Source organism: Oculina patagonica, chromosome 1 (assembly GCF_052425735.1).
Source record: "Oculina patagonica isolate OP01 chromosome 1, crgOcupat, whole genome shotgun sequence".
Lineage (NCBI taxonomy): Eukaryota > Metazoa > Cnidaria > Anthozoa > Scleractinia > Oculinidae > Oculina > Oculina patagonica.
Genome location: NC_135758.1, coordinates 17,817,336 through 17,871,596, shown reverse-complemented (window position 1 = coordinate 17,871,596; position 54,261 = coordinate 17,817,336). Strand labels below are relative to the sequence as shown.

The 54,261-nt window shown below is 39.7% G+C and overlaps 3 protein-coding genes across 5 annotated transcripts; all 3 read right to left on the bottom strand.

Moving 5' to 3' along the window:
* Positions 1-6,733: 6,733 nt before the first annotated feature.
* On the bottom strand, positions 6,734-19,871 carry LOC144659974 (major facilitator superfamily domain-containing protein 12-like). 2 transcript variants are annotated; one of them, XM_078520515.1, is made up of 11 exons: positions 18,795-19,871; positions 17,427-17,541; positions 15,124-15,288; positions 13,285-13,377; positions 13,028-13,120; positions 12,615-12,655; positions 11,994-12,126; positions 11,505-11,611; positions 9,259-9,336; positions 8,711-8,835; positions 6,734-7,889 (listed from the first exon to the last, which is right to left on the bottom strand). In XM_078520515.1, the coding sequence occupies exons 1-11, from the start codon at positions 19,274-19,276 to the stop codon at positions 7,672-7,674; spliced, it is 1,650 nt and encodes a 549-aa protein (XP_078376641.1). In that variant the 5' UTR covers positions 19,277-19,871; the 3' UTR covers positions 6,734-7,671. The 2 variants fall into 2 exon arrangements, with proteins under 2 accessions (XP_078376641.1, XP_078376649.1); XM_078520523.1 differs by lacking the exon at positions 9,259-9,336 and having other exon boundaries at positions 18,795-19,613.
* Positions 19,872-22,058: 2,187 nt separating this feature from the next.
* On the bottom strand, positions 22,059-33,067 carry LOC144659986 (major facilitator superfamily domain-containing protein 12-like). Of its 2 annotated transcripts, XR_013572011.1 has the most exons (11): positions 32,363-33,067; positions 31,746-31,866; positions 29,414-29,578; positions 28,550-28,642; positions 27,537-27,629; positions 27,352-27,392; positions 25,913-26,042; positions 25,384-25,490; positions 24,236-24,357; positions 22,597-23,220; positions 22,059-22,203 (listed from the first exon to the last, which is right to left on the bottom strand). XR_013572011.1 is itself a non-coding variant. In XM_078520530.1 (10 exons), the coding sequence occupies exons 1-10, from the start codon at positions 32,878-32,880 to the stop codon at positions 22,982-22,984; spliced, it is 1,629 nt and encodes a 542-aa protein (XP_078376656.1). In that variant the 5' UTR covers positions 32,881-33,067; the 3' UTR covers positions 22,059-22,981. The 2 variants fall into 2 exon arrangements, 1 of the variants encoding a protein (XP_078376656.1); XM_078520530.1 differs by having other exon boundaries at positions 22,059-23,220.
* A 1,603-nt stretch (positions 33,068-34,670) lies between these two features.
* Positions 34,671-45,206, bottom strand: LOC144659898 (tubulin polyglutamylase ttll6-like). Its single transcript, XM_078520421.1, has 17 exons — positions 44,892-45,206; positions 44,712-44,752; positions 44,499-44,617; positions 43,247-43,377; positions 42,614-42,722; positions 41,975-42,166; positions 41,680-41,765; positions 41,330-41,402; positions 40,319-40,471; positions 39,394-39,575; positions 38,600-38,677; positions 38,172-38,279; positions 37,897-38,071; positions 37,463-37,666; positions 35,857-36,665; positions 35,308-35,359; positions 34,671-35,133 (listed from the first exon to the last, which is right to left on the bottom strand). Exons 1-17 carry the CDS (start codon positions 45,074-45,076, stop codon positions 35,092-35,094), a joined length of 2,739 nt encoding a protein of 912 aa, XP_078376547.1. The 5' UTR covers positions 45,077-45,206; the 3' UTR covers positions 34,671-35,091.
* Positions 45,207-54,261: the final 9,055 nt, after the last annotated feature.

The window sequence follows — 54,261 nt, the reverse complement described above, 5'->3', positions numbered from 1 at the left end:
GGGTGATACCTCCGGGAAACTACCTCTATCACGAAAACACGGTAGCTTTTCTGTTGACAGTGAGGTTTAGAACGCCAAAAATACGTTATTTCTTCGGTCACAAGAAGCTCCTTACCTTCTTTCCAATTAAAATTTAGTCACTTAGGCTCTTTCAGCCTCTCTCAATAAAGCAATTCAGTCATTCACTTCCCGTCAAGAAATTTTATATTTATCATTGGAAAGTCACGTGCATTGTCATATGATGACCAAACGTTCTCCACAGGGGATGTGAGGGGGCTTTGTCTCAACGTCCCGACGCTGGTCACGCTCGATCATGTGATGATCAAGTATTCTGGAATATAAAATCAAAACATATTCTACCTATCTTTATAGCTCGGGATAAAAAAAAGAAGGATGCTGAACCATTTCTTACTCTACGTGCGTTTTTTTCTTTACTTTTTATTTCGCCAAGTCAGCTGGAGCTATAACATGCATTGCGTTACGTTTGAAAAATGCACGTCCCGTTCGAACCCTCGGTTTCTCGAAACTCCCGATTTTCTCGAACCAGTTTTCGTTTCCCTTGGATGGTACAGTCTCTGTAATTTTACTCCCGATTTCTCAAACTTTCCGATTTCTCGAAGCAATTTTTGTTTCCCCTTTTCGACGGGTCATGAAAATAACTTTCGTCACTCATGTGTCACCCCACGCACAAAACATTCAAAACAATGGCCAGTGTATTTATGATTTACGTCACGTATTCACCTAACAAATAAAATTCCATTATGTAAGCTTCTTTTGTTAGGCAAACGATCGTATGATCAGTCCTCTTAACTCGTGACAAGCAGCCTACAACTTGTTTGCACGCAACAAAACAATTACGAATGTTTTGGTTTTATGCATGGTTGGTCAATTCAAATGACAAAAATAATTGGAACAAAAATGATAAAACAGGTGGTCTAATTAAGGTGAAAAAATGACTCCTTTTATATTAGTCTAGTGGGTTAGCAAAATTATCGTTACACGCCGGACAAAAGAACCAAATTTGGCACACGTAGTCTTTGAGGCATGGGCTTTAAGAAAATCCGATGCTTCAAAAACATGGATCGCGAGAAAGGAAAATTACGTCATCACAAAAATCGACAACATATTTGTCATCTTCGATCCGCCATCTTGGATTTGAAAATTTTTCCAAAACGTAAGAAAACCGCCAAAAATTACTAAAAAGTACTGAAAACAATAAAATGGTGCAAAAAATACACAAGAGGTAAAAATAACTGCATTAAAAGTTAATTTTTATCTATAAAAACACAAAAATTACAAATTTGGTAAAACATTTCTCTCAAAATGCCGTTTCCATGGCAACATCAAGTCTCTGACACAACAACCTGTCATATCAAATTATTTCTAAATATATTTTAGATAAAGTTGCAAAGCTTGGCAGTGTTTGGTTGAATGTTGAAAAAGTTATAAACGTTCAAAGTCGGCGCGGGCACTTTCCGCCCCCCTGGTCTGGATAGTGTTAAGATTCCTTTTTTGTGATACTTTTATCAAATTGATGGAAAACGCCCACTCCAGCTACACTTTGAGGAACAGTTTGATTTTAAGTGGCTGTTTGAATGCTATTCCTGCCTCCTCCGGAATTGCCACGCACTGACTTGCAAATTATTTTCTTTCCACGTCCACCTTCAGGTTTTTAGTGAAAAATTTATTAGGCTCTGTACACACGGCCAAAACCCCAGCCTGGTATGCAGCTCTTTGAATATTGTTAGCAAAGCATCATGAAAAACAAATTACTTCCTGTTAAAAAAAAATTTAAAGATGTAATTGTAATTCGGTTTTCTACTTACTTATAATTATGTACTGTCAATCTCTCTTTAGTTTCTGAGTGTGCTGAAGAACAGCTAACTGTAACGAACTTGCTTTGTTTTAAGTAAGGAAAGGCTTCACAAAAAGGCAAATTTGTATCGCAGCCCAACAAAAGACGTGAAATGCAGGATCGGAATTGACTTTGATTGCTCCATACCTAAATTTCCACAGAATCGTAATTGACTTCTCAGAAAATGTGTACCAATTCCAAACGCCACCGACATGCCAGTTTACTCGCGGAGACTTCCCTTGTATATTAAAGAATTGGCCAACCAGTGCAACAGCGCCAAGACCAATTCCGTGTCCACTGTTCAAATTTCAATTTTGCTCTGCCCATTTTCAAGAGCGTCAAACAAATAAACTATTTCTCTGATATCCGCTTCTTTACACATGTTTATAAATGAAGTCCATCATCAATTTGTCGCTACCCTTTGCAACTACCGAAGTACTCTTTTGTGCCATCCCCTTTCTTTTGAGTGTTCTCATTCTACATGAGTCCCATCTTTTGAAAGAAAGTTTGTTTTTGGTATCGCAAAGAAGGCATTCCAGTTCTTTCCTATAGGGGGCAACATTTACTTGAGCACCAGGCCTATATTTCTCCTTTGTGCCATTCCTCGCTCTGTCTGGCAGACAGCGATCCTACACTACCTCCACTTAATTGACAGTTTTCAGTTCCCGCCTGAGAAATGGCAGAAAGATTTGTTCTGAATACTCTGAAAATAATTGTGTAACGTTTGGCTAGGATTGTAAATCAGGGCGTTACCGTTAAACACTTCACATTCAACCGGTTTTCCCGGTATCTTGCGTTTCTTTGGGTAGACTTGGGCGAATAATATGCTAAGGTTGTCTTTACGTTACTGGCTACTGATATACCGCCATACGTCATGCCCGCTTGCTTTGATTCGATTTTCTGACAAAAGACTTGTGGTAAATAATGGCAGTCAATTCCTCTTAATGGTCGGGTGATTGATTTCGTAGTTTTATTCATTACCTCTTTACGGAACGTTTAAAATGGAACGAGGTTGTAAATTGTAGTGTCATTTCCCAATCCGATTCTTTAAAAGTGCACGTGCACTATTAGACGGGATGGGTTCTTCGTTAGCTCCAAAACCCCTCTAGTGACTTTGGCTTTTTTCTGTTCGTGGGCTTGATTGATAAAAATCACATAATGCTGCCTAGATGTTTCCTGGATGACTCATTACACGCTGAAAATGTTGGACACTAACCCAGCGACTGCAATTGACGTGGTTGTCTAAAGAATGCTCTAGGTCTTGAAGATACTCTTGCCTTGTTCTCTGTGAGAATGTATCAATGCCAAGAGAACTATTTCTGTTTCTGCACATGCTTCTGTCAAGATTGTCGTTGCGTGTCGCCATTTTTTGTAATCTTGCCCCCAGCTTTTCGTAAAACCCTCCTGTTGATTAAGGTGCTTGCACTAGTTTCCTCGCCTTAAAATGTATTAGTAATGTCCGACTAATATGCGTTGCTTTCAAAACCCAATCCGCCGATTCTTAGTCATTTAGACAACCAGTACCGCGCAACAGAGCCCCAAGGGCATTCCGCAACGTCTTCTCGATATGCAGTCCTCAAGGCACTATAAGGAACTTTTCCCCATACAATTGTGGCACGTTTCACTGAATTCTATGTTTTGTAAATTTTTGTTTAAAGAGAGCTTAAATGTTTGATGTTACGTACCTTGCATGCTGCAGCAAACCATGTCAGCCACACACAAGTTTTTATGTCACTTGTTCTTATCTAGTTTGTCTGTAAGTAACATCCGCTGAAGTATATTTATCGAAACAACCTTTTTTAAAACAGGCCCATGCTTTTAATTGACAGTTATTATAAAACATTGTCAAACTGTTTTGCTTATCCTGTCTTCACGAAAGCCAGGAAGCCCTTACTAAATTCCATTCATTGTCATATTACACAAAACAACCAAAAATACCTGTCTGACGTAAAAAATGACGTCACTTTCACCCTCCAAGTGAGACGATTTTTTTGGAGCATCGGATTTTTGGAAATTTTATGTTCAAAGGTCTTCGTATACCAAGTTTGGTGCTTTTGTCCAGTGTGTAACGATTTCTGCAAAATTTGGTACTAACCCACTGGACTATATGGAAAAAATTTGCTCGAGCTTTTTGCTTCAAATTGCGAAAAGATTAATAATGTGAGACTCCGTCCAAAAAAAGCGTACAATTTTTCAGTGAGACATGGTGCTAGAAGGATGGCATGCACGGCCGGGGAAAAGAGATGAGGGGGGGGGGGGGGGGGCAGGGAAGAGAAGAAAGGACGCAAAACTCGCGTAAATCCAAGTCTGGTTGTTTCTTTGGTCTTTCTTTATTTGCAGTCTCGTCCCTAGGGTCTACTACCCCGCTTTCAATCGTCAAGTTGAAAGCGGATAGACCCTGAAGACGAGGTTGCTTTCTAGATGTTTTTATCTGGGGGGTGGTGGGCTTAGGGCTTAGGGAGGGTGTCACAGTTTAACAGTCTTGTTAAACTTGTGAAATGGCGAGAGCCTGCCTTATAAAAGGCAAATTAGTAAGTAAAAACATGCTTGATACTACCGCGTGTTATTATTATTGTTGCTGTCATAAACTGTTCTATTCAGAAATTACAGGTTTGTAATTCAGTGTGAGATTTCCTTGACAAGTGTCTAACTCGCATGCGCGCCACCGGTCTTCAGTTGATCCCGATTGAAACCTCGATAGCCGATATACTAGTCGAACTATTCGGAGTACTTCGAAAGTACTGTTGGTTACAAATGGTCAAGATTACAACAGTCTGTGGAACAAATGCCGTTTTTGGCAAATCTGCCCTTGAAACACTCGTAAAGATTCCGATAACTTTTTTTATGAAATCAAAGAATAGCGCCAGCGCTCGAGAGCTAGAGCTACGGAGCTCTCCAAGCCCCCCGATTTTTGCGCACGTGATCTGTTGCTTAGCAACCATGAGGCGAAAACTGAGGGCTCAGTACAGTCTCGGAGTCCAGAATTTTCGATCAACGGTTACTTGAAACTCACTTGTTCCTCTGACAAAAGAGGGTTGCGTGTGTTCAGTAGGTAAAGTCTGCATACAGCTAATTCGAGAAAGGTTGTCGGAAAAAAGCACAAAAGCGCACGCGATGAGACAGAAAGGTAGTGTGGGTAGAAGTAGACAGCTACTGCACGTGCGGAGTACCGAATACGATAGCGACGTGACAAACGCGAATCTGCACGTTTTCTTTCTCTTCAGACTTGTGGAAACAAGGTACTTCTAGTTTAGAAGAATTTTCAAAACTCAAAGATACGCGACAGTAAAAGTAAGCTAAAGAAAAAGGCCATCTGAGAGGAAAAACAAAATCTTCAACAGCAAAAATACAAACTTGTAAATTTTCTCCAGGTCAATGTGCATTTTTGTGCTTTTTTCCGACAAACTTTCTCGAATTACCTGTATACAAGCATAGTGGCCCATCAGGCCAGTGCTTATTCCGGTTTCCGTAGAATGAAGTGACTTGGAGTATTTCTTTTCCCCCCTGGATTGGATGCTAGTCCATCGCAGGGTCCCCCCCCCCCCCTCCCAAAGCATTAAATTCGCCGTTCCCCATTTCTATACCTGGGTGAAGAGAGACATAACGAGAGAAAAGAGCTTGCCCCGGCTAGAACACAACGAGGTGACTCTGGCCAGGGCTCAAACTCGGACCGCTCGAACCGGAGTACAGCGTACTAACCATAAGGACACTGCGCATGCTCCTGGTTCAGTATCTTCATATAATTTGCACCCTAAAGGGGTGTGGTCACTAAAGCAATAAGACTTGATTTGGAGTTTTCTTTAATTTTCTTTCAATCGAGCAATTGATCTGTTTTTAAATAATAAAATTGTGTGAGGTCGTTCTCTCTTAATCGAAAATAGTCTATCCAATTTTAGGTAAAGTTAATTTGTGTGAACTTGTCTTATGAGCTACAGTTCTTCATGGAAATTGATTCCGGTACATTGGAAATAGCTCTTTATGGATTTAAACTCGATCAATCTCATAATTTATATACAAAATCTCAAAATAATTCATGGCAGCTTCATAATAACATTTTTTTCAAACATACCTTGATAGGTCACCAGACTCATTTACGCGAAAGCGACAATTTACTTCTCTCGCGGATCAAGCCGCATAGAAAAAAGCCGCTATTTTGTTTATGTGCGCGTGCTAACTACGCGTAAAATTCTGCGCAGTAAGGATGCGCAATGCAATACAGGGCAATGACCTTAAAAAAGATAAAAACTCTGTCTAAGGAAGGACGGAGAGAATTATGACTTCATCTGGAGGGGGGGGGGGGGTACGTTTTTCAAACAAGAATTGGGAAGGGGGGTATAATTTTTACCTCAATATTTTTTTGGGGTGTTCAGTTTTGAAACACTACACTTTTTTGAAAACCACTGCCCATCAGTCTCTTAACTTACGTGCACACGAACAACATGTGTCTGTCTTGGTTAAGAACTCAGTCAAGTTTCATTTTAAAGCTATCATCCTGTTTTCTACATTTTTGTCAGGTAACTGTATTAACAAATTTCGAAGGGACAAGAGCGTTATCGGTTAAGTTAAACTTAGCAGCTCAGCTTCAAAATAAAGTCCTAGATCTCCTAAATGTCAACCTCTATCCTCGTGTCACTGTCTATTCACGTGACACGAGGCAAAAAGTACAGCTCAGAAACACCCACAAGGGTCCCCTGCCAGAAAACGATGTGAATAACACAATGACGTCACTTGCGTCGTCAAAGTGAGCCAAATGGCGTAATTTGATTTTTGGTGTCTTTTGGTCCAATGGCGTCAATGATGAAGAAATGAAGACGAGAAAGCTAAGGGGACGATAGGTGACTCTCGTGAGCAAAATCTCTTAGGAAGTGAAGGGTAAAAGGGTCAGAAGGCGAAAGCCTGTGATTGAGGCCAAGTTTTCTGCGCTCTTTAAGTCAAATGGTAATATTTTGCAGCAATGATTTTTCGCTTATTGCTCCCTTCACTACATCGCCGTTTTAAATCAAAACAATGAAAAATTAAAAAAAAAAGTATTCTCGGACATTTCTAGACTTGTCTCTTCTCGGAAGAATGCCGGCATTTTTTAACGCTGTTGAAGAGACGAAGTCTCGAAACGTTCGAGAATTGAACTAATTTGTAGCGCATAAACTACTCTTTTACTGTATTTTAATTTATCGTATATGTGCTAAACAGTTCTTTTCTAGTTTTAAACAGGGCGCTGGTTTTATCTCATATTGCAACGCTTCTCAACTTGCGTGTCAACCCATATCATGACTGATCAACTTCCAGTTGGTTGGTACCCGAAAGGAACGTCATCTTCTCACAAGAATCTACACTCACTTTTTTTTCTTCTTTTATTCAATTAATCTATGGTCCCCAGAAAGTTCTAATTCATTAGGTAGAATAAATACGTCTTTGTATTCCAGTTTATCAATTTAATTAAATACTGTACTTTTTTAAAAATTCTTTGTTTTGCGTGTTATTTTGTTTCGAAATATTTATTTTTAATCTGTATAAACTGTTACAAAATTGGTGAAACGCTGTAAAACAGCAAGAATCCTTAATTCATACTGCCATAAAGCTGCTAGACTCTGAATATGGTCGCCCCACCTTGCTTCTGGTCGTGTGGGAGTGCCATATTCACAGGATATAAAGCTGCAAGCATATGCAGATTGTGACTGGCTTTTGCAAACCATGTATCGAGTTCTACAATGTATGGTTAATTCATTTGCATGTATCGAAGAAAAACATGTTTGTATTCAATAGAAAATTATTTCCAAACTTGAAAAAAAGCACATAGTTTCAGTTACAGCCTGCTGTTACCGCTCGCATCTCTTCTCAGGCTTTCTATGTAAATTTGTAAAATCCTCTTGTATTGAGCATGGTGATTCGCTGTTCATTGCCCCATACTTAGGCGGAGTCTTTGGCTCGTACATAAGGCACGGGGTTGTGGGAGATCCAATGGACCTTGATGCACTAACTGAAGTGGTCTGGCCAAGGAGCTTGTCTTGAACATTCGGGTCACTTACTCCAGAGTCTAGAAAACAAAATTTTCATGTTTACGTTTAGTAACTATTTTAACTGAAACGTCGTTACCAGGGTCTACACTTCAACCACTGTGGGGTCTGTGGCCGAGTAAAGAAAGACCCCGAAAACGAGGTTTACTCGATTTCGGTGTTTTTTGTTTTGTTTTTTGTTTTTGTTCTTTTACCTAATTCTAACTACTATTTCCTTTTTTAAATTTCACCTAGAAAAAAATCTGCACACCCTAAATGTAGCTGGTGATAGCAAGACTAAAAATTCTGAACACGTTTCAAAACTGAAAATAAAATCCCGAAAACTAGTTTTGCAAAGTCCCTTTGAAACACGGGGGGATGTGGTCAATTGGACTCAATTTACTTCGAATAAACAAGGACAGTTTGCGAGTGAAAGGGTTAACGTTTCAAGCGTTAGCCATTCATTAGGGAAGAGGAGGAACTAACGATCGAAAAGTCAGCTGTTGAACGGCAGTTAATCTTCTCGGTAGGAGAGTTAAAAATAGGACGCGCAGCGGAGTATTTTTGACGAGATTCATGGTGTTTTGATAGCCGATGAAACCCTGTCCCGATTGTTTGATATATCTTCTCAATCGAAACAAGAACTACGGAGTAAACGGAGAAATAAAATCGTAGAAATCTATATTAATTAATACGGGACAAAACCTCCTTCCGGTTATGATTTTCCTTCTTTTAACTTGATGAATTATTAATGAGTTTGAGAACTTAACGTCAAAATTAGCTTATCCATTACTTCAATTGTTCTAGAAAACCAGTAATGTACGTTTACTGAAAGAATTGTGCATCAAAAAAGTCCTTTTACCTTTAAATTCGCCTATGTTTGTCTTCACCATGGTCAAGAGAACGAAAAATGCAAAAATAGTCGCTCCACCAGCAACAAATACCATGACTTCCCTGTAGTACAGATGACAGGCTGGACAGCAAGCCCTACAGAAATGAAAATTAACAATAAAAAAATTGACAAATGAAGCAAAGATCGTTCAACTCTAAATGTGTGGCTGGTTAGAAAGGCGCAGGACGTCACATACGCTAATTAGAGGTCACTTTGGGGTTTGCAGCTGATTGGTCGAGAAATCAACGTTTGACCTTTGATTGGCTAAATCTACACGAGAGATTCATCGATCAATCACGAAGTTGAACAAATCTATCGTTATTCTCGGAGGTTATTAGAAACCCCCTCTGAAATAAACCAATCACAATACTTGAAACGTGCGGGTGCTGCAGAATTGCGGGAAAATAACGAAAGGTTTCCTTAGCGCCTGGCATAGTAACAAAATATTCGCATAGTCGCCACATGTTAAACAAAACAACACTTATTTAACAATGAAGGTGGGTGATATAAACTCGTACATGTGAGGGTGAACATGTTCGTCTCCTTGAGGTGAAGCTGTAGCATTTCCACTCCAAGAACTATGCAGTCCTCCATGTCTTGAATCGCAAATTAAATGAAAACAGGACAAGCAACATGAATTAATTTATCTAACACACAGGCACACAAGCAAGCTAGCCGTCTGTAGTGATTAGCATTACGTTACCGTTAGGTACAGCGCGGAAGCAGCAAGCAAGCGAGCAAGCAAACAACAACAATGTAATTTAAATAAAAACTTAAGTTATATGATCACTACCCCCTAACCCAGAGCAGCAATTGCTGTTGTTGGAAAATCCTCCTGTAGATACTCGAGGAATTTCCGACTCTTATTGACCAATGAGAGGATAGCACGAGTACTCCCGAACACCCCAAAAGTTGTCACGTCAGCATAACGTCGTATTGCTAAGCAACGTTTCTGAGGATTCGGAATACGAGCACGTGCCGCATGACAGTCAGTCATTGTATGACTGAATGGAGCTGACGGATTTACAGCTGTTTATAAGGACTTTCAGAGGAGGTATTGCTTAGAACTCTAGACAATGCCCCCCTTAATAGTGAGCTTTTGAAGCCAGCAACGTTGCATGAAACAATTTAGTGTAGACGTTATTTTAAGGTCTTTTTATTTTATATATAGTGCACTGAAATATTCGCACACTCGCTCTGCTACGTACGTTAACACTGAATTCCCTAACAAGGAAATGTACAACTTCAAAGTAGACAGAATTGAGTCTGATAACATTGTGAGACACAGTATCGAGTCGACCAGCGTGGACACTTGTTAGCGTTTCGAATGCCAATATAAAGTTGTATAAGTCTGCAATCTTGTTACAAGACGTATTCAAAAAACCTGCTGCAATGTTAAACACCAAAAGAGAAGAAACAAACGCCTTCCAGATGAACAGCTTGTGTACCGCACTTGGAACAAGCCTGAATTTCCACACGGTACAATAATAGATATTAGCGATTTGTCGAGAATTTTTGTTGTTGTTAAGATTGATTGCAGATGTAGAGAACTGACCAGAATACGCGTGGCACCATGTGTTGAGGTGAAGAGTATCAAAGGCAAAGGAAACTGAGGAAGGTGATAAAAAACGTTGACCAAGATGATAATGTTGACGACGATGGTGCAAAGAAGTGACGATCAGATGTCGAGTAGCACAATTGTTTCTATTACCGCAAGGACGAAACCTTTATTAGAAAGAAGCTCGCTTGCAGAATTTGGGCAGTAAAAAGCGCCCGACCTGGATTCTTTGATGATGAAGAATACCAATCCTATCAAGAGATACATGTGTCTAACAAAGATTAAAGCAAAAGCTGCAGATGAGAGCAAGTAAGAATTTCACCAAAGTTTAAGGAGTTTTAGGAAACTGAGTCCCATGCATTTGTCAATGGGTTTTGATGGATCCATGTGACATGTACCCTAAGAATTACTCAGTGTTGAGAAAACGACCAATAGAGAAACAAACAACCCATTGGTAACCAAACAGCATAGGGTGGAACATCGTCAAGTCCACTAACACCTCAAGCAACCATGACCTAGTCTCTGCGACTCTTCAGACAATGTGTTTGTAGGCTAGTTGTTACCAAAGGTGACCAATAATAAAGCAAACCAGACATTACTCTTCCCTTCATTCTTTGCACAGAGTCTTTTTACAAAACGAAACATGACATTTTCCTTTTCATGCTTTTCATACAGTACCACCAAAGGATATGTTTTCAAGTATGGCATGAATGTCATTGGTCTAAATAGATATTCTGCATTGAATGATCTGGGCTTATGTACTGAACAGGGTCACTGTGCTGTGATCTTGCGTACGACTTTTCAATCACAGCGGGAAACCTGGGCTAGCCTTAGATGGACTAGCATCTCTGCAATAAGTACAGCTGGAGGCTTCATATTGCTATCAATGCATAAGTTGATACTGCATAAAACCAGAAGCTTTTCAGGTGATAAGCTTCGGATAAAGCCTATGCTGTACAAGAAAACCAGTCGTTCTCAAACACAAGGACAGCAAACAACTAAAGAAAGAGTACTGAGGTTACTCTTTCTTTCATTTGTTTGACAATAAATGCTCTGACAGAACAATTTGAACAAGGCAGTCTTGATGTCAAATTGTACTGATCACAAAGCTTGTACTAATTTGAGAATTCTCTGGAGAACGTAAGCCAACACTTGTGAATATTTACCTCTGTCCATAAACAGATATTCAATAATTATGATACTCACTCTCCCAACTTGTTACATGGATGAAATATCTGTATCAGCTGAACTGCAATTCCATTGGATAATTTGTCAGTAAAACTCATGGCTCCATAGACAAAAGCACCTGTTTCCTGGGATAACAGAAAACATACACTCAATAAAAATTGCTACTCCATACACTGTAAATGCTGGGGCTTTTCAGTGAGTTCACAAGCACAAAACTAGTTAACATCATCATGTTACAGATGGGTTATATTTACTGTAAAGCTCTATTGTATTCCTGGATGTGGGGGTATTTTATTTTCAAAAACAGCAAGCAAATACATTTAAACCTGAAGTTAAACAGGAAGGCTAACTTTGCAAGGGGCTTATCAGTAAGGAATCATAGAGCTTTTATGGTATTCCTGAAACAGTACTTGTTAGAGTTGTTAGGGTGAGAATGCTATTGCATGCATGATCACATGGATCAGCCTTCCTTCAAGTAAACTCACAAATCATTGACAGGTCACTTACCACATTTTCTCCAATAAGATCTGCTAACATTGTCAAGGCAGTGACAAGCAGGGTAGAACCACCAACACCTAGTAATGCAGCAGCTCCGTATGTAGCTGTGTAGTTATTCTTATCAATGAACCACATCCATAAGCTGTGGATAATCCATAAATAACACATAACAGGTTATGGCAAACACTGTGTACCCCAGAAAGAAATTGTGAGAAAAAAGTCTTAATATATATTTCAGGGTTCTACCATTACTTCTTAAGGTAAGGTCATGTCCATATCCATTTTTTTAATTTTTAGTTTTCGTTAATTTTTCTGTTAGAAAAAAATCAGCTGGTGACACAGAAGCCAAATTTGTTATCTTTAACACACTCATCAGACATGCTACTTCTAAACTACTCAGGAAGATTTGGGGGAGCTACATGTAGACCATATGCAAATGTTACTACCGGGTACAATGTAGGTTCCAGTGTGTCAAACTTCCTGCATACATGTACTTCTCAGATTAGTTTTTTTGATGAGTACGAATGCTTGAAAAGAAATGATGTTAAGCTTGACAGAAATGTAAGATGTAATATTTTGTTTGTTATTACTGAACACTTGCTTTTATAAATCAATTGAGGACTGACTTACCTCACTCCTCCTATCATAAGTAGACCAAGAAAAAATGTCCCCTAAAAGCAAACATGAAAAGCACTCAGTAATAACATTTAAACTGCTTGAAGATATTAATTTATTGCAAATTTACATGAAGATGATGATTATCACCTCAATATTTTTCAAGAGTCCTTTCACTTAATGTTCCTTGATCTATAATGGCTACCTACAGACCATTGTTCCTAGATATACAATTAAGTACATGTTGTGGTTTAAATTTGATTTTTATTTCCCTTTGTTTCAGATTATGATGATGAGGATAGACAAATGATCGAAATAAAAATCAAACTGGTTTGAAAAAATTTAAACCAAAGACTTCAGCCACAACATGCACAACCTGACACGAAAAAAGTTTCTCCCAAATAGGAATAATAACTATGTGTACATACCTTCCTTCCATAGCATTTATTCAATGGCTTTGTAAGGAATGTTGACAGGAAACCACTGACATAGATAACTAAGGGAATTTTGGCAATGGTGTCCTAAAACAGAAAAAACTAAAAATGAATATAACAATTATATACTTAAAACTTTTGAAGACTATCTACAAGTGAGAGTTAGTACAGATCAGAAACGTGCAAAAGAATTTAACCAATCAGATAAAAGTGTTCATGAAAATCTTTTAAATAATAAAAAGGTTCCATACCTTGCTAAGGGACAGTGTTTCCAGAGTATACATCGGGATATACACTTGTGTAATGTTAACAATAAGACGAGTGCACATGTACAGCAAAGCCACCTGCAATAAAAGAAATTTATAAAATACCTGCATTTAAAACAAGACTATTATCAAATTATTTATCATTTATTCACCATCCACTGTATTTTTTAATCAAGGATGATCACAAATTATTAATTCTTCATCTGGATAATTGTCAAGTCAGGGAAATCATATCCAGATTATCAAAGTTTCCAAGCTGATCAGAATAAAAGACAACTTTTTTGGGAGGTGTGGTGGCCTCATGGTTACTGTTATGGACTCCGGATCAAGCATTCCTGGTTCAAGCCCTGGTCGGGGCACTGCACTGAGTTCTTGGGCAAGACACTTTACTCTCATGATAGTGCTTCTCTTCACACCTGGAGGGGTATGAATGGGTACTGGCAAATTTACTGCTGGGGGGTAACCCTGTGATGGAGGATTGGGGAGTAGAAATACTCCTAGTCACTTTATGCTACAAAACCGGGATAAGTTCCACCTGATGGGGCACTAAACTCAAGGCAGACTTAACCTTCAAAATAAATGGGTAAACTATAGTTACTGTAGCAAAGGAAGGTAAAGCCAACCTACTATTATTGAAATTTAAATCCACATTTATGTGCTTATTTAAGACCATCATACTTTCTGTTATTCTTGGTTTTCATGCACGACATCATCGAAATTCTAAAATATAGAATCGCAACAACCCTGATTTTTTTATTCTTCACTGGCTATTAGACGTCTTAATATATACCGTATTTTCTCAATTAAACGCCCCCGGCGTTTATTTCAAACTTAGCTTGGTGGACCCGGCCTTTATTCGAAGCCGGCATTTAATTGGGGCCCGGCGTTTATTAACGGACTGCAACTTTTTGTCATTTTTTTTTCAGATTGTTTATTTTTACCGATCTCCAAGACCAAGGGGCAGTTTGTCAAGGCGGGATGATTTTTCTCTTCGTTTTGCTCTGAAAAACTGTCCCTTGGTATCCAAAGATGATAATTATCCAAAGATACACTATTGCGGATTGAACACGTTGATGTTGCAATCAAGATTTGTGAAAAACAGGACATAAACGGTAAATGAACAATAAATGAGCATGCAAGTAAAGGTTATGGGTATGTACAAAGTTTTAAGCTCGTAAACGGCAATGTCGCCAACGTCCTCCTCGTTTTTAAACAACCTCCTCCAACTTATAAACAAACGCTGGAGGGATCCTCGAGTTTTCAACGACTGTGAGCACTAACATAAGAAAGGAAATACCTCAGTCATGAATCATGACTGACGTATCACAGCATCCATCCTAGCTATGCTACGCCAGACTTTTCCTTTGAACGTTTATTGAAATTTCCAAAGCAGCATACCATACTAGCATGTCATAACAGTGCCATTCAAGAGAATATTTCTACTTGTTGGCTTGACCTCAAATAAACGCCGGGACCTCGAACAAACGCCCCCGGCGTTTATTTAAAAATTAGCAATTTTGACCCGGCGTTCATACGAGACCGGCGTTTAATCGAGGTCCGGCCTTTAATCGAGAAAATACGTATCTTGTTGAAGGTTTTTCGCTCGATAGCATTCTCTCTCTTTAAGATACAGTGTAGAGCATTTGGAATTTCGGAGTTTGACACCACGTGAAACATTTGATGGATAATTTTTTTGCGGGGTGACAGTGGCGTGACAGTGAAAGCCACCTGTATATAACGTTTTGTTGATTCACATAATTTTGCATACTAGAATTTTTAAATATGGTGTTAACTATTTTGTTGATTTTTGTTTTTAACACAAACCTGATAGAACTGGATTTCTTTAAACCAGTGTATCCAATTTCCAGCACTCCTCTTACTTCCTTCACATGCAAGTGCATATGTACAAGCTCTTGGTGGCTCTTTTAATCCAACATGGAATATGAGCATGAATAGGAGACCAGTACCCACCACAATAAATACAACATACTGAAAAAGAAATGCGGAAGCCAAGTTTAGAACTGGGCTGAAACAGGCATATAAAAATGTTATTCAGTTAAAGAAATAAATTGGTGTCACGAACTCTGATGTCACCTTTACCTTTTGCTTTCATAACCTGTGTCACACAGAGGCCTTATTTACATGAACACACACAAGATTTATATTGTCTCTCAGTCGCTAAAACATCATAATTTTTGTAAACCATATTGAATTCACTATTCGTGAGTAACACCACTCACTGCCCAGGCAAAGCTAAGATGTGGGTGGCATTAAATTTGGCCTTGCATAATTGGCCAGAGGCCGAGAAGGGGTGGGGCACTGCCATATATGGGTATGTGCCGCTGTGAAGGGAATGGTTTTCAAGCAGTTTACCGTAAAAACTCGTGTATAAGCTGCACTCGTAGATAAGCCGCACCCCCAAATTTCAAGCATGATTTTGAGAAAAAAAAAAATAAAACCTGGCGGGAAAATGCCCAGTTGATTGTAAAAAAATGCTGGATGAGGAAATTTCAACAATCAATAAAGCTAAATTTGATTCCTTGAGCCTTTCCGATCGATGTGCACTCAACTAGGATGTATACTATAAACACATAAACGGAAAACACTTCTGTCTTACCCAGAATTTTAGAACTTTATAGAATAAACATCATTTCTGCCAACTTTAACATTTTTGATCTTTTTCTGCCATTCGTTGACAGACAGGTATTTCTTCATTCATCACAGTTTTTACATCAAATTTTGCACCTGATTTTGCGCTGTGTTGGTGAAAGCGTTCGTAGCTTAGTATCCAGGCCAATCGCCAAAAGACACGTGGAACGCCTGGGGGTTTAAAATTATTCACGGACGAAAAGCGTGGTTTTCGTCGCTGTTTTGAGAGGAAAAACTTTTTCAAAATGATCAGTCTCCTTGTTATTTTTGTTTGTGAGGATAGTAAAGAGCTATGCGCAGAAGATGCGGAGGATGCAGTGTGAGCGATTTATGCAGATGTATGTGGACCCGCACGGCCGCCCCACCGCATCCTGTCAGATGCCCTGTAAAATTGCATGCAATGGTCTCGTAGATAAGCCGCACCCACGATTTTGAGCCCAAAATTTCGGCAAAAAAGTGCAGCTTATACACAAGTTTTTACGGTAGTCTGGGATAGGGTATAGAAATCAAGGAGTAGTCTAAAAAGGGTATGGTTTGCCAGAAAACTGATTGGTGGCATGAAGAATTAAGTTCAAAATAGGAATAGAAACTCATGAGAGAAAGAGGCTTTCCTAAATGTCATGTTGACAGATGGCTTTCCAATAAACACTGAAAGTGATTGATACAGTTCTAAAACACACAAGTCTGGGACAGGGTAGGGATTTTTGGTGTTTACCCTAGTTTAATTTTAGTAGAAAAATAAGCGAAAGTAACACTAATGTCATTGTTAAGTGAAATGTTTGCGTTTAGTTTTTTGTCTGCTAAAAATTTTCCCTCAAGCTTTACTTCTAAGTCTAGTACAGGGTTGCAAAATCAGCTGAGCATGGTCTGGTATAGGGCAAGGGTGCCAAAAATATACAGAGAGCACCCCCTCCCCCCACCCCCCAACAAGACAAGAGGGTCAATCACCAGAGTTATACATGATGGGTACACATGCAGGGTTCTCAATAGAATTTTGTACAGCCGTTGCTGTGGTAGTTACAGGCGTAAGGTACATTGCAATGTGACAGGTGTTACGGGTTACGGGTTCAACTGAGAACCCTGGTACAAGACATTGAAGGGGATGTGGGTTGGTAAAAAAAATTGATACAGACTACGACTTCACACCTTTAAGATATTAGCAGCATAAATGTGTATAAAGGCCAGGGACTTCAAGGTCATTAGGCTCTATTCATTAAGGTACTGGGAGCATTTCAAAATATTTTGCACACAGACTATTTTTTGGAAGACATTTTTTTGCAGACATTATTGTAGTGAAAATAGCTGTCGAGAGGTTCTCCTCTAGATCCCTCTGCAATTTTGCCATATCACAATTATTGGTTTCAGGAAACTTTTTTTGTTGCATTCTTGCAATGCATTCTTCACACCTGACAACTTTCATGTAATGTAAGGAAAATGTTTAGTTGCCGAAATTAGAAAGAAAAAATCAAAACACTGACCATGAAAGCTGTGGAGTCAGAAGGAGCAAGTTTTGCTGATCCTTTGCCTTCTGTACTTATAAGAACCCATGTTACCAGGAATACAAAAATATTTGATGAAACTGTACCAGCATATCTGTGGAGCAAAGACATAGAGTCATGCAGGTTTGAAAATTAATCATTGAGATGTGTCGCTATTATAAGTTCATCCTATCTGAGGGATTTATAGGAATATCCTAGCAGTAGGACAAGGGGCCATTCCATTTTATATCCACAAAGCCGCAAAATTTCCCCCCCTAAAAAAGATCAAATATCAAAGTGTAATAACATGATGCCTCCCTGAGAAAAAAAAATTGATTTTTATGAACCCCATCAGAAGAAAGGCAACATTTTCCCTGACCCCTTCAGAATTATATTTGAAAGATCAAATAATGCCAATAGAGCTACCCCCTCAGAAATGACTTTCAAAGAACCTTTAAAAAGTCTTGTCAAGAGGGGGGTTGGGGGGATATTAATGGAATGGCCTTGATCCTAGCAAGAGGGCCAAATGGAATCTTTCGCATAAACTGAAAGCTGAAAACATATGTCATAATAGACCCTTTCACGGTTTCTGACGCCATCTTGGTTGGGGGGCAAACGCGGCAAAATTTACAGTAAATGTATGGGAAAAATCGGGAGTTTGACGCTCGATAATTCGAGGACGATTGACATTCTGAAACTTATGTGAATTGCAAACTAAAGATACTTGCTAAAAGAGTTAACTGATTAAATTTGAAGGGGATCGGTTTACTTAGAAGCGAGAAATCGTACTTTTAGTTTTTCATACAAATGCTTCTAAATTTTCCCGCGAAAGGCGGCTCCATTTTACAGAGAAATATGTGAAAAATGAAAATCTTAAGGGGGCGGCTTTCTAAGTGAGAGTAAAATTCTCAAATTTGATCGGTTAACTCTTTCATCTAATATTTTAGGTTTGTAATTCATAGAAGTTGCAGAAAGTCGACCTTTCTCGAATTATCGAGCGTCAAACTCCCGATTTTTCCCATACATTTTCTGTAAATTTTGCCGCGTTTGCCCCCCAACCATATGGCGTGAAGGGTCTATTGCTCGGGTGACCTAGCACCAGGATTATCCTCTGTCAATGTAAATAGGGCCTAAGTAAACAGAACCTACCGCTTTATACCTATTACATAATAGGCCGTACTTGTACATGGGAATCGAAGACAAAATGGTATTAGCTCTAAAATAATTTAATATTACCAAACGAGTAAATATCACTACAAAATCAACGTTCAGCTTAAGTATTTTGGCAAATAAAGATCTATTACATGTAAAATTCTAAAGAGTATTTATATATCGTATTTACAGATATTTTGGTTTCAGTTGTCTTACCTAATTGCATTCAAAGTAACTTTTTCGTTCTCGCTGTCTGTCAGTTCTGGAATCAAACTTAAATGAGAGATCTGCGTAGAAGCCCAACCAAACTGGAATATCACAATGAATGGAACATAGTACATGAATAGGGCCAAAGTTGACGCATTTTCACAGTGGATGCACAGGTTGAAAACGAATGGAAACGAACACGCAACACACAGAACTCCAACCAAATGCCATACTTTTCTCCGGCCATATTTACAATCACCAGTTTTATCAGACTCTACTCCAACAAACGGAGTGGCCAGGGCATCGGCGACTTGTCCGATCAGCAGCAATGTTCCCGCAGCCACGTTTGAAAACTCTACGACCTTGTGAAGATACACGAGGAGATACGTGAACCACATCGAAGCGCAGAGATCGTTTAGAATGTGTCCAACTCCGTAAGATATTCGAGTTCTCCATGTCAGTTTTGGCTTTGCTTCAACACACCGGGCCATGTTAAACGAAATTTGAAAGAACTGTAAACTTTAGTGGATTTGTTGTGAACGTCGACGTTATACTGCGTTATATACCTCCAAAAATACCTCTATCTGATCACGAAAACACGGTAGCTTTTCTGTTGACAGTGAGGTTTAGAACGCCAAAAAGCCGCGATTTCTTCCGTCACAAGAAGCTAGCGCTCCTCTCAATAAAGCAGTTCAGTCATGCACCACAAGCACATGGGATCTTTATCTGCAATAGTGGTGGGCGGGGAAGAGGGTGTAGGAAGAGATTTTACCAAGAGAAAATTACTCTCTTGATTTTACTGATTCCCGTCAAGAAATTTTATATTTATCACTGGAAAGTCACGTGCGTTGTCATATGATGACCAAACGTTCTCCACAGGGGATGCGAGGGGGCTTTGTCTCAACGTCCCGACGCCGGTCACGCTCGATCATGTGATGATCAAGTATTCTAGAATATAAAATCAAAACATATTCTACCTATCTTTATAACTCCGGAAAAGTTTTTTTTTTAAAAAAAGAAGGATGCTGAACCATTTCTTACTCTACGTGCGTTTTTTTCTTTACTTTCTATTTCGCCAAGTCAGCTGGAGCTATCACATGCATTGCGTTACGTTTGAAAAATGCACGTCCCGTTCGAACCCTCGGTTTCTCGAAACTCCCGATTTTCTCGAACCAGCTTTCGTTTCCCTTGGATGGTACAGTCTCTGTAATTTTACCCCCGATTTCTCAAACTTTCCGATTTCTCGAAGCAATTTTTGTTTCCCCTTTTCGACGGGTCATGAAAATAACTTTCGTCACTCATGTGTCACCCCACGCACAAAACATTCAAAACAATGGCCAGTGTATTTATGATTTACGTCACGTACTCACCTGACTAACAAATAAAATTCCATTGTGCAAGCTTCTTTTGTTAGGCAAACGATCGTATGATCAGTTCTCTTAACTCGTGACAAGCAGCCTACAACTTGTTTGCACGCAACAAAACAATTACGAATGTTTTGGTTTTATGCATGGTTGGTCAATTCAAATGACAAAAATAATCGGAACAAAAATTATAAAACAGGTGGTCTAATTAAGGTGAAAAAATGACTCCTTTTATATGGAAAAAATTTGCTCGAGCTTTTTGCTTCAAATTGCGAAAAGATTAATGATTTGAGACTCCGTCCAAAAAAAGCGTAGAATTTTTCAGTGAGACATGGTGCTAAAAGGGTGGCATGCATGGCCGGGGAAAAGAGATGAGCGGGGGGGGGGGGGGGGGGGGGGGCAGGGAAGAGAAGAACGGACGCAAAACTCGCGTAAATCCAAGTCTGGTTGTTTCTTTAGTCTTTCTTTATTTGTAGTCTCGTACCCAGGGTCTACTACCCCCCTTTCAATCGTCATGTTGAAAGCGGATAGACCCCAACGAGGTTGCTTTCTAGATGTTTTTATCTGTGGGGTGGTGGGCTTAGGGCTTTGGGAGGGTGTCACAGTTTAACAGTCTTGTTAAACTTGTGAAATGGCGAGAGCCTGCCTTGATAGTACCGCGTGTTGTTATTATTGTTGCTGTCATAAACTGTTCTATTCAGAAATTACAGGTTTCTAATTCAGTGAGTGATTTCCTTGACAAGTGTTTAACTCATGCGCGCCACCGGTCTTGATCTCGATTGAAACCTCGATAGCCGATATACTAGTCGAACTATTCGGAGTACTTCGAAAGTACTGTTGGTTACAAATGGTCAAGATTACAACAGTCTGGGGAACAAATGCCGTTTTTGGCAAATCTGCCCTTGAAACACTCGTAAAGATTCCGATAACTTTTTTATGCAATCAAAGAATAGCTCCAGCGCTCGAGAGCTAGAGCTATGGAGCTCTCCAAGCCCCCCGATTTTTGCGCACGTGATCTGTTGCTTAGCAACCATGAAGCGAAAACTGAGGGCTCGGTACAGTCTCGTAGTCCAGAATTTTCGATCAACTGTTGCTTGAAACTCACTTGTTCCTCTGACAAAAGAGGGTTGCGTGAGTTCAGTAGGTAAAGTCTGCATACAGCTAATTTGAGAAAGGTTGTCGGAAAAAAGCACAAAAGTGCACGCGATGAGACAGAAAGGTAGTGTGGGTAGAAGTTGAGAGCTACTGCACGTGCGGAGTACCGAATACGATAGCGACATGACAAACGCGAATCTGCACGTTTTCTCTCTCTTTAGACTTGTGGAAACAAGGTACTTCTAGTTTAGAAGAATTTTCAAAACTCAAAGATACGCGACAGTAAAAGTAAGCTAAAGAAAAAGGCCATCTGAGAGGAAAAACAAAAATCTTCACCAGCAAAAATACAAACTTGTACATTTCCTCCAGGTCAATGTGCAAAAATTAATGTGAATACCCTCTTGTCGCGTGCATTTTTGTGCTTTTTTTCGACAAACTTTCTCGAATTACCTGTATACAAACATAGTGGCCCATCAGGCCAGTGCTTATTCCGGTTTCCGTAGAATGAAGTGACTTGGAGTATTTTTATTCCCCCCTGGATTGGATGCTAGTCGATCGCAGGGTCCCCCCCTCCCCCCTCCCAAAGCATTAAATTCGCCGTTCCCCATTTCTATACCTGGGTGAAGAGAGGCATAACGAGAGCAAAGAGCTTGCCCCGGCTAGAACACAACGAGGTGACTCTGGCCAGGGCTCGAACTCGGACCACTCGAACCGGAGTACAGCGTACTAACCATAAGGACACAGCGCATGCTCCTGGTTCAGTATCTTCATATAATTTGCACCCTAAGGGGTGTGGTCACTAAAGCAATCAGACTTTATTTGGAGTTTTCTTTAATTTTCTTTCAATCGAGCAATTCATCCGTTTTTTAAATAATAAAATTATGTGAGGTCGTTCTCTCTTAATCGAAAATAGTCTATCCAATTTCAGGTATTTCAAAAGTTAATTTGTTTGAACTTATCTTACTGTCGATTGCATCTACCTGTGAACGCACGCGCTGAAAACATGTTTTCAAATGACGTCAAACGTCAGCGTTTCAGGTGTCAAACTGTGAAGTTTAGCCGACCGAAACGCGAACTTTTGCACTCAAAATACTCACCATAAACACTGAGTACGGGCGAAACTTTACACTAGAAATGATTCAAGTGAACCTGTGTATGCATATCGACACAGATAAGCATCAGTTTCTCAGAAGAAGTTTCTATATCTAATCTTTCCGCCATTTCGAAACCGGAATGTGTTGAATTTTCGGCGCGAAAGTTGCCGTTACGAACTGCTAAACTTCAAAGTTTGACACCTGAAACGATGACGTTTGACATCATTTGAAAACATGTTTTCAGCGCGTGCGTTCGACAGTATGAGTTACAGTTCTTCATATACATTGATTCTGGTAAATTGGAAATAGCTTTTTATCGATTTAAACTCGATCAACTTCATAATTTATAAACAAAATCTCAAAATAATTCATGGCAGCTTCATAATAACATTTTTTTCAAACACACCTAATACTTCATGTCATTTTGATACAATTTTAAAAACATCTTAACAAGTCAAACGCCTTATTTATGATACATTGTTTAACTTTGGGGAGGGAAATGTTTCAGATTTGATCTGAAAATTAATTTACACAATAATTTATAGAGCTATTGATTCAGGGAAAGTATTGTCTTAATTAAATTTAAGGGCGCGACTTTTGGATTCTTTGCAGTCGGCTTTTTCTTGGAGTAACTTGTGGGTCATCAGGTAGACATGAGGTCCATCGAACCATACATAGGTATCGACTCTGGGAATTCTGGAAAAGATCGAAAGGAACTCTGTTCGCAGGGTACTGGTATCGTTCTGTTTTGGGCCAAATGAGCTGGGGGATCATATGGAATGAATGGACTTTTGGAGCAAACCATGGACCACGAACCAGTTAGTAGCCATGTATCGTCTGTTGTGATCACCCATGTATCGTCTACTGCAGCTCTGTGTACTTCTACAATACAAAGAAATAGAGAAGACGTTAAGATTGAGAATAACGACGAATCAACGAAACAACAGCAATTGAAAACTCCCAGGCCAGTTTACGCAATTTTGATAAAGCCTGTTCTTCAGTAGAAATGTATATATTTGATTCGCCACTGGTAACAGACCATGATCTCTCTCTTGTTCAGTAAAAAAGGTAAAGTCTGTGCCCGAGCCAAGTGGCCCACACAGCCGGAGCTTATCCCGGTTTTCGTAGCATAAAGCGACTGAGAGTATTGCTACTCCCCCCTGGATGGGATGCCAGTCCATCGCAGGGTTACCCCCTATTTATACACCTGGGTGGAGAGAGGCACTGTGAGAGTAAAGTGTCTTGCCCAAGAGCACAACGCAGCGCCCCGGCCAGGGCTCAAACCCGGGCCGTTCGACTCGGAGTCGAGCGCGCTAACCATTAGGCCACCGCGCCTACATTGTTCAGTAGCATTCAGTCAAAAATGGACAGATTTTTTGGTCTGAAAATTATTTGTTTCCCGGTGTATATACGAATTGCACGTGGTTATCTCTATATACTCGATAGGTAAAAGATCTCAGTCTGTATTTGCCCGGTGAACATTAAATGATACTGTAACAAAATAAATAAAATAAACTGATAAAAAACGAGCTCTAAATAGTAGTTAGCTAATAACTAGGAATGATATATCATTCATATAAAGCTAAATTGTTTGTAAGTCCCCCCCCCCCCCCCCGGGATTACTTCATTTTCAAGTAGACAGGTAATGAAAATAATAAAGACAATATTGTATTGTTGTACCACAAATTTTTATAACTAACATTTATTTTTAAGAAATGCACGATAATCAGTTCTTGTTCGCGTTTGGAAACCTGGACATAGGCACTTGGAAGAAAAACGACTCCAACGGACACAGGCATAATGATACGGGTGGAAAGAGAGAACTATATATAAACGAGAGAAAATTCGACAAATTTTGCACTGAATGCAATTTGAATGGGAAATAGCATTGACAAACCTGCGCTTGCTTCTCTCCGCTTTTTCTTTATAAGTGTAGCGAAGGTTATAAGAGCGAGAACTGCTGCCGTCCCTGATACGAATACCATGACCTCTCTGTAGTACAGCGCGCCAGCATTGGCCCTGTTTATAACAGATGTCTTTTGTTAGCTGAGGTAAAATGTCGGTAATCAGAAAGGGCATAAAGGGGAATTAATTACATGTTCCAGCAGTAACCCACGGCCAAGTTTCACTACAGTTAGCTCTCTCGGCTCAGCAATGAAACGACTATCGGCCTTATATATAAAACATTAGTATGACAACATTACAACCTATGTTGGCCTGTCATTAGCGGTCATCGCATACAGCTAGTTCGAGAAAGGTCGTCGGGAAAAAGCACAAAAGTGCACGCGCGAAGACCGGGTATTCACTTAAATTTTGCATATTGACCAAGAGGAAATGTACAAGTTTGTATTTTTGCACGTGAAGAATTTGTTTTTCCTTTCAGGAGGCCTTTTTCTGTAGCTTTACATTTGCTGTCGCATTTCTTTGGGTTTTGAAAATGTTTCTAAAATTCAGCGTGGTTAAAAGAACTTTGTTTCCAAATGTCTAAAGAGAAAGAAAACGTGCAAATTCGCGATTTTTCATTGGTTTATCATGTAGCTTTCTACTTCTACCCATACTACCTTGCGATCTTGTCCCGTGCACTTTTTCGGAGAACCTTTCTCACGGAAGTCCAATCAGTTATACTTGGGACTGTAGTAATTACGAGATTCATTTGAAACGATTCTAACTGAACCTGAGGGTGCTACAAAGTAACAAACATGATGAACACTACTCAAAAGCTAACTAATTAGTCTAATTAAAACTGAAAACTTTTGGAAAACCAGCGCTATTTCTACTTGGACGACAAATTTGCAAATTCTTCTAATCCCCCATTCTGACACTACCAAATCAACGTTAACTTGAAAAAAGTGACTAAGAATAATTTAGCACTAGAGTCGTAGCCTTGAAAGACTGTGGACAGTTGTTCTCTTTTCACTGGAGTCCGCAAGAGCTCAATTAAAAAGCGAAATAACCTTTGCAATCCCCCACCTATCTAACCTTGGTGGGTTTGGTCATTAGATGGCATGCAGCGGAGAGGTTTTGCTTAATTTCAGCGCAACTTACTTTTGTTCGTTATTCTTGGGATAAAACAATTGAATGATTTGTATAACGATACCATTGGACATCTTGTCTAAAAAGCTCATGGCTCCATATACAAAAGCCCCGGTTTCCTGAAACATAAAACAATAAAAATAGATAGTATTTGTTCTACATCGAAAAGCAACGCCAAGTGCTTAGAAGCAGCCACTACAGAAACGACTGTATAATGGCACTGCGCAAGAATAATAAATCTTGGTACATTTCTTAAGGCTGCATGCATTTCCATGTGGTCCCTGAAGTGATCCCTGACGATTGCTGGAGTTCTTATGCGTTACCAAATCTCTCACAGGATGATTTCTCAACTTGCTTTTGAAAGGGGCAACCACAAGCAGGCAATTCGTCAAATAAGATTTAATCTGAGTCCGGTTCCGGTTTCGAACGCCAGTGATCAAATCAATGATTCCAATGAAAACCAATGAAAACCAGTATTTGTCCGCCCGTTTCGAAATGCAAGCACAACATTTCTAGCTGACGGCTTATGTAGCTATCTTACCACGTTGTCTCCTATAAGATCAGCCAGCATTGTCAATACAGTGACTAACAATGTTGAGCCTCCAAATCCTAACATCATACTGGCGCCATACATCTGATTACTGTGTGGAGGAATGAACCACAGCCAAAAACTATATGGAGAAGAAATTTTGACAAACGTTAGTTCAAGTACCAATAGTTTAGACTGTTTCAGAAGTAATATATCAAACAATCGAGACAGTGTTTCATCGGGATTTCCAAACACCGAAAAGAGAGTTGAAAATACAACGCGTATTTTTGACAAAATTCGAGGTGTGGATAGCCGATGAACATAGGCGTACGAGGCGGGGGGCGAGGGGGGCTGCAGCCCCCCCCCCCCCCCCAGTGCCAAAATTTTTCGAGCAAAATGCATAGAATTCGGGCAATAAGTCTAGAAAAAAAATAGAAAATAAGCCAAAAAGTCGAGTCAATATTACGTTCAAAACGAATTTCATCAACAGGAAAAGTATTGGAAATATACCGAACTTTGTGATTCAAAAGTCCAAATTTCTCATTCATCTTCTTTCGTTTCCTCTCGCAAATTGCTATAATCATGTTCGATTTTTCTCGCAAATTCTGCGTGACCCCCTAGTTAGATTCAGTTGCAATAAGCTTTTCCATAGCTTGAGCATTTGCACACGGTGGATTTAGTGCAAGACCTTGAAACAAAGCTGTTATAAATGTGATGAAGCTAATGCTTTCGACTCAGATGTTTAGTTCTCAAGGCTAGCTTAAAACTTTGAACGAAATTATTTAAAACCAATCATCCCTGAATGTTTTACACGATTTTCTATTACTTTCAAATGATGGGGAGGGGAACAATGTAAATTGGCTCCCTAAAATTAATTTAATTTCTGCTGAACTAAAATGAATAAATAAAATATTTCCGAAAAAGGATTCAGTGTATTGACACCTTCGGACGACGCCACGGAATTAATAAAAGAACTTAAAGCAAGCAGGCGAAGTTTGTACACAACTATTTCAATGCACGTTTTATTTTCTATTTTATAAGCCTCTTTTTCGGCTTTCAACCCATGCCATTTTTTTCGGGCAAAAAGGTCTCCGCCCCCCCAGGACCGAAGGTGCCCGTACGCCTATGCCGATGAAACACTGTCTCGAGTGTTTGATATATCTTCTCAATCGAAACAAAAACTGAGGAGTAAACGGAGAATGAAATCGTAAAAATTTATGCTAAAACACCAGGTATCCAAACCTCCTTTACGGTTACGATTTTCTTTGTTTTCACTCGATGAATTATTTTAAGAATTCATTATACTGCCTGTTCAGTTGACAAAGGACACAAAGGCCTGATAAATCGAGGACGATAGAGTCCACGAACCACGTTGAACTAATGAGAGGTAAAACTCTTGGTCTCGTTTTAACACCATGCGAAATCTCACCCATGCCACGCAAAGCGCTTACCTTGTTGCTAATATGATGATAAGACCGCCGAAGAAAACAGTCTACAAGAAACATGAAAAAAGGTTTAAAACCACCTTGAATTACGTTGACCCACTAGCAAACGCTTGTCACTGATATCTAAAGGCTCTACACAGAAAAGAAAGCAAGACCTCTCCTCTTCTTGTCAGTCTAAGAACAAAACGTACCTTTCTGCCAAGAAACTTGTTCAGTGGTTTGGAGAAAAACGTAGATACCAGTCCACTCACGTACACCATCAATGGCATTATAGCAATAGTTTGCTGATAAATGAGAACAAAATGTTAAACGCATGGCATTACCACTTTTCAAACCAACATATTTGTGATTTTCAACTAGCTACGTTTCTATTAGTCTCCTTCGCAGCCGCTTGTTTACGTCCCGAAAAGCGGCTGCGAAGGAGACTACGTTTCTATTATCTTCACTTTCGGTTATTAGTCGGTAAAATCAAATAATATCAGTTCAGTGATATCACAGTTTGCTCATTTTCCTTGTCCCATATCACACGTTTTTTTTTTTCTTTTCCCGCAAATAACGGTGAAAACCTGCGTTAATTATCGTTTGCAGTTTCTCCATGAAAGTGAGTCAATTTACGTTGCACGTGCCTACAAAGAGACCGAGCACATCGTAAGAATAGGGTTGAAGAAACCAGATTCGCCACGTTTTGCTCTTCCTCTCTACCTATAGATATAATATTGGGCATCTCCCGGACTGATGATTCTTGCATTCACCAAAGCTACTACCGGCAGACGGGCAGTAAACGTAAAGACATGCGTGACACGTAACAAGGAAATTGTTAAAGAAAGGACATGCGTGACACGTAACAAAGTAAAGACATGCGTGACACGTAACAAGGAAATTGTTAAAGTAAAGAGATGCGTGACACGTAGCAAGGTAACTGTTTCAGTAAAGACGTGCGTGAGACGTAACAAGGCGGGAACTGTTTCAGTAAAGACATGCTCAGTTATTGCAGTTTTACGGCGAAGAAGGGATAAAGAAGCTAGAAAGATAGAACACGGGCGATCCAAGCGGTCTAGATCGCCCCAATCGCCGCAGACGTTAGCGATCGCCTGTGTATTCCCCGATCGCAAGAAAACTTTTTGAAGTGACAAAGGCGATAGAAACAATCGGGGCGATTATACGAGAAGAAGCCTATAGCCCATGCGTCACAACTGGTACCCACCTTTGAGAGGCCGAGTGTCTCTAGAGTGTACATCGGAATGTAACACTGTGTGACATTGATGATCAGACGGACACACATGTACAGCATTCCTACCTAGAAAAAACAACAACAGAATGTTGTTATAATCGTACAAAACTGAACGCAATTTGTTTAAAGAGTATTGACATTTGTTGGCCTTTGTGATCCAGCGTGTCGCGTAATTCAACCAAAGAACGACGGGTTCCCAGGGGGAGCTAGGGCTCCATGTTCCCTTCTTACCTAAAAGTATTTTGTAGATTCTTGCGATCCCTGTTCGCTAAAATATCTGAAACACGCGTTTGTTACCGTGTTCCTAGCTTTATTTTCGTTTTGTTCCCAATTATTTTATGGCCATGCATGTTCCCTTGTTTCGTAAAACCCCTCGGAGGGGCTCAGAAATTAGATTTGCAAGATGAAAACGTATAAAGCTACGCTGTTGCAATAAAACAGACCGTTTCTTTCATCTAACGTTAAGTTGTATATTTTTATGTACTAAGCGGATAGCCTGTCCATTGTTCCGGAAGTGCAATCGCTTCTAGAATTGCATTAATTCACATCACATCGCTTTAATCGACATTAAGGCCTGGTTCACACTAGCGACATAACGGCAAGGTCGCGCAAATGCAAAAAACACCTCACATTGATGTTTTATGTCACTAGTGTGAACAACATAACATAACGACATAGTTGGAACATAATGACATAAGCATAACGACACAAGGAAAGAATTGAACTTTTCTTTATGTCGTTATGTCTATGCTGTTATGTCGTTATGTCGCTAGTGTGAACCAGGCCTAACTGGATCTACATCACTCGTACCAGAGATTAGCGGTACAAAGAAGCTACCTGATAAAAGAGCGGCACTCGGAACCAAGCAGTCCAATTGGCAGCCGATCTCTTACTGGACTTGGTAGCGAACTCAGCACTACAGTCACGTGGGTGTTCCTTTACTCCCACGTGAAAGACGATCGTGAAGAAAACACCCGTACCAACAACTATGAAAACTACGTACTGGAAGAAAGCACGAAAACAATAAAATATTAGAAATAAATACTGTGCATGTATTGGTAGTACTGTATTTATAGTAGCGCTATCTGTCTCCAAAGAACCACTTTGAGAACTTTGACGAGATGTAATTCAATGGGCGAGTGGGAGGCCCAGATTTAGCTAGCGGCGTGATTTCCACATTAAATAATTTATTTCTTATCCCAGTTAGGCTGCTCATGTCTGGAGAGTCAGAGCTGAGTCATTTATTCATTTAGAGATAGGGGCATTGTTGTGACTTGTTAAATGTATGTTTTTTTTCGAGGCAACAGCGCGAATCGTTTCACAAAGTCACCTCACTGGAACCTCTATTTTTCATTCGTCAGGCATCATAAGAAACGCTATTGTTTCTCTGGTGTTTTTTCCTTATTTTCGAGATAGTTGTATAGCTGTGATCTGTTGAAGGTACCTTATTTTTCGAGCCAACAGCGTGAATCGTTTCACACTGAGACGCCAAGTAAAAAGTCAGCTTCCTTGTTGCTACCGATGGGCTCCTGTTGCTACGTAATTTCGCGGGTACTTATTTTCGCGGTTGTGGTGAGACGGTATTTCGCGGGATTTTATTTTGCGATCTGGCCAAAAAGTACGTTAAAAACATTAAAAATATGTAAAAAAAACGATAAAAAATACGTTTCGCGTGTCTTGGATTTTGCGATTTTTTTAGCATCGCAAAAATCGCGAAATTAAAGACCCGTGAATTTAAGTACCAATAAGGTATATACTTGACCCAAAAAAATGAAACTCGTCCAAAACAATCATGAACAAATCAAAGTAAATCAGACTTAGCGAAACGATTCACGCCATTGCTCGAATACAGTGCAGGGGCGGATCCAGGAATTCCTGAAAGGGGGGTTGTACACCTTTTATAGTTTTCGACGTCTTGGGTGTGGATGGCGAGCGCCGCAGGCACAATCTTCTAGGGGGGGGGGGGGGGGGGAGACGAAGCGCATGCTCCCCGGGAAAATTTTTCCCATTTTACCCTCTAAAACGCCATTTCCAGCATTTCTGAGACTCGAAAAGCGTTTGAGAAGGCGTGATGTAAAATCTGGAGGTTACCTTATTATTCAACCAGAAAAACCAAAAATAATAATGCATGATTAAAAGGGACAGCAGTAACAATGATAGTTATTTGTAGTTTTTCTATATGCCTCGTTAATCGAACAATGTAGCCTGAAAGAGTCTTCTTGGATGAGCTATTACAAAGCCCTTGCATATTTCTCTTCTGCCGGCTCGAATCTCTCAGAGTAATGTACAACAGCTATAACAGCGAGATCTGAGAAGCGCTCTTAAGGCAGTTTCATGAGCGAAAAGGACCGCTCAGCTTTCGCGCTACTGATTGGTAGGGTGCATCCAATGAGGAGAAGACGATGGATGTGCGGAAAAGCATGCTCGTCACAGTAGAAGATTGCTTCGAGAAGATTGCTTGGATGTTCCTGCACTGCTGACTGCCACATAGTTTTCTTAACTTGACAATCAGTCAATTGGTGGAAGTGAAACAACTACATATAAAACAATTTTATTCTATTATTTTTATGAAAAGTCAAACAAATAAAAAATTATGCTCAAAGGGGGGGTTGCAACCCCCTCAACCCCTCCCTGGATCCGCCTCTGATACAGCAGGTCACAACAATGCCCCTATTAAAACAAAAACCAACACTCCTAAATTCCAATTCGATCAGGAATACACGGCCCCACAAGCTTCTAGCTTTAAACTAAACCGTATCTAAAGCCTGGTTTTCACTAGCGACACAAGCACAAGCGTAATCACGCAAAAAGGACAAATTTTCACCCTTGTGCTTGTGCTTCCCGCAAGCACAAGCACAAGGGTGAAAATGCAATTGCGCTTATGCCAGTGCTTATGCTTTTGATGGCGTTGAAGCCGTCTTCACGGTGAAATAAGGCCTGTTATCCTTGCGCCTGTGCTTGTGCTTGCGTCGCTGGTGAAAACCAGGCTTAAATAAAGGTAATTTATTTTATTTTACTTGAATGGTGCGAATTGCTTTGTTTGAAAGGTGGATGATTTTGTCCCATGTGACCGGGCCTATTCACCGCTCTTTGCACACTGCGGGCCGAGTAAACAACGTTAAATACAAAAGGCTGTTTGCCCGGATTAAGTATTACTTCTTTTATTTACCATAAATGCAGTGGCATCAGAAGACCCCAGTTGGTCTGAACTGGTACTAGCTTCACTAGTGTCCAGTAAAACCCAAGTAATGATAAACACAAAGATGTTACACGATCCAGTTGCCGCATACCTACAACAGAATTAACACGTTACCACAAAATTTTTATATGCCGTTTATACGATTCTTCTTTCGACATTTAATTTATTCGTGTTTATAAACTAAATTTCATGAACTACCCAAATGCTCGTAGTTTGCTTTACCCCATTTCTCTTGGCAACACCTTGACCTTACATCCGTGGATGTGATATGAGGTACTTGAGGTACTTTGAGAAAAGATTTTTTATCTTTAGCTCAAATTATGCATATTACGCAATTCAACGAATTCCGAACCTTATAAATATATACAACAAAAACAAAGCTTTTACACGTAATAAATATATGTAGGTTCAAGTCTGAAGAAGGTAGATGTCGGTAAACTTAATAATTGATCAACCATAACAAGGTTGAGTATTTTTTTTTACAACAACTCGTGCGTATTAATAAAATATAGTTTTTTTTACAAGACAAGACAAGGTTAATTACTTCTTGGTCCAAATATACGATCTAACCGGCCCTTCTGACTTACCTGATTGCATTTAGACCACACTTCTCGTTGTCGTCCTCCGTAAGTTCTGGAATCAAACTTAGATGAGAAATCTGCGATGCTGCCCAACCGAACTGGAAAATTACGATAAACGGGGTGTAATAAATAAACTTTGCCCATTGATCCGAGTTCTCGCAGCCTAAACATGGATTAAATACGAACGGAAAACTAAGCGCCACGGATGTAACTCCGACGAGATTCCAAATCTTTCGTCTGCCGTATTTAAATCGGCCTGTACGGTCTGATTCGATTCCCACGAGAGGAGTACATATTGCATCAGCCACTTGCCCTATCAACAAAAGTGCTCCGGCGCTCGCGTTTGAAAATTTTACCACTTTGTGAAGATATACCAGCAGATATGTAAACCACATCGATGCACACAGATCATTAAGCACATGTCCAACACCAAAACAAATCCGTGTTCGCCATGTAAGCGGTGCTTTTCTTTGGTTAACGACGGCGTAATTTATTGGCAACAAGTCTCTTTGTTCGTCCGCCATTTTGCTGTTCGTGACAAGAAGTCCACCCGCTATTCGATTTTCAAAGAGAAAAAGCTTTAAAAAAATTGACAAATAATTGTTTTTGTTTCTTGGCTGACAGTTGTAGAGTCATTTACCAAGGCATTTCTTCCATTTTGTTCACTGACCGGCCGGTTTCATGGCGATCAAGAAATTTCAAGGGACAGTCAAGACCACCCTGAATAAATGTTGTCACGCTTTCTATCAGGACACGTGACGTGACGCATTGAAGTCACGCGAATGCAAACGTAAAAGTATGGCTTGTTCCTGGGCTTGTTAATGTTCAGAGCTTTGCCTACTGCTAGCATTAGCTTTGGGATATGTGGAAATGCTTTATTTACCTAAGTAAGCTCTTGAAGAACACAGAAAATTAATGTCAAAACTATGAATCTCTAGAGGTAAGCGGAAGAAAGCGGATGTTATTTGAGATGTGAGGCGGGGGCGAGCGATGACTGATCACGCTGGGTAGCTGCCCAAACACGAATTCACCTGTTATCCTTTCTTTATTATTTTATTTTTGAAAATAATAGTGAGCTAACTTGCGATTATGGCTACCATACATGCAGACCACCAACCCTTAAATTCCTCAATCGTGGGCAGGATGGGCAACAGTAGAAGGGACTGTCAGAGTGAAGTTCAGTTAGATTTGTATAGTATACCGAACATAGTCTAGAATTTGCAAAATTTATACATTGTAGATATATTTGTGATCAGCATTTTTTTCAGTAGTGTAGCAGATCCCGTAAGCTTGTAATTTTATTGGTCCTCTAGTGTTGCAGTTGCTGCGGTTTGGGGCTAGGAGTATTGTTTATGTTGTTTGCTCTGTTGTTTTCTCGACGGTAAGACCTTGCGAGGACTGCTACATGTCTTTTTTGTCTGTTTGTTTTTACTGAGAGAGTTGTATTGAAGCGGTCACTGTCTTACTGTTTAACTGCTGCCCGGATTCATGCCAATTGTGTTCAAGGAAAGTTAAAAGAACCCTCTCCATGAAAATACGTTAACTGAATATTACCTTTAAATTGCGAGTATACTTTGATTTGTTAGCTTGAAAGTCACTCCATTTATAAGCAATGTGACTCCATTTATCCCGGATTCAAGCAAGGTTGTAACTAGCATTTTAATATTTCGATTATTTATAGCGGTTAACTACTCTAGAGTATCTTTGTATAATTTTGACTTCAGTTCGAATAATAATGCGACCGCGAAAATGCGACTATTCTTCGATTGCTTGTCTTTACTTTTCATAATTCTATGTCCCGAGGTCGCTAGACTCTTGGGACAGCTACAACAGTTCTGCAATGGACTAGTTTTCCTTGTGGATTTTATCTTCTACTTGAAAAAACAAACAGGCCTTATGCGTCTCATGGCTAGGTTTAGATTTTCTCGTTCCTTTTGTATATTCTCTAAAAATTTTGTTCGTCTTCTCTAGAAGGGTGAACTTCAAAATAGACCAGTGAGCAGTAGAAGCTTGATTTCATGAGAATTGGAGTGTGACGCACACAGGACAGCCCGTCCCCAGGGTCTTCTCGGGGTTCTTTTCAAGATGGCGGCTGGTAGTGAGAAGCTTATCCAGCGCCATTTTTTTGGGACATTACACAAAATTTTTCGCTTGAACGTAACTCAAAATAACTGACACAAGAGAGATGCTATGGTTTCATTCTTTTTTTAATAATAATATTGACGTTGTTTAAATCAAACTTTAAAAGTTAATACAAATACATGTTGATTATAAAACACTGCATTTTCAAAACGTCTTTATACATAAATTCAGGTATATTTATTATTTTTGAAGCAAAATACCACGCCATAGTTGCAGCAGCAACACTGTTGTTGTGACACAACTACTCTTTTAATTTATTTACACGCGCTTCTCAAGCGTTAAGAAGTCAAAGATTTTATAATGGCCTAAAACTTCACACTAAAATGCTATAAATTATTTTCTTTCAATACTACCTACACGTATGACAAGGATATATGCATGGGTCAGATAGATTCCTCATCTTGGAAAGACTTACAATGTACACGAGTTCAAAATTTGGGTCTTTGTATTTGCGTTAAAATTGGAACATTAATTTACTTTTTTGGTCATAATTGAATTCATCTTGGGTCGTTTTGGGCTTTGTACACCCCACGCTAGATTCACGATCTTGGCTTTCGTATTGACTGAGCTGTAAAGTTGGTCGGCTCCTTTTGTCAACTCAAGGCTACAGCGTGGTTTTCGCGAAGTTCCAATTGCTGTAAAAAAAAAACAAAGAAAAAGAGTAAGCTTGTTGTAAAATTGCAACTATACAACGCGATTTGATTGAGACATTCTGAATTCTTCCGTTTGTTGCATAACTTATCCAGAATGACAAAAAAAAACAAAGATTACAAACATACATTAATAGTAGAGAGAAAATTTAGCTTTACCTTCAAGCGCAAGTTGTTCGTAGCTCCGCGAGCTCTTTGAGCTTTAGTTGATCTAGGAAAAATAAATGCGGGTTAGTATAGATCGGTTTTTCGGGGAACAAAGAGAGTGTTACCAAAATGAAAATCTGGTGACTAGAAATTCGTACTGTATTCTCGGCAGCAGAGGATTGAGTAACCGAGAATTGGAATAAAACCGCGTTTAAACTTAACACCAAAAGCAATGTAACAGTGTAACTGACTCGCGCGTCCTAATTCATAACAAAGGAAACAACAACATGAAACAATCACGACTCGAAGCAAGACATACAACTGGTGAAAGTCATGCTTGGTTTTGGTTTTACCCTTAACCGACCGGCCGACCGATTAACTGACTAACTGACTGGTTGGTTGATGGATGGATGGGTGGATTAAAAAAAAACAGTTTTTTTGTTCTGATTGGTTATAACACCTTTAACTTTTCTAAAGCAATTCAAACAGTCTCCTTTTATAATTTCCATATGGGTACTTTTAACACATCGAAACAGAGACGTTTAAATTTGAAAATCTCACCTCGCCACTCCCGACGGCGAGCCTCCGAGTCTGTGCGAGGAGTAACTGTTAGACTGCTCTGGTCCTACACCACCCGTGTTAGTTGGGCTTGGTCGATAATTCACAGGCGCTGGGCCTGATATTACAGACAAGTTCATTCCATTCTGAGGCTGAGGTGCCACTTTAAGCACATTAGGAAACGTGTACATTGAACACATGTACTGCTGTGTACTCGGTGAAACTACTCCCGGACTGGAGAGGTTAGTCTGCGATCCTCCCGCGACACTCGCGGCCAACACGCGCGGATTCATCACGCGCGCTGCACTTCCTTGCGTCGAGTCTGTTTTAATCCCCGTAGCGCTTAATGTCCGTCGTCTTAGATTCGCGTTTGGTTGATTGTCCAGCCTTGGATCAATCATACCGTAAGCAAGGCTGGTAGCCTCAATCCCTGCAGTGGATCCCGATCTCCAGTCGTAATCTGCATTGCCATTAACAGTTCTGGTGTTTCCCTTCCGCGACCCATACCGATGCTTAGGTAGCCCGGTGGGCGCAGATGGTACTATGCCGACGGAGGCTAAAGTTCGTCGATCGTTTCGTGTCAATGTCGTAGGCGTTTGTTGATTGATGGAGTTCAGGTTCATTACAGCAGACAGAGCCGCGGGTTGATAGCTCTGGAACCGAGACAACTGAGATGCGACCGCGTTGTTGGCAGCGGTTGTGGAAAGTAATCCCATTGAGCCATAGATTGAAGAACCTTTGTCTCCCAGGCCACTGCCCACATCACGGCCATTGACGGAAGTACCTTTCGACGATGAATCTTTGTGGTTGTTCTGAAAACGATAAAGACAGAGTTCAATATGTCAACTAGAAACCGTTTGTTCAAAAACACGAAATAGTTTTCTTCAAAGAAAAAGTAGCGTTCTCTGGTACATTAACAGTAACAGTAGCGAGGTCATACGGTAGTTCAAGCATTTAAAAAAAGAGCTGCTGGCCGTGGGAAGGAAGTCAATGTTTGCAGTCAAGAAGAGTAAAACTTCAAGTAGCTAGGAACGAAACGTTTTTCCTTTGAACCAATGGACACTGCATAGATGGCGTCTCATTTGGATAACAATACTTAAATACATCCTAAGCCTCACATTCAAGTAAAAAATCCTTTGTCTATAAACATTCACACGAGGCTAAGGACGTACAAATTATTGTTATTCAAGTTTAAATGCCATTTTTGCAAAGTGTCTACAAAACGTCTACTGGAAACCACACTCTACAACCCTCCCTCCAAAAACACCATATTTTAGTTTCTTATGACGTTAGGCAAAGTTTACTAGTATGTTACGTAAAATATCCATTGGATGTTCACCATCAGTCACACAATGACAGCACTTCCTGTACAACATCCACGTCTAGTGGAACTTCGTTTTACGAACCTCTATAAAGCGAAGTCTTCGATATAACAAATGATATTCTTCGTCCCAGTAATAGTAAAAAAATATGGAAAGGTAACTCGATATAAAGAAACCTCGTTATAGCAAACACATTTTGCCAGTCCCTTGGCCCCTCGTTATATCGAGGTTCCTCTGTTATTAAATATATCTTCTGTTACATAAGCAGCAATTTTCCCGTAACTCACCGAGTGGTGTAATGAGCAGTTTTTTTGTGGTCCTCCCGTACCAGGTGTACAGTGTAACAGTTTATAGACAAACTCTACCACGCCTAGTCCTCGTATAAGATTGTCCCGCTGCAGAAGTGAGGTTATTCGCTCCAGTTCCTCTTCTTCTGATATCGTCATTGGTTTGGTGGTATCAGTCTGATCCTGCCCAGTCCTTCTCCCACCCTAAAAAAAAAAAAAGAAACATCGGTATATTTGTTGAATAAAGCGCATTTACATCGCGATGAGTATCGGTGTACTCGTTTGGCTCACGTGAGAATAGCAGCAATTTTCTTAGAAAGTAAAACATCAACAAAGAAGCGAAAGAATGCAGAAACGCAAGAAGAGTTCAGCACACTCCACGCTGTCATTTTGCACTTGTTCCACAATTTTTTAGGTAAAAAATTTAGACGTACCTCAAATCTAGCTTTATTAGTTTGAACCATCTTTCTAACAGGGGGTCTTCGTCTGCGACTGTTAGGGCTCTCCGGCCTGAGGCCATCTTTGGATCCCTTGGGTGCCCTCCCGCTGTTTTTAAGCCTAGCATTTTCTTGCTCCTGTTGTTTAGCCATGATTTGTTCACGTTGAACTCTACAGAAAAGAAGGTAAGCAAAAAATTATTTAGTTACCAAATTTGTAAGCTCACATCAGATTTGTACATAAAACTAAAAAGAACGAGAAAGGTTCTCACCTAGCACATTCGATACGCGCTTTGGAAGCGGCCGTCTCTTGGAACAATGAACAACTGTTCTCAAAGAAAACTGCGTATTTTTCTTCATTTCCTTCTGGATAAATACGTCTGAAATAAGCAAATGGCAAACAATTAATTACTGAATGACCAATTCACACTCTTGCTGTGTAATTATTTATTGCTTTAGCCAGGTCTTTCGGTACTTAAGGAGGAATTGTTTTTCTTTTAAATCTGGAAACTCTTCTTTTTGTTAGTTAGCTGTGTTGGAACAGGGTGACACATTGTTTTGTGTGCATGGTTTTCTTAGAAAGGAAATCTAGAGAAGATAAAAGTTGCATCCAGTCCAACGTGAACGACTCAGACAGCTGCTCAAAGATAAAATGAGAATATGGTTACAAGGTTGAACAGAAGTATTTGTGTTATCTTACCTGTATTTGCCCAGGTGAGCATCCTCGTACTTTTTTAACCACTCAGTGTACTGCACTTGGTTATCACAATCTTCCCTCCTTGAATACAAAGCAACAACAAAGTAACACCATTAGTATTCCATAAATATAATAATTTTACATTTTCAAAGAGATACAGTTCTTACTAATAATGTTACCAAGAATGTAGTCCAGAGCGTGTCATAGCAGCTGGACAACTAACAACTAGTCCTTTGAAACCATTAGAGCGGTTTTCACTTGAGTGTCGAAAGTACTTTGCGTTTGCTTTGGTTTTGCGTTCACTACGCTTAGTGATTGGTTTAAAAATTTCGCGCCACTTTCTCGGCCAATCAGGAGTAAAACCAAAACCAATCGCGACTCGCACGTGCATGTTTTCTCGCGCTTTGTGCCAACTACATGTATTTGCTTCGAGTTTTGATTGGTTCCCTGGATCGTCTGTGTCGTTTGTGATTGGTCAGAGTAATAACTTTGGTTTTGGTTTTGGTTTTACGACACTCAATTGAAAACTGCTCTATTTTGGTACATTTTATGCTAATTCTCCAAATAATGGTTGTGAGACATGTAAATCAACAACCACTTTTTAAATTCTGCTTTATAGATAAAGTTTACTTGTAAATTAATGATCCACTATTCCCAGTAAATGAACATGAAACAGAAAACTATCACCAAAAATCTAGCACTATTTATTATTGGCTAATTGTGAATTTCTAAAAAATTTGAACAGTGCTTGGTTATAATAACTAAAGGCACTTTTTACTGTAAGTTGTAGTACATACTTAGCTTCCTTGGGTCTTTGTTTTTGCAAGAGTCTGTCCCGCACTCTCTTCTTGTCTTCTTCAAGTATCTTGCGGCGATCACATGCACCAAAGTTGAGGAGATTAAGAGCATCAAGCATCAGACCCTCTTTAATTTCTTTATCAAGAGGTGAGTCAGTTGTAAAACTAGGAGAGTGGTTAACCTAGAATTAAAAGCAAAGTTCAGTACATCACCATGTAAAAAAGTACATAGAATATAAATTAATACTTATTATTTGTTGCTTATGCATTTGTAGGTCAAATAATATTATTGGTCTTCAGGTTAAATATGTTTTCAACCTACAGGTTGATCTGTTTCAGCTTGAAGATGACACTATTTTAATCACTTAAAACAATTTGATTGCATTAAAAAGAAATCCTAATAAATGAATTCAAATTGTTATACATTGTAAGTATTAAAACAGTGTTTATCTTTCAGACTGAAACAGATAAGCCTACCTTAGAAACAAATTTAACCTGAAAACCAAGTTGACCTTATTTGCACCAACAACATATTAATGAACCTTTACTTAAATCTGTGAGTCTGACAATGGAAAAACACTCAGTATTCTGTGAATGCTCAAAAAATTAAAACCTGCAGCCATAGGCCATTATTCATTGTGTTGGGAAAAAAGGATCAAAGTATCTGAATACAAGAATAAGAACTTTCAAGATTGAAAACATTGCAGCACAAACCTGGATTTAAAAGTCTATATCCTATCCCAAAGAGCGACAGCAATAGAGGCATTAGATCAATGTACATACATAGTACATTTACACTCTTGTACATATAGTACATGCATTATCCCATAAGTAATAAACTTCAATGCAAAGATCCCTTAGGCATACTCTATGTACCGCAATTAATACTGATATGACCCAATTATTATGAGTTTGTTATGGTTACCTCTAAAACCCAAGCTTTTAACTTCTTATCCAGTAGGATGTCAAAGCCTAGGATTTCAAAACAAGCACTCCCCTTGTTGTGGTTTGGAAAACAGGTTCTGTAATTGTGCTTTAGTATTGGATGTGCAGTGATCAAGGTTTTTATGATGGCATCCTGAAAAGAAACAAATGACAACTTCAAATAAGACCCTGAATGATTAACAATTAAGCTGCACTTGTACTAATCACAAATAATCTAAACCTATGTAATATTGACGATGATGATGATGATATGGGTGCTTATATAGCGCATTTACAAAGCTCGTGATCAATGCGCTTCACAATTCAAATCTATGGGATGAGACCGGACATCAGCATATAAGGCGCTTATGGCAGCCGCTATCCGTCCATGTGACTGTATGATCTCACCCCACCACCCAACCCATGGAATAGAACAGACCACAACACCGGGAACTTCATGCCCTACTCTTTGCGATGAGTGTGGGTTCTTTAACGTCCCCTGCTGATTATAACACTGAAGATGCAGGAGACGGGGCCTACGGTTTATCATCCTTATCCGAGAAGACTAGAATGTCTAACCATTTGCAGATGTAATTACAAAGGCAGCACATTCTCCTCAGTTATTTTAAGACCCTGAGTGATGGTCCGGTCTGGGAGTCGAACCCGAGACCTCCCGCACGACAGTCCGGCGCTTAAGGTTCATTAATATGTTGTTGTTTCAGTCCGGCGCTCTACCAACTGAGCTAACCAGTCTTATACATGTACAGTAGGTTGAACCATTGTGTGCATTCTCTCTGCAATTATATCTGATAATTATAACATTTGGCTACATTGTGGCTTCTGTTGCAGAGAAAGGGGCCAAACAAATATACATGTATGTTGCAAAGTGAAACCAAAAAATCTTAACGATCATGTAAATGAGCAAAGAAACAGAGTAAGTAAATTGTTTGCATTTTGCATTGTTAAACAAAGCAGACAACATTTAGAAGCACGTGACCAGGGATAAACCTACCTCTATCGAGTCCCAGATCTCTTTCACATCATAGCCATTATCTGTGAACCACTTGTTAACCGTTGTTATCCGCCTGAAATAATATTGTTTATTAAATACTATTTTGAGGATTTGTTATCTCTTATATTGATCAAAAATTAAATATGTTGAGTTAGAAAGGTCAGGTCTAGAAGGTGGGTATTTCACTTTGACTATACATTTAAAAAAATGTGTGGTTTCAGAAAATATCCATATACACTGACCCAATGGATGGTCATTGGAAATTCCAAGTGGGTAGGGGGTCTCAAAAGCCAAAACTTTTAAAGGAAAGTTAGCTAATGAAACTGGAATTTAAAATAACTATTCAATACCTTTTACTTCCAGTTTCTTCATCTCTTATAAAGTCTTTGCTATGTTTGTTTACAGCGTAATTTGTAAGATGCATGCAAGTGTCCTCCTGAAAAGGAAACACCCATTTGCTATTAAAGAGGATATTTTACAGTAAATCCAGACACTATATGAACTTTGTACATTTTATAAGTCAAATCAAAACGCTTTACCTAAACTCCACTACAACTTTGTATATTTACAGTCAAAATTACATCCAAATCATATATCAAACGTTTATAAACTCTCCTTCTTTTTAGGCACCCTTCCAATACTTACTAAGTTGTTGTTGCTTGGATCCACGTACTTCAAAGTAGCAAATCTTCCCAGGCCATCCTCATAAACGAAAATCCGAAGAGGATCACAAGATGTGACCAGCACATACACCCTTAAATCAAACTTAAATCCGTCGATAAGAAAGGGTTTAGAAACATACTGCTGGCAAACCATGTGCTCTCCAGGCTTGACGTCCTGTGTAACAAGTTAATCACCACAATTAGCTATAACCTGTACATGTAATGGGTTTGGTACAAGTAGTTAATACAAGATTGTATGAAACAAGTTAATATGAATAATATTAAAGATGTACATAGTTAATCATCTCAGTGTACATGTAAGCTGAGCCATTAATTAAAATTGAACATGATTAAAATTGATCTATATCCAGAATGTGCAGGAAAGAGATTCAATTCCCGTCCATGGACAAAACTTCAGTGAGGTGAAGGGAATCATTGACACATAACTGGCTTTTGAACAATAGGAATCTTGTCATTGAAAACATGACAAGCCATTAGACTAAAAATTTGTTTACAAGTGTGTGCAGCAAATTAAATCTATATACCCATGCGATATTTCTCATCTATCGTGTAGATCAAGCAAACCTAATTCATATTGGGCCATGTTGGTGCATTTATTTACCTTTGGATTTTTAGTAAGGAAAATCCCTTTTCCTTGGCTACCACTGTCTGGTTTGAGGATAAAGGTTTTATTTTTCTTCTGCCGACAGTAAGCTTGGAACTCACCATAGCTACAAAATGATGACACAAGAAAACAAACAAACAAATAAACATGTCAACTTATCTTTGAGGTGCTAAATGATTTGGGAGGTGGGGGGGGGGGGGGGATACATGTACATGTAGTGATACTCCCATGCAGTGTATATGGGCTATATTAGTGCTGTGGGGCCATTTTTGAGGTTCTCATTCCTTTTGCCCCTTTTGTCATTCTGATTCCAGTGTAACCCTTAAAAATAACTAAAAATTGGTGTGTAAATATCCAGCCATAAAAAAGATGGTATATAATTTTAAAGCCAAGATACCCTTCACAGTAAACTAAGAATACAGTTACATTTTGTCCCTTTAAGTCTTTGTCTTTGACCTTTAAAAGGTATACATTTTGTGTTGATCTAGTTTTTTTACATCTTAACAGTCTGACATAATATACTTGTTAATCTTCATTCAATGCTTAGTTCCTTGCCCCAGTGGGAGAAAGGGCTGGCTGCATGCAATGGACGACAGTTAAAACGGATAAAGTTCAGTTCAGTTAACTTACTCTGCTGGCATGCACCATGTTTTTGGAAACACAGCATAATCCTTTGGAAACTGCTTCCACAAACGATTCATGTTCCTCGCCAGTAGATCTTTACGACAGATCTCACTCATACCGGGAAAATGGTTGATTTTCTGTTTAAAGAAAGACAGCAAGCTTTGAGAGACCCTGAGGCATACAGATGGTCAATACCGGTAAATTTGCAGTGGGGATGCAAAGAATATTAACAGATTTATCGGAACACCATCAATTTAGCTACCAAATTCCGCTCCCCTCATCGCTTAATCTCCAAGCGACAGACAAAGTCAGGTGAGCGCTTTGTGATATACGCTAGCTAAGTGTTTTTAAATCAAAATGTATAAATTTCCATAATTTGTGGATATTGTCTGGAACAGGGTACCTATTTTTCTCAGAAACTCAGCAGCTCACCCCTGTATTAAATTTTAGGGAGTACCTCTCCCCTCGGGGTTGAGGACAAGATAAACTAAGTCTTTACCTATTTGTTTAGCATGGCCCTAACAATAATTATTATCTATAATTTTGTTTTGAGGTTAATAAAATCACAGCTTTATTTTCACACCTCCCATCCCTTTCTCTAGCTCGTCAATTTGAACTGTCAGTGCTCTTTAGTAAAAATGGCACCAATTTTGAAAAAAAATAATAATAATAATAGCAACCCGCTTTATTTACACACATTGTCAACAAACACAGTAATAAGCGTATTACGAAACGCAGTTTAGAATTTTCAAGGTGAGTTCATAACGGAATTATAATTTTCTTAACACAACTAGCTGGCCTCTATCCCGAATTTTGTTTTTTCTCATCTTTCTCAGCAGAATTTTTTTCGATAGTACACATGAAAGTATGATATATTACGTGGATTATTGCACGCAAACTTAATTAATTAAAAGGCTGGTGGCAATGCAGGGATTAAGAAACTAAACGCTATAATTTTATGGGCAATTTAATAACTTTGACAACTTCGTTTCCCTCAGATCAATTTTACCCTTTAAGAAATTTAATATTAAAAAGGAACTCGACTAGAAAATTCAATCAGGAGCGTTATAAGTGATCAAAAATTTCTTAAGAAATGTTTGTTTGAAAGCAAGTTCTCAACTTCTCAAAACATGTGGTTGTGCGCTCGAGAGCAAATGAACTAAAGAATGCGCCAGCATCATCGAATGAACACCCGACTATAAACACTCCGCGTATTGATATTTTACTTAGTTGTTTAATGTATTTTTATCTAACTAACCTGATATCGTTTCATGTCCATGCATCGTTCAAGAGCAACAGAACAATCGGTCCAGAATAAAGCCCAATCTTCGTCCTCGCCTACCTCCTTCATACCAAATCGTTTCGTCACCCTACGAACTGTTTATAAGAAAAAAAAGACAGCATTAAACGTAGTCGAAACCCGAGTGCTTGAAATCAAAAGCTAATTATACTTTTCAACAAAGACACTTACCGCTTTCATACTTGCAGTTTGTCAAGCATGCATTCATCCATCTAAACAGAACAGAAAGAACGCATTTCATTTAGCTTATTTACAGGTCTGGAGTCTTCACTTCATAGAGAGAACATCATCGTCATTCAAAGAAAATTCTAAAACTTCCAAGTATTTTTATTCTGTCGGCAATTCCCTTACTTCTTTTTCTTCTTCTTAGCTTTAGCTTTCCTCGGTGTAGCGGTTCGATCACCCGCTGTCGTTTCCGTAACTTGCTCGCGAGCATCTTCCCCTCCACTGTCTTCACCTTCGCATTCGCTTTCTCCATGTAAGCTTACATCGCTTTCGTTGTCGCTGACCTCTCCTTCGAATTCATTATCAGCCATAACAGTCTCTTTTAGGCTTCTGTGAAGATGTTATAAAGAGGGAAATTTGTTGACGCCTTGAGATTCACGGCGTTTTGGAAGCCATATTGATAGTCGTTTGGTTTATGTCGCCAGGTTTCGGATAGCAACTATCTTGCTTTCTGATTGGTTACTCCGTTGCTATGAAACTGACTTTACAAAAGACCAGCGGTTTCCAACCTTGTAGTTCTCAGACCCCGCGCGTTCTTTAAATGCAAAAAAGTTTCCCGGGAAATTAAAGTTTTCATGAGTGTTTTCATCTCCTACTTTTATCACAGGCGTCCCAAATGTTACCCCCTTTTCTTACGAAATAAAGAAATTCTTGTTTTTTGTTTCGTTTTGAGCTATTCCATCTTTTTTTGTGGAGGGGGGAGGGGACGTTTTTTGTCGTAGCCTTCACGCAGTTCCTTATAGCGGCGGTAGTTCAACCCAGTTTCCACAAGTTGCTCGGCAACTTTTTGGCAACTTGTCATATTCCCGGGGTATCCAATCGAACAAAATCGCACCAAAAATCAATCGAACCGATTGGGTTCGGTAATCGAACAAAATCGAACATCTATTTTGCTGTGAGTTCGATTTTCGAACCAATCGAACTCAATCGGGTTCGATTTTGTTCGGACTCTTTCTCTTGATGAGTAAATCACGCAGGGCTAATCAAAATCAACTTTTATTGAATGGAATAAATATAAAAACGTCCAAATATCGAACTGAATGTCAATTTTTAGTTCAAGATGTCCTAACTGGCCTCTAGTGTTAGTCACTTTCATAGGCGTACGAGGCGGGGGGGGGGGGGGGGGCGAGGGGGGGCTGCAGCCCCCCCCCCAGTGCCGAAAATATTCGGGCAGAATGCTTAGAATTCGGGCAACAAGCCTAGGGAAAAAATAGAAAATAAGCCGACAAATCTCAACATTATGTTCAAAACGATTTACATCAACAGAAAAAGTATTGGAATATACATGTACCGAGCTTTGTGATTCAAAAGTCTGAATTTCTTATTCATCTGCTTTTGTTTCCTCTCAAACATTGCTATAATCATGTTCGACTTTTCTCGCAAATTCTGCGTGACCCCTCAGTTTGATTCAGTTGCAATCATTTTGAAGTGAGTGGGAAATTGACGATGGCGACCAGAAGTTAGGATTTTCCATAACTTGAGCGTTTGCGCGAAACAAAACAAAGTTGTTTAAACCCATTTACCCCTGAATGTCTCACACGCTTTTGTATATCTTTCAAGTCGAGGAAAAACAATGTAAATTGGCTCGTCAAAATATCTTATTCACTAGAGTGAATAAATAAAATATTTCCGATGAAAAATGATTCAGTGCATTGACATCTTCGGGCAACGCCACAAAATTCATTAAAGAACAATTGTTTCCTTTAAGCAAGTAGGCAAGGCTTGTACACAATTATTTCAATGCATGTTTTGTTGTCCGCTTTATATGCCTCTTAATTCGGCTTTCAACGCATGTCATTTTTTTTCGGGCAATAACGTTTCCGCCCCCATAGGTCTGAAGGGGCCCGTACGCCTATGGTCACTTTAAACGCTCTTCCTTTGGAACCGATCTTCTTATTCTTATAAATTCGAAACTCTTCTCCCACATCAACGCTAAAAGGACATTCTTGATAACCTTTTACAGTACATGTAATTTCGATGTATGCAGTCTCAGCTCCGGGTCTCCTGGAAATCGCTTCGGGTTCTTGACGCTCTAGACATTTCTGTTTGGGTTGACCAAAGCTTGCAGTGATTTAAGGTCGCGCAGGACCCTTGCTCATTAATAAATTCATTAGCCAAATTTCTTGACAGGGTGCTATCTTGTAAAGCTTTAATTCCCTACATTTTGAACATCGATTCCTCTAAAATTTATCAAGGATATTAAGGGATGATGGACTTACATCATGATTGTCCTTATACTGAGAGATGACCATTTACTGTAATGTTACAGGCTCTCAAAAGTTTAACTGCAGATAATACGATTTTGTGTCCAAGTTTTCGGCTACAACAGAGCACCGAATCAAATGATTATATAAGCTAGTGATGAATCGTAACCTCTTCTGTGTTATGACAAGAACGAAATTTTCGATTTCAAAAACTGCTAGAAGTTATCTGCTTCCGAGAGAGAAAAAATGTGAAATCTAAACTTTGAAACGTGCTAACTTCATTTTGAGAACGAAATTTCAAAATTCGCTCTTGTCATAACACAGTAGAGTGCACCAAGTTCATGTTCTTTGCGAATCAACTTCTGAAATTCTATATCGGCGAAGAAAACTTGGACACAAAATTGCTGGATTTTCCGCTTCCGAAGACCTTCCGAGTCAATGTTTACAACCGACGTGTGCTATATTCGCAGCTGTGAATCTAATTATGATAATTCGCTTTGTTTCAGCGCACGGTACGCAAAGCTGAGAACAATACCGTGTAATTACTTGTACAAAGAACTTTAAGAAAAACATTGTCATGAATATTTCGTTTGTTGTCGGCTTCAGTCGTCGCAGTTCGTGCATACTCTTTAAATAAATACATACATAATGATCTCAAGGGTCCTGCGCGACCTTAAAACCTTCTCCCACGTGGCAGACTGGTGTGCCCGTGGCTATTGTGCGGGCCCCGTCGTATCCCGGGTATGGCTAACCGCCAAAAAAGGATTAGGCGAACGGTGCACCATACAATATGTAAGCAGTATAAACAAACAGGAGTTTGGTTATCGAACGTTCGATTGAGTTCGATTGTTGGTTGTTCGGTAATCGAACGTTCGATTGAGTTCGATTGAACAAATTTTATTGTGAGTTCGATTATGTTCGACTACCGAACCCAATTAGGATTGGTGTTCGATTGAGTTCGATTACCGAACGTTCGATTGGATACCCCGGGCATATTACGAGCAACTTTCTCCCCTTCGAGCAACTTTTTTCCTCTCGAGCTATTTGTTGCATTTTGAGCAATTTCCAGATCGAAGATCTCCAAAGATTATCCGAGTGTTGTTCAAATGCCTGGCCTAAGGTTTTAGAGGAACATCTGAAGTCGTTTCAGTAGTAGTTCTGATCTTGAGTTCCAAACCAGACTTTATTTTCTTTCTAAGTTTTGGCTGCTTGTTTTCTGTAGGTCGCTCATGAAATACCGCATATTCACGACACACATGAGAGTTACCGGTTGTGGCACAACTTGCAAAAAAACCGCTCGGGCTCGCCTGGCTCGCTGGCTCGCCAGTCTCGCCTCGCTATTTTTTGCAAGTTGTGTCCACAACCGGTAACTCTCATGTGTGTGGGGGTCGCAATGCCAAAACTCTCATGTGTGTGGGGCCCGCAAGGCCAGCCCTTTTGTGTGCGGGGCTCGCAAGGCCAACCCTGTGCTAGGAATAAATATCAATTGAACAAATATTTTTAAGGTATATACACCGAAAAATGGCTGCAGCAAGATATTCGTCAGAAGTTTTGCAAGCTATGATGGAGGAAAACCTCCGTGAATTTCAAGAAAACCCCCAAAGAAATTTAACTTTTTTATTGGCCCACACCGATTTTAACGAATGGCTCCGTGTATGGAAAATGAACATACCGGAAGCTAACGAAAACAACAAAGATCTTTACACTTTTGCAAGAAAAAACAAAAAAAAGTTTTATGAGCTTTTGGTAAGCGAAATTGATGACTTACAAAATTTAAAAGCAAGCTTTGGACTTGAAGTCAAATTTTCAAAACAAATAGACGGTGAGACGCAACACATGGAACACTATTTCAGAGAAAGTGAACCACACCTTTTTTTAAAAAACGACAAAGACCAAATAAAAAAAGAGTTTGACAAATTTATTGACAAAGCAAAGGGAGAAATTGAGGGTTGGTCAGAGAACGGCTCTGGGTGGGCCATTGAAAGAATAACAAATGCGTACATCAACGTTGCGCGTTATCAGCCATTGAGAGGAGGAACTTATTTGCCTTTGCCCCCAAAGTTGGCAAACAAGAAAGCAATTATTAACGTGCAAAACAGGGATAACGAATGTTTGAAATGGGCTTTGAGAGCTGCATTATTTCCGCCAAGAGATGGGAAAAATCCGCAAAGAACAAGCAGATACCCAGTTGACGACGGAATAAACTACAATGGAATCGATTTTCCAACGCCACTAAAGCAGATTGACAGGCTTGAGGCGCAAAATAAAAACCTTGCAATAAATGTGCTTGGGTGGGACTCAGAAGACGAATGTGTGATACCTTTAAGATTAAGCGAAAAAGAAAATAGCATTCCCCGTATATTTCTTATGTTGATTGAGTCAGGATTAACACAGCACTACTGTTTTATAAAAAGAGTAAGTGCTTTGTTACATGACCAAACCGGAGATCAGCATAAAAAACACTTTTGCATGATGTGCTTGACAGGTTTTACAAGAGAAGACTTGCTCGAAAAGCACAAAAAATATTGCAATGGCGCTAAAGGCAGGCCAACAAGGATTGAAATGCCGGAGAAGGGGAAAAACACTCTTTCTTTTAAAAACTACCAAAAACAAATGAAAGCGCCTTATACGATTTACGCCGACTTTGAGGCATTGCTAAGGCCGATAGAAGGGTGTAAACGCGAAACGCCCGAGGAGCGCCAGATAAGAAAAGACCTTGGTGAAGAAGTAAAAGACATGAAGCCGAGTTACACAGACAAAACAGAACAGCACGAGGCATGCGGATTTGCTTACACAGTTGTAAGAAGTGATGGTAAACACGAAAAAACATTTGTGTACAGAGGAGAAAACTCCGTTGAAGTATTCTTGAACTGTCTTTTAAGTGAAGAAAAGAAAATAAGATATGAATTGTCAAAGCAAAAACCCCTTGTGATGACGGCAAAAGACTGGGTAAACTTCAAAAATGCAACCAATTGCCACATTTGCGAAGAAACGCTAATAAAACAAAACTTTTTGGACTCTTTGCCAGTTTGGATTGGAAATAAAAAGGAGCTTAATTACTTTGGACAGATGCACAAAAAATGTTATTACAGAAAGGAAAAAGAGGCAAAAAACCTGGATACCGAATACCACTATGAGCTAAAAAAGCTTGAAAAAGAAACATACAAATTAGCCGCGAAAAACCAAAAAAACTGCTTAGCGTGCCACAAGCCGCTTATCCAGCCGAACTACAAGGATGTGGTAAAAGACCATTGCCACATAACAGGCAAGTTTCGAGGAGCCGCACACAACATTTGTAACTTTATGATGCGATTAGATCCGAAAAAGGCACAAATACCAGTTGCATTTCACAACCTGAGGGGTTATGATGCGCACCATTTAATGCAGTCAATTTCAAAGATTTCAAAAGAGGCACAGAAAGAAGTAAAATGTGTTGCAAACAACATGGAAAAATACATTACATTTTCACTTGGCAAACTGCGTTTTATAGACAGCTTAAACTTTCTTAAAGGAAGTCTTGATTCACTTGTAAAAGCGATACCGAAGGAGTCATTAAATATAACAAAATCTAATTCAACACAGTCGTCTGATGAAAGTTTTGAACTTCTTTGCAAAAAGGGAATTTACCCCTATGAATACATGGACTCATGGGAAAGATTTACAGAAACAAGTTTGCCAGAAAAAGAAAAGTTTTACAGCAAGCTCACCGACGAGCACATAACGGATGAAGAGTACGAACACGCGCAAAAAGTGTGGAAAACCTTTGGCTGCCAGACCCTGGGCGACTACCACGATTTGTACGTTAAGACCGACGTGACCCTGTTAGCCGACGTTTTTGAAAACTTCCGAAAAATTTGTCTTGAGAAGTACGGGTTGGACCCCGCGAATTATTACACGACGCCAGGCCTTGCTTGGGATGCGCTTTTGAAAAAGACAGGTGTGGAGCTTGAGTTACTCACAGACTACGAAATGCACCTCTTCGTCGAAAGGGGAATAAGAGGCGGGATTTCGTCGGTAAGCAAGAGATATGCAAAGGCGAACAACCCATATGTTAAGGGATTTGATCCGAGTCAACCAAAAAAATACATAATGTATCTCGATGCGAATAACCTTTACGGGTGGGCAATGAGCAAGCCGCTTCCGAAAAGTGGTTTTAGATGGAAAAAGGTTATGCCAACAGAAAAAGAAATAATGACAAAAAAAGAGTTTGCAAAATCTGGCTGGCTTCTTGAAGTTGACCTGGAATATCCGAAAGAGTTGCACGACGCCCACAACAGCTATCCATTAGCACCGGAGAAAAAGAAAATAAACAAAGAAATGTTTTCGCCTTACCAAAAGAAAACAATAAAAGATCTTGGTTTGCACCCGCCGGACACCGAAAAGCTTGTTTTAACGCTTGAAGACAAAACGAATTACGTCGTGCATTACCGAAACTTGCAGTTTTATTTAAAACAGGGAATGAAGCTCAAAAAAGTGCACAAAGTTTTAGAGTTTGAACAAGAGGCGTGGATGGAGCCGTACATCCGGATGAACACAGAATTCCGAAAAAAAGCGGAAAGCGACTTTGAAAAGAACTTTTACAAGTTAATGAATAACTCAGTTTTTGGAAAAACAATGGAAAACTTGAGAAACCGTGTAGACATAAGAATAGTGCGTAGCGATGAAATAAACAAAATAAGAAAATTAGTTGCAAGCCCATTGTATTCAAGGCATGTAATGTTTTCAAACGATCTGGTTGGAATAGACATGCGAAAAAGAAAGCTTTTGCTTAATAAACCGATTTACACAGGCATGGCTATTCTTGACTTAAGCAAGCTATGCATGTATGATTTTTATTACAACCACTTGAAAAAGGAGTACGGAGAGCGTTGCAATCTTTTGTATACGGACACAGACAGCCTTTTGCTTGAGATAGAAACAGAAGACGTTTACGCGGACATGGCGGCGAACATTGACAATTACGACACAAGCGACTACCCGAAAGATCATTCGCTGTTTTCAACAAAAAACAAAAAAGTTTTGGGAAAAATGAAAGACGAATGCGCAGGAAAACAAATTTCAGAGTGTGTTTGTTTGAGGCCAAAAATGTATTCAATAATGACAGAAGGCGAAAGCAAAAATGAAATCGAAAAAATAAAGAAAGGCTTCCCTGAGGTGGAAATAAAAGAGTGCGCGTGCGCAGGGGCCGGGAAAAGAATGCAGGCAATAATGGCAAACGATGAAGAATTGGTCAAAAAAATAATAAAGAAACATCCGAAAGCAAGTGTGCTAAAATGTTGCAAAATGCTAAAAGTGGACGAAATAAATATAAAAAAGGCAAAGGGGGTAAAAGAGTGTGTGACAAAGAAAAAGATAAATCACGAAAATTTCAAAGAAACACTTTTCCAAACCAAGGAAAGCTTTCACGAAATGCACATGCTAAGAAGCTTTGACCATGTGATGTGTTCGATAGTGGTGAACAAAAAATCGCTGTCCTCCTTTGACTCAAAGCGATGGATAGCGGATGATGGGATACATACAAATGCTTACGGGTATAAGTTTTGCGAAACAAAGCCTACATAAACATAACGTTTATAGCTTTTCTGAGCCCAAGGGGCTCAAGCACTAAGTGCTTGGTGGTAACTGTGTATTTGGAGGAATAACAAGCAATTCTTCACGCACGAAGCCGCTCTTTGGACCATCGTGCAAGTAATAAAGAACTGGCTGATTAGGTTTAGTAACAGACCTTTCAATGCTGTAGACTTTTAATGACCAAATCGGATCTGTAGCCCTTTTTACGCCGCCTTCCAGCTCGCCAGGTTGGTAGAGAAAGCGCACATTAACGAGAGAGGGGAGTTTTTTTTCTTTCTTGCCAACAGGCCTTGTATATTTTGAGGACGGTTTTGACGAAACAGCCTTTTCTTTGATTGCAGCAGCAGGTTTTTTTCCAGTAAGACTGGTAACTTCGTTGTTCAGAGCGGTAACAACTTCTGGAAGCCTTTTTACCCACGCTGTCGACCGCTGGCCAGATGGCAGGTTCATCTCGACACCGTACTGATAACCAAACAGGCGCTTTGCCAGTGTTTGATTAAAACGTTCAACAATAGCTTGATCTCTGTGAATGTTAACACGCCCGCGTCTAATATAGGTTTTGTGATTTTCCATTTCTTTAGTAACAGCTCCCATGAATTCGCGACCAGGGTCAACTTGCAGCATCTGTGGCCATTTTAGTGCACTTCGCCTGTAAATTGTCTGAAAACCTTTTGCAACCTCAGTTGAATCTTTGGAGGTCAAAGGCTCAGCCTCTTTGAAACGGCTGGCAACGTCAACAACAGTCAGCGCGTATTTGTAAACTTTTCGCCCTCGCGGCAGTTTGTCGTGTGGCAGAAAAAGAAGGTCCGCCTGGTGGACCGCGTTAGGGGTAGAAACATCGAATTTTGGGCGAGGAACGTATCGTGGTGCCGGAAGGTAGATCTGCCAAAGGGCCTGCTTAACTAGCCACTTTTTAGCAGCATCTTCGGAAACCTTGGCCGCCTCGGCTAATTTTTTTATCGCAGCAATTCCCTTCCAATAGCCCTGGGGGCTATAGTAGACTTTCGAGATTTTCTTCGAAAAGTTTTGCTCCGCAAAAATCTTTGCATCCATGCGTATACAAGAAAAAAAAGAAACGTTTAAAGAAACCGAAAGGCAGCGTACCCAAGTGCAAGAGCGCCTGCGCCAACAAACATCAGTTCACCTTGTTTCTGCTGCTCGCTTGGCTGATAAAAATCAGAGAACTTGGGTTCTTTCGGAGGAATCATTTGTTTGTCAGGATGTGCCTGGTTGTAGAGTTTGAAAGCGTAGTCTGTGTTCGTAAAGTTTTGTTTCGCTTGCTGTTTGATCTCATTGTTGGTTTCGATCCAGTCGAGAAGCTTCGTGCGGTCGCGAGAGTACTTCGCGTAAGCTGCCTGGTAAGCCTCGAGAGCTTTGTCGTGTCTTTCTTTTTCTTTCAAAGCGGCGTCATCTCCGCCACCCAAAGCTCGAGCAAGATAGTTGCCGCCAATGAAAGCAGCAGCGTTCAAGATAGCTCCGCCAGCCATAATCGCTACGCTTGCCATTGTGTGTTTTTGTTCTTATATTATGATATTTTTTTTTAATTGGTGGGGAGAATTTTCTGGTCCTCGAGATACTGTTTAAGTGCAACGCTGCCAGCCATGACGGCTGTGAACTTTACATAGTTCATAAAACTGCTGCTTGGGTCGGATGTGAAGTTTTCTTTTACAACTTTTTTGGCAGCCCAGCCGATTCCGGCGGCGAGACCTGTAATGGTGGCG

What these genes read in the sequence shown, in the direction of transcription:
- LOC144659974 (XM_078520515.1), bottom strand. Translation starts at nt 19,276, where the DNA reads ATGGCCCGGTGTGTTGAAGCAAAGCCAAAACTGACATGGAGAACTCGA. An exon ending in ATCTTATTGGAGAAAATGTG is followed by an intron (nt 11,612 to 11,993) that starts GTAAGTGACCTG and finishes CTGTTATCCCAG; the next exon opens with GAAACAGGTGCTTTTGTCTA. An exon ending in CCATGTAACAAGTTGGGAGA is followed by an intron (nt 9,337 to 11,504) that starts GTGAGTATCATA and finishes TTGCGATTCAAG; the next exon opens with ACATGGAGGACTGCATAGTT.
- LOC144659986 (XM_078520530.1), bottom strand. Translation starts at nt 32,880, where the DNA reads ATGGCGGACGAACAAAGAGACTTGTTGCCAATAAATTACGCCGTCGTT. An exon ending in CTGATGCCACTGCATTTATG is followed by an intron (nt 29,579 to 31,745) that starts GTAAATAAAAGA and finishes GCTTTCTTCCAG; the next exon opens with TACGTAGTTTTCATAGTTGT. An exon ending in ATCATCATATTAGCAACAAG is followed by an intron (nt 26,043 to 27,351) that starts GTAAGCGCTTTG and finishes TTCTCCATATAG; the next exon opens with TTTTTGGCTGTGGTTCATTC.
- LOC144659898 (XM_078520421.1), bottom strand. Translation starts at nt 45,076, where the DNA reads ATGGCTGATAATGAATTCGAAGGAGAGGTCAGCGACAACGAAAGCGAT. An exon ending in GCTAAGAAGAAGAAAAAGAA is followed by an intron (nt 44,753 to 44,891) that starts GTAAGGGAATTG and finishes TGTTCTGTTTAG; the next exon opens with ATGGATGAATGCATGCTTGA. An exon ending in AAACTGCAAGTATGAAAGCG is followed by an intron (nt 44,618 to 44,711) that starts GTAAGTGTCTTT and finishes TCTTATAAACAG; the next exon opens with TTCGTAGGGTGACGAAACGA.